The sequence below is a fragment of the Glycine max genome, chromosome 19 (genome assembly GCF_000004515.6).
Source record: "Glycine max cultivar Williams 82 chromosome 19, Glycine_max_v4.0, whole genome shotgun sequence".
NCBI lineage: Eukaryota > Viridiplantae > Streptophyta > Magnoliopsida > Fabales > Fabaceae > Glycine > Glycine max.
This window is the reverse complement of record NC_038255.2, coordinates 7317712-7389800: the sequence shown is the minus strand read 5'-3', so window position 1 is coordinate 7389800 and position 72089 is coordinate 7317712. Positions and strand designations below refer to the sequence as shown.

Below are 72089 nucleotides of genomic sequence, written 5' to 3'. Positions count from 1 at the left end.
TGGCTTTGGAGTGGACATGGATGCCTCGTGTTTTGCTGGAACAGGTGTGAAACCAACCAAACACAGAGAGCGGGCAAGCAACAGATGATCCGTGCGCTACTCTTCTCGCACCTTCGGTCAAATGTGTCAAATAAATCTGCCAAGACAACTACCACCGGGCTTTCCTTGCTATGGTGGTATGCAAGGAAAGCATCGATGGCGGCTAGGTCCACCAAACCATCCACGTTTGGAAAGAGGACGACCCCAAAGATTAGCAATGCTAACACATCCATAAACGGGACCCAATCTTCTTGATTTGCCATATCCCTCGCCTTGTCTTCTAGGTACTTCCGTGGTAGGCCCGCTATGCCGTTTTGAGTTTGTTTTACGCGGTCCAAACCTCTTGCTGAATCTTTGACCACGGTTGCAATTCTGCTCAAAGAGGGGAGACACCCGGAGAAAAGATATGGTTTTCTTCCCTCGAGAGGACATCCTAGAATCTCCTCAAATTCTTCAATGGTCGGTACCAATTGGAAGTCTCCGAACGTGAAGCATCTCAAAGGCTGGTCGTAGTATTGGGTGAGTGACGCAATGGCCTCTATGGATACCTCTGCTATGGTCAAATCTAAGATCTTTCCGTAAGTCTTGCGGAAGGCTTGCATTTGGAGAGGTTCCATCAACCGCCCTAATTCCTTGATGCTGGTGGTATCTAGGCCTTTAACCTTGACTTGGTAAAACCTCTTGCCGGTTTGATTTGTCCCCATGCTTACTAAAGTGAGACAAAAAAGCTGGTGCAAATCAAAACTCCGATATCTTATGGGTGGAATGGATGAATGCATAAAGGAATGCGTATGACACAAATGTATTTTAGGAATGCGGGAGCCCGGGAAACTGTCTCCTTCTTAGACACAACGTCTAGGGGTAGCAAAGTGCCCCAACGTATGTATTTAAGACGATGACCCGGACCCTCGGTTGATTTGTCTATAGAGGGGATCAAGACAGAACCCATGTGCGATGCATATGCAAAAGGTGCAATACGGGAATGTACACAGTATGACAATACTTACTGAATATAAGCAAAAGGGTATATGATACTTATGCATGGCAGTGTGAAAAAATGGCACGCAGTGTGTTTGCTCCGTGCCCCTATTTAAGGGACCTATAAGGGAGAGAGCTAACTAGGCTTTTAGTGATAACCCCCAAGGTAGTCATATCTCTCTTGATGGTTTCTAGAGGTATCATCCCCTTTGAAGAACATACAGTAGCAGTAGGGACTACTAGCAACAGTATGTTTTCAAAGAGAAAAACTCTAGATGAGGGTTCTCTGTAATCAAGCAAGTCGGAGACCTAGCATGATCACAGATTCACCTCCACTCCTTATGTTCCCATGAACCCGGGTATAGGGCCCTTTTTCAACTCACAGTGTGTGCAAATAGTGTTGGTGTTTGTGTGCATCAAATGAATAAATATTTACCTCATGCATACATTTTAAAAATGCACTAAAAGCAACAAAGAGTTTACATACACAAGAACATAAGACAAATAAAGGGAAACCAACAAAGGAGAAAGTCATGATAAAACATTGCACAAGATTAAATGGCCTAACTCTCTAAAAATGGTCCCCAGTGGAGTCGCCAACTGTCGCAACGTGCCCTTTTGTGGGCGAGCAAGGGCGAGGCTTACGGGTGCGCTTTCCAAAGGAGGAAAGATGCGCGGAGTCGCCACCAACGTTTATTTGTGGGAAACGTCGGAAAAACCGAAGGAAACCAGTCAAAAATGAAAATTCTAAGTTCGGGAGTTGTATTTACGCTTGAGGAAGGTATTAGCACCTCTCACGTTTGTCTCAAAGGACAACAGCCTTTAATCGAATGTGCAAACATGACTTTGGTTTTTATGTTCCCTTTTATGTCCTTATATCCTTTATATTTTTTTCTCTTTTTGTGGTCGACAAGGGTGTTTCCCTTTGCTCCTACGTATTCCTCAATTGTGATGAGGAAATCAGACCTACGTAGTTCTTTCTTATGCGTGAATCAAGTAATTCTTTTTTTTATACTTGAAAGGTGATCATTTTAAGGCGTTGGACCTTGAAAATGATCCATTTTACTTAGTAAGAAACATAAATGATAAACTTTCAAAATCCTATTTTTGTGGACGAGCTTGACTAGGCGAGTTGATTTTAGCCTTAGTTTCACTTTAGTTATTTAGTCAATTCAATTAAGAATGAGAAATCCCAAAGAGAAAACGCCCGATTGATTTTTCGCTTTATTTTACTAAAAGGTATTTTTTTATTATTATATTATTATTTACCTCTTTTTTGATTTCCAGCGTGGTTGCGGCACGACTGATCGGTCGGAATTCATTTCAACCAAAATTAACGGATGATACAATTCAAACGATCGGTGGAAATTTATTTTATTTTTAGATTAAGCGAGAAATGACTTAAATAAATGGCTTAAGCACGTCAAAAGGGGGTATGAAAAGTAAATGAAAACGAGAATAAAAATACATGAAACCAAATATGGACCACCACGGGTACATAGAATGAATTAAAAAGCTTGGTTTGAGGTACTTACCCGTTGAAGACTGAAGAACGATGAAGAACGAATGAAGAACGTCGAAGAACGGTCGAAAACCTTCACGAAATCACTCACGGAAACGTTACGGAAACGTTACGGAAGCGCCTCGGCTTGGATTTTCTTCACGGAACTAATTTTCCTCAGCTATTTCGAGAGAGAGAGAAGTGCCTAAGGGGCTGAACCCTTTTCTACTTCACTCCTCCCCCTATTTATAGAAAATTGGGGGAGAAGCTTGCCACCCAGCTCGCCCAGGCGAGCAAGGTTGCTTCCTCCAGAAGCAACAACCTTCTGGAGGAATCTTCTGGAGGGCCCAAGTGGGCTTGGTTGCTATTTGCACCCCCATTTTTACTAAATACACCCCCCTGCCCTTTTTTGGTGATTCTTTTTTCGTAAAGTTACGGAAACTTAAGAATTTCGTAACGATACTTGTTTTCTTTCCGTAATGTTACGGAACCTTGCGGATTACATAATCATCCCCTTTTTAACTTACGGAATGTTACGGAACCTCACTATTTGTGCAACGATGCTTCCTTTTGATTTCCGGTGTGTCACGGAACCTTACGGATTGTGCATCAATATTTTCTTTTAATTTCCGGCACGTCACGGAATTTCCCAAATTGCCTAATGATGGGTGCCAAGCACCTCAAAATGACCAAAACCACCTCCGAAGCCCGATCCGGAGGTCGATGATCCGCTTTATCTGATGACATTGACCATCTCAGAGCTTTTCTTGAGGCCTTATCAGGTTAGATGGGATGCCACCGTGTTCGGGGTCGTTAATCCAGATTTCCCCCTGTACATAAAGCACGAAGACCTCTCCGAAATCGCACACGGTGGTCAATGTCTCAGCATATCAGTGTTACAGTTGTGGATTCCGTAAGTCTTTATATAAAAGGCTTTTATTTACCTAAGTTATGGCTTTCAATTCATAAATATTTAACTTTGACTTAACATAAACAGGCATCTCACTGAAACATGTATGCGAGCGGGGAATTCTGATATCTATGGATTCCTCGAGCCTCAGTCCATTCAGAGGTTTGGGCAATCGCAGTTTGAATCTGAAAGTTACATAAAGAGTTGGATGCAGAGTTCACAACGCGATGTGTATCTTGGAGCCTACCTAAATGGGTAAGTCACAAAATAACAAAATTTAATTAATGTTTACTAATGTACTAACCCATTTTAGGTTCCACTGCAGCGGACATTGGCAGATGGTGGTCATCCTGCCCAAGGAACACTTAGTTGTCTGGTTTTGTTCATTGCATAACAGGCCAGACAACTACCTTAAGGGGATTATTAATAGGTTAGTGTTCTTTTCAATACATTTGCATTGTAATACCTCAACGTACAACACCAGTTTTTAATTGTTACTCATATGGAACAGTGCTATCAAGGGTCTTGATGATGCTCCACAGCCTAAATCAAAGGCTCCTGCTAGGTGGATTGTCGTCAAGGTACGTCATTTACATAAAACTTCCACTTATATATATATTTCTTTATGTGTCTGTACACTAGTTGTTTAATTAATATCCAAATTTCATTATGTATTTAGTGTAATAGACAAAAAGGAACTACTGAGTGCGGCTACTATGTCATGCACTGGATGTCCACCATCATTTTAGGAAGTTTTAGAAATAATTGGGAAGCGGTAAGTTTATTTCAAAGAAAATCGATTTATTTATAATTTGTATTACATTATTAACTTAATATGATTTATTTAATCATGCAGTATTTTAACGACCCTAGACCATTGGAGCCCGAGAGATTAAAAGCATTGCGGATTCAGTGGGCACAGTTTTATCTCCGAGTTAGAGATCAGGCCTAGGATTTAGGGACATTTTTTAACATTTTTTACATTTTCTATGTAACACGAACATTGAATTCATTTGTTGATTGTTCTTTATAATATATAAATCAATTATTTGATGTTTATTATCATTAAAACTGCTTGAAAGCAGAATAAAATGTTTATTTGTTGTGAATTGGGCCTCCTGAAATTGCATTTGACAGGTACAATTTTGGGTTTACTGTAAAAACAGAAAGTATATATAAAAAAAATATTTGAAAATAACATTGGTTATTAACAAAAACCGATGTTAATATCATAACCAACATCAGTTATAATAGAAAACCGATGTTAACGTTTGTATATTAACATTGGTTTTTTGTGTATAACCGATGTCAGCGTTTGTATTTTAACATCGGATATCTGTAGATAACCGATGTCAACTATTGTACATTAACATCGGTTAATTATAAATAACCGATGTGAATATTTGAATAGTAACATCGGTTATTTATAATTAACCGATGTTATACACAAAGAACTACACCAAATAAGTGTAAGCATCATCAATGTTGACATCGGTTTTCTAGAAAAACGGATGTTAAGGGCATACATTAACATCGGTTATTCTAGAAAACCGATGTTAAACTAACATATTAACATCGGTTTTACTGGAAAACCGATGTCAACGTTCATCATGCCTACACTTTTTTTGCTGTTGTTCATTATGTTTAACATCGGGTATTTGGAGAACCGATGTTGTCATATGTATGTTAACATCGGTTCTCCAAAACCGATGTTAACATTCATACATTCAACATCGTCACTTTCAACATCGGTTTTAGAACCGATGTAGAATGTTCTAAATAACCAATGTTGAAAGTGTATTTTCTAGTAGTGAAAAGCAGAGGGAATTGTAGGCCTAGATAGCTAGAGCACAATTCATGTATTCTCTGTAACAGTCCATTTTGAGTCTCAAGAATAATATCTCTTCTTGAGTTAGGATTAAAATCACCTACAATAAGTGCAACAACTTCTGAAACAGTTGAAACATTGTATGTCTGACCATCCTTTTTCACAAGTAGATATCAATCTTAATCTGACATTATCGACATCACTATTTTCCAATCTATCTCTAGCTATCCTAAAACTTTTAGCATGCGCATTGTGTTTATCCAGCATTTCAACTAAACTTGAAACAATTTGCGGTTGAATTCCATCGTGCTGGCTGAAAAAAGTAATCTTAGAACTAATATGTAACTGAAACAATATCTGTCATGAATGTATGATTTTTATAATTATAGAAATGAAAAAAATCAGTACCTGATGGCATTAATTCTATTTTTAACTTCGTTGTCTATGTCAAAGATATATAATTGTGCAAATTTGGGTTCTTTTCCAGACGTTGGTAATAAACTGCCTATGCGGTGACATGGTTGACCCTGAATTTTAATTGTAGGAGGTCCTCTTGAACGGTTAATTGATTTGTCTAGCTTAATACCAACAAAAGTAAATGCAAACATCATATTATATGTGCGTATATTTTGTTGATAATTTCTACCATCAGCTGAATTATGATCAAAGAGAAGTCAGTGCAGATATTGGGCTGAATTTTATAATAATGGAAGTTCAACTTTGTCATCTCCAAAACATAAGATGAACCTCGAGCTTCTACTATTTTTATGCTTTGATGTTCTTTCATTATACCATATTTTTGCATTACAGTGTTTACACAGGATTAGTTGGTCACCAGGATCAGAATAGCCTGAAATTGTTTAATAATATACGGAAAGATGATGGTAACAATTGATAAGATGGATAAAAAAATGTGTCAACTGATATGGTTATGAATGATTCAGAATTATAATTTTCACCTTCAGTGTCAATTAGAGGGTCATTGGTAGAAGATTGGTAATGTTCATTTCCAGGCAAAAAATTTAAATCAGATGCTGCAGGGATTACAATTACATATGGTTATTAAATTTCATGAATGAAAAAATGTTGAATAAAGGAGTTTATTTGCATGGCACCTTGTGTTGATTCAAAACTTAGATCTTCTGATGAATCAATTTCAATTGCTTATAGATGGAGAAAAATCAAAGTTAAATGGAATCAATTAATCAAAAGCAATGTATTTTACATGCAAGATGGTTGGTATAGTTTCTTACTGTGACAATTCCTAGATTGTGAAGTAGACTCCATAATTGGTTGTGGAGGGGCCTGAGCCTGAGGTTATCGTTTTTTTATCTAGGATATGTTTTCTGTTTATTCTGGCATTCGCTGAATTAGACTTGTCCTTGAATTAGTTTTTTTCCATGGTGTTAATGACAATTGTTGACTTGATCGAGTTATAAATTAATGAGAAAATGACGATTGAGATCAACTAAGAAATAGTCAAGTTAATGTGGAATGCATGCGAGACATTCTGAAAATAAGAGAAATGGACAGCTGAAGGCCAACAACTATAGTTCAACATTGACAGCTGGGAAAATCTGCATATAGGAATGATGACACCTGCATGTAGAAGCATCGGTGGGTGAGACTGATGGGAAAGCTAATATGAAAGATGTAGTGGATTTTTTTTGTAATCACATCTATAGTATATACCATTCAGCTCGATGTATGTTTTTTTTTCTTCGGATGATGCAGAACAAAATAGGGCACAAACAGCTTAAGGAAATGCCAAATCAAAATAGCTTTTCGTTGATTTAAGCAATTAAGAATGTGTTTATTGCTGAATTAGACTTATTTCTATATTGAAAATTTCCACGTTCTTAATGGCAATTGCTGTACTTTTCCAAGATAGAAATTAATTTTAAAAAATTAAACAAATTTTGAAAATAATAGAAATGCCTAGGTGAGGGGCTAAGTGTATGGTTCAACATTGACAGGTGCGAAAGTTGGAGATACAGGAATGATAATAGTTGTATGTAGAGCCATGACTTGCTGACATTTGGACAAAATCTAATATCAAAGATCTTCTGTGTGCAAAAGTAGGGAGAATGAATTTTGGTGATCTACAAAAAAAATGTTGTTGCTTTATTTGACATTATGATAAAAAAAAAAGTGTATCATATTTATTGTGGTTTTATCGTATCATGTACCATTTCTCGAATGAGTGATAAATGTTATTTGTGTTAGAACGAGAAGTGCATCATATTTGCTTTTACAGATGATCGAGAATACAATTTAAATTGGATAATAGCAACACATGAAATTAAGTTTGGGGGAAAAAAACTTTTGGCTCCACAGTGCAAACACACAACAGGTTCTAGTGCTAAGTTAACACATATATAAACTTTTAAGCAAGAGATTATGGAGAACTGCAACCAAGAAGCTACCATATCATGGAAAAGATATTTTCTTTAAAGAAAAAAGGGTGTAATAATTTATTGTCCTTATTTAATTGGCTTAATTAATATCAGTTACGGTTATGCTGAAATAAACCACAGTCTAGTAATAATGATTTGGTAATCGGTTTGAGAACTGATTAAAAATATAATTCAAATTGGACAATCTTAACATAAAAGATATCTAAATAGCCAAAAGTTAATTCCTGTTTTCACATTAGGAATCTATCAAACATGTCCTCCCTGACAAAATGTTAAACAGGGACAGTACAACAAAAAAAGTCAATGTTTCAACAATTGCACGACTTGCAAATAATAGAATCCATACAACGCGAAAAAAATGCAAGTAGTTGCATTCATTCAATTTGATCATGTCTTGCTAATTTGTTAGATGAAAGTTGGGCCGGTGAAATCTGAGAGGCTTTCGGTTCATCATCACAATCATCAGATGTAAACCGTTTTGTAGGTTTCAATGGAAGACCCAGAAGTGGATCATGATCTGTTGTGTCAGACACAGATTGCTGCGTAACACTTACACTAATCAATAAACTAAATTTGGAATTAGAGGTCGTGGAGTTTTTAAATAAGATTCTGTCAGCATAGATAAAATATGGAAAATGCTATCACAGTGTCAACTTACAGATTCGAGTTGGGAAGGATCATCGGAGTCAAGAATAGGAGCATGAACATTGGAACATGCCTGTATAAGATATAAGTTCAGGATAACAGATATGAGAATAATGGGTGCAACATGCTTTAAAAACATTACCTCGGCATCAGGCAGCATGTCCACCACAGCATTGATCAAATCTAAGTCATTCGAGTATCTAAGAACAACAACATTGTTAAACTTGGGTTGAACTTTGATTTTAAATGCAAGAACATAACCCAGCAACTTATCAAGAGCTAGAGGAGAAAAATTCAAATCAATATCACCCTCCTTGACCAAAGAAAAAAAATTCGATAATTAATATCTATAATCAAATTCGATAGTAAACTAATAAAACATCATTCAAATGTTAAAAAGCATCGTATGATAATTTGGTTAGGTACTTCAATTTTCAACTTGTTAACTTCATTAGCTGATTGTCCAATCAGCTCAATGCATTTATAGTCCCACATCAAAAAATTTGTGCTTTGTTCTTTGTGGGTGACCATCACCTCGACTCTATACCTGTCAATGTACATAAGAGTGTAAAAAAGAATGATAAATGAAGATGACAACAATGAAACATGAGTGCAATAACCTCAGCACAGGTTGGTCATTATGTTTGCCACATGCACATGTGAATGCGACTGTCTCAACATCAGTTTTTCTGTGGCAGTAACTGCAAGCTGGATAACACCATGAATGGTTATCCATAACAATTCTATTAATGGTGCTGACAGTAACACAAACAATTTCTTGGCAAAAAAAGATAGGCATCAGATTCCAAACCAACTGGTACAATCATTGAATAAATAGCAGGACTTTAATTACAGTTCATAGACTTTGATCACCAAGACTTTTCATTAGGTTTTCTATTAAATTGAGTTAACAGTTTAGATAAGTAACAGTTTTACCTTAGAAATGTTGTTAATGTCAGAGATTGTCTTTGCTTCAACTTTTGAAAGAAATTCATCTTTTGACGACAATTGGCTTGAACCTGAAACTTGGGAACTCCCCTGGTCACCAACTGTGAAAACTAACCGAACCTGAATGCCTAAATCAGAAAGGCTATAGACATAGAATAAACCAAAACTATTAGAAGAAATAATGCACACATGTAATTAAGAAAGTTTATAAATTCAGGACCAAGGTCATGACCAACAAACCTCTCCCTGAATTCTTGAATTTCTAAAACAGCTTCATTGATCAATAATTTGGAGGCCCTCAACGAATTACTGACTGAGGGTGCATAAGATCCTGTATTTGTTTGTGACAAAAAAAAAACATAAGATGTTATTTAATAAGCACAAGAATTCACTAATTTGACAGCATGTTGTACCTTGGCCTTCTTTTATTCATGCATGCGTCAATATAATAATGATGGGGAGATTGTTTTCAGACTGATTCAAGTAGTCTATTAACTGCAAGCAATAACTATCCCATAGAGTGCAAGACAGGATTTGGCCACTATGACAAATGAATGGTTCATGCATCAGCTTATAATGATCAAATATAGATAGCAATTGGACACCATACCAAACAAACAATAATAAGAGTAAGAGCATATAATAATTTTAAAAGACATAATTTGTCAAAAGGTCAATTGTACAATATGACCTCAAATCCTTGAGTTTGAAAACAACCAATGTATTCTTTGATCCCACATGATGATAGACTACCTCATCCACAACACCAATAATGTCTGAAGAAATTATAAAATAAAAAATGTCATCAAAAGAACTATAAATTTTGTGGACAAACTAATTCAACAAATTGTAACTGAACTTACCAACCAACAATTTAGGTTCGAAGAGCCCAACAACGATATTGGTGAAATCAGCAAATTTATATTTCTTAAAGGGAAGATCCTCCAAATTGGATTGCCTGAGAACAGTAACTCCGGTAAAAACTAATTTATACTGGTGATCACAGATTCTAAATTGGTCGTCATTCTTCATGACTTTAAAATTATGCATTACGTAAGTACAATTTTCGATCAAATCATCCTTCCAAGATTTTAACTGATCTTGTTTACAGACAACATGGATTGTATCTCCCTGTAACAGACAAAGTATATAAGTAACTAGTTGAATGCTTAATAATGAACCAAAAAAAAAGACAAAGAAAACCATACATGAGAAACAGAGAAAACCAAACATGAGAATCAATTATGGCCATTTTTGCTTGTTCAGATCTGTTTGGAGTCCCAACGAATCAAAGATCAGTAATTCTTACGACAAGTTTAGTGCCTCTTTTGATCCATTAATAGACTTGATGTTATCAAGAGCACGTGCCATAATTCTGCCACAACAACATGACCGATAAACTTTGAATGGAAATGCAGGTGGGATAATCAAAGAAGGTGCAGCAAGGCAGCAAAGAAATGTGGTAACAATGAGAAACAAAGCAAAAACAAACATGCATAAGAATCAGGCAAGCTGCGGACACAAGTGCATAATAGACATGCAACTGTCAGCATGAGATGAAAAAAATATATCAGAAAGAAGTACAAAAGATAAAATGTAGAACCAAAGATACATAATAGGCAAAACACATTGGAACATAATTTTTAGCCTCATTCAAGTACTCTAAGAACTGATACCAATAATTATCCTATAGGGTGCAAGACAGTATATAATAGACATGCATAGGAATCAGTCAACTTGGAGGCACAATTGCATAATAGACATGCAAGTATCAGCATGACATAAAAAAAAATATAGAAACAAATAATGGTCAATGTATCACTTTATAATCAAAACACAGCCACAATTTGTCACAAACAAAGCCGAGCACTAACTGGCTCAAACACAATGATAGAAAAAATCCAACCATGCATTGACAAAAAGCAAAAAATCTCAGAAAAACACCCATGGAAAAACTAGGAAAAAAACCTTAAGGCAAAGAAGCTCAACCAAACGTCAACACGCTAAAAATTTAGACAGAAAAGAGGAAATTTAATTTCCAAAAATTTACAACCAAAAGGAAGACCAAAGCATTACCTTCACTCCCCACAACCAAAGAAAACAACGCAGCAAATCAAGCTGTAGAAAACAGGCAATTTATTTTATAAAAAGGTATAACCAAAAGCAAGACCAAAGATGAACGCAAGCATGCAGCAAAAGAAAGGGAAAATAATAGAGAAGAACTGAAAAAATCAATGCTAGCTTAACTCCCCGCAACCAAAGAGAATACCGCGGCAAACCAAACTGCAAAAGAAACTGAAATGCACTCAAAACTTAGACAAAAAGCTGGGGATTTATTATCCAAAAACTTACAACCAAAAGAAAAACGAAACATGAACACAAGCATGCAACAAAAGAAATTGAACAACAAAGGAAAAGAACCTGGAAAAAGCAATGCTTCATTCACAAACCCAAAAATTGAAGAAGAAACAAAACAGCAAGGCAACGTAAGATATAGTGGAACAAATGGAAGTAGAAAGAAGACCAAACCAACACAGTAAAAGTGCCACATGACAGAAAACAAAAGCAATACAGCAAGCCAAGTGGCAGAAAACTAAACCCAAAGCTGGAAATAATTAATTGAAGCTATAAACATATAGCGTCATATATTAATCCACAAAGAAAGAAAAGGAAAGCATTGTTTGGCGAAAGGAAAATTGACAACAACAAACCCAATGAGGAACTTAAAAATTCAAACAGAAAGAAAAGCAAGAAGGGGCAACAAAAGAGAGTAACAACAACAATTAAGAACGAAGAAACAAAACAAAATTGGTGATATTATTATTACAATAATGATCAATAACATTATTATTATTATTATTATTATTATTATTATTATTATTATAAAAATCGGTTAAATTCTTTTGTGTGCTGAGCAGAACATTATCTGGAGTGGTTAAAGACAATGATTGAAAAACTGAAGATATAATTATTGAAACTTTCAAAACGATGATGTTATTTATAGTGTTTATATCATATAATAATTTGAGATTTTAAATCAAACAGATATATATAATATTTGTAATATTTGTGTTATTATTAGTATTATTATTATTGTTATTATTATTATTATCATTTTTAATTTTATTATTATTATTATTATTATTATTATTATTATAATTCTAATTAGCATTATTAGTTTATTATTATTATTATTATTATAGAGGATCTAGGAAAAGTTTTTTAAAAAATTGCTCAGCAAAGAAAGTGTTTTTTTCATGTTAATTTTTTCTCAGTTTGACTTATAGTTTAACTTTCGTTTGGGATTTTTCTTGATTTTAAATCAAATAGGTATATATAATATTTGTGTTATTATTAGTATTATTATTACTATTATTATTATTATTATTATTATTATCATTTTTAATTTTTTTTATGATTATTATTATAATTCTAATTAGCATTATTAGTTAATTATTATTATTATTATTATTATTATTATTATTATTATTATTATTATAAAGGATCTAGGCAAAGTTTTTTAAAAAATTGCTTAGCAAAGAAAGTGTTTTTTTCATGTTAATTTTATCTCAGTTTGACTTATAGTTTAACTTTCATTTGGAATTTTTCTTCTTAAAAAAGGTTTTTTTTCATGTTTATTTTTTCTCATTTTGGGTTATGGTTTAACTTTGGTTTGGGGTTTATCTTCTATATATTTGATAATTTCAAACATTTGAATTTGAATATCAATGCTTTGCATGAATAATATAATCATTAGCAAGGTTGGAAAAGAAGGCATGTGGACTAAGCAAGAGAACTGGAAGTGTGATGCGGAAATGCTAAAAATTTCACCAAATATACCATGTGTTAATATATAAGATGAATATTTTTCAAGTATGCTTTATTGTTATTAATAAATAAGATGAATAAGATCAACGAGAGTCATATTTGTTTTGTCTTGGTAAGATTTTAATTTTGTTAGCTGTGAATCATGTTTGCAGTCTAACTAATAATGATATTTAGGATTGTCAGATTAAGCTTGGGAACATAATGTGAAATTTAAGAAGATCAATAGTAATACCGTATTTTTCCAACTATGTAGTTTGTATAATAGGATTAAGTTTTGAAACTTAAAAATTGTGTCATCTATTTTTTGTCCATGCATGCTTTTATTGTTAATAATAAATAACATGAATAAGATCAACATGAGTCATATTTTTTTCGTCTTGGCAAGATTATAATAATCATCCTACAGAGTGCAAGACATTATATAATATACATGCAAAAGAAAAAGCAAACATCTATAGGAATCAACCAACCTGCGGGCACAACTGTATATGTATAATAGACATGCAAGTGTTAGCATTACACCAAAAAAATATAGAAGACAACACAACAAGCCAGTGACAGAAGATTAAGCCCAAAGCTAGAGGGGTAAAATCACCAAAAAAATCAGTAAAAATGCCACATGTTAAGCTCTCAATCATGGACATTTTAAGTTTTCTACTGCCTTCTCTTTTATTATATATCTTGGATATAAAAATAAATAAATTGTAAATAAAGAGAAAATTCTGCTCCTCTATTATAACTAGGTGGAACGGTTCCAAATCCACTTGTGTGGAAAGTTGTCCACCTATATGAAACATATAATAATGGTTGATCTTTTCTAGCAACGCTTCAGTGTAGAGAATTGGAAAGTGCCGTCACAATTTGTTTAAATTAAAAAAAAATCCTTATGATGATAGATAGAGTTTACTAGTATTTAAAAAAAAAGAAATAGATAAAATTTATTTCTTTAAAAACAGAAAATTATCTATAAAAAACAGATTTTTTTTAGTTTTATTAAAAAAAACATGCCTTCAGGAATTAGCCACGTGTCAAAACTCTACAAGTGATCATGGTTTGTTATAGGTGTGCTGTTGTAATTTACATTACATAGCATGAAAGTCCTAAGTCCCCTAAGAACACTAATCAATGCCAAGTCGAGACTGTCCGCTGAACGAATATCCACTGTTATGTTGATGTTAATGTTGTTGAAAAAGCACACTTACTCTACACTCACTATTTTAATTTATTAATTTAAATTACTAGTAAAAAATAATTATATCAAGGAAGAAAATTTTAGAAATTATATTTTAACAAAATATCTTAACTTTTTTATTTTTTACAATCTATTTTTTATATTTATTTTCTAAAAAAAATTAATTTTTTTCAAAAGATTAGCACTAGTTAAAATTTACTTTATATCACAGTATATATTATTTATTGTAAACAAAATATAATTTATGTATTCAAAAATATTTATTTATTATAAATAGTAATTATAATATAATTTATATATTCATAGTATTAATTAATTATAAATTTCAAGGGCTTAAATAAAAGGGTTTTTTTTTATCTTCTTACCTAAACTTTCTTTTTTTTATTTTGGTATTTGAAAAAATTTTATTTTTAAAATAGGTGCTTGTTGTTATTGAATCCCCGTTAATCCCCAGCACCATGTCATCAAGTCCAATTCATTGAAAAATTGTTGACTCAATAGTCAAGTTATTCACGACAAATACTTTTAGAAAAATTGTCTAGTGCCAAAATGAAAAAACAAAATAAAAGATTAGGTACCAAAATCAAAACACTATTATTAAATAGTTACCGAATAGTCATTTAAGCCTAAAATAAATATATAAGTTAATTATCTTTGTCATTGACCACACAAATTCTTCGATCTCTTCTTCCTTTTACTCTCATTGTCATTAACAATTGATTATAACTTTTTACTCTTGTGGTTTATGAAGGAGATATGTACATGTTAGATGCCCTCTACACAAAATATTGGGAAGAGAATTTTTATTCAAATTACATTGTTCTTTTGTTGTGACAAACCGACAATAAATTGTCATATTATATGCACCTTAACTCTCTCCCCGCCCCCAATTTAATGTTTTTCCTATGTTTTATTTGTTCATTCCAAATCAAGCAAATTTTTAAACTTTCTTATTTGTACTACTAACGATAGGGTCAATCCAATGGTAAGTAAGGCCTAAAGCAAATTTAAATTTTTTTTTAAGATTTTAAAATGAGGTTTTGTGGGCTCACCAATAAAAAAAAATGTTGGCATTAGTTTTTATAAATTAAAAAGGTCACATAAGTTAGAAAAAAAAAGTCTAATATATAGTTCTTTCACTCTTAGGTTTTGTGTAATTACACAGGTGAAAATACTCGGGTCTAAAAGTTAAATTTTAATTATTTTATCCTTAGGTCAGTCTTGCTAATGACATAAGCATATGATTCCCCCCTTAAGCACCTCCTAAGGTCAATTTCATATCTATACACCCACCATGACAACACTCTCCATGATGTTGCTCTTAACTCACTAGCTAAAAATGGATGCTTCAAACAGCTACCGCCAAGGCTTCCACCAAAATCTTTCAAGTGCCATTGGCGACAAGATAGTCGGAGAATCCTTGGGGGTTTAAGGAGTATCACATCGGAAAAAATGAAGAAGAAGGGAGTGAATAATTATGGTGCAATGATGATGATAATTAACCTTTAATTTTAGAGATAAATAACTTTTTGGTATGTATAAAATACCGGTGTTTTGGTTTTGGTACCTAAGCTTTATTTTTAAAAAAAAAATTGGTACCTAGCAAATTTTAAGTTTTGAAAAAGTGAAAATGACTTGGCTATTGAGTTAACTATTTTTAAATGACTTGGACTTGATGATGCGAAATTAAAACACTTTACTTTTTAAGTATGGAGGACCATTCCTCAATACACAATGGACACCCTAAGAAGAATGGGGAACCACTCCAGTCACCAAGGGATGCCGCCCAATATAAATTGAGGAAAAAATGTTACTCTTACTTTAAGTTCACATTAGGGCACAAGTTTACAAGAGGGTTCTCTTAAGACACAGAGACTCAAGGTCTCCTTGTTAGGTAGTGACTAGTGTGAACAATTAATAAATTTATCATACATGATAATTTGTAATTGTATAATAATATAAAACCATTTTAACAATTAACATTATCAATATATAACCTTTTTCTTTCTCATTTTAAAATATACGTCTATATACCTATGTGGTGATAATATAACACAAAAATAATTAAAGATAACTCCAAAAACTAAAGAAAAATATAAAGTTAAATTAAATGGTATAGAAAGAAAGGCATTCAACTTGGGTAACCACATGCTTCTTCTTTTTATGGCATTTCCTTTTTGCACTTCTTTATCAGCTTTTACACTTCTCATTTTAAGTGTGTGGACAAAATTACCCTTAATGTGTCTCAACACTCCCTTCCCCCAAATATCTCACCCTCACGACTACCAATGACTCATTTCCCTCAATCAGAAAATCCCACACAACAACAATTAAAGCAGTGTCATTCACCCTCAATCATGTGACATCACCAAAGTCGTTTGTGGCCTTAGCCTTTAGGCGCAACGCTAACTAAGTGGTTTGTGGCCTCACCCTCTCGGCAGGACACCCACAAAGGTAAGTGATGGTTGTTTATTTTGGTTAAAAATGCTTTGGTCTGTTGTGGTGTTGGGTTTTGATGTGTGTGTTTTGGAACATATTTTTGTATTTTCAAGTATATTATGGAATACTAGTCCGTAATACACTTGTAAATCCATAAAATGTGCTATGAAATACCTATTTTATAATACATGTTTTTTTATTTTTTTATTTTGGGAATAGGTACTTCGAAACACATTTTAAATTTACAAGTGTATCACGTAATAGGTATTTCATCATAAATTTGTAAATCTCAAAATGTCTTGTAAAATACGTATTTTGGAACAATATTTTTGATTTTTTTTCTTTCAAAATAGATGTTTTGGAATACATTTCTGAATTACAAGTGTATTGTAGAATGATTATTCCATTTAAAGACTTGTAAATCATGAAACATGTTTTAGAATACTTATTCCAGAGCAATCTTTTTTAATTTTTTTTTCAAATGTTTCAAAATATATTTTTAGATTGGATGTGTATTATAGAATATCCATTCTAGAAAGTTATAATATAGAAATGGTAGTTTTAGGAATATTAAAAAAAATTGAAAAGTGCACCAAGGTAGGGAAGTACAGTAGATGTCTCTTTTCAATGAAAAAAAAATGCTAACTTATGGGCCAGGCTCAGATATTACCGAGAGTGGATCCACAAGGCCCAACTTTAGCCTCTCATATAAAACCCGAAGCAGGTTCGGGAAGAACCCTAGTTTCTGTTCTCCCTCTTTCACCGCAGTGTTAGGGTTTCTGTAGCCTCCAACCAGAAAGAGAGGTAGTGTCTTGTGCTTTTCATCATCATCATCTTCTTCTTCTTCTCACTCATCGCTTCACACAAATTCACGATTTCGTGTTCGTTATTCAGTTTTAGCTTCTTGTTTTGTAAGAAACCATTAACGATTTCTGAATCGTGTTTGTTTTGGGGACAGGGAAATGGCTCCCAAACATCCTAGTACGGGTTTGTTTGTTGGATTGAACAAGGGTCACGTTGTCACCAAGAAGGAGTTGCCTCCACGCCCTTCAGATCGTAAGGGGGTAAGTTTTATTTAGTTTAATTTAATTTAAATGTGGTTCTGATTTTATTTTTTTTAGTTTCATATTTGTAATTTTTCGCGATTATAAATGTTGTTGGAATCAAAGTATCATTCAGTACAGTGACTGTCGTTGTAGTTGGAATGATGAGAGTGGAAAGCTTTTGCTCGCCATTGTCTTGAAAATAACAAAGAAGCTATTTAAGTATTTGACTATTTTGTGTTCATTCTATTGTATGATAATGTATGCTGATGATATGTTGACTTAGAAGATCTCTCTTTAAAAAAACTCGAATTTATAAAGATTTTGAAGATGTGTTAAAGAGTATAGCTTCAGCCCTGAGAGATTGTTGTGTGTACTGGGTGCAATGAATATGACTTAAAATTTTTTTCTTGTGTTTTGAAAAAAAAACTATAATTTGTAAACATGTTAAACAGTAATGCTTCAGCACTGAGAGAGAATGTTGTGCTGTTTGTTTCCATGTACATTTTAAAACCTTATTGCTTTCTCAAATTTGAATTTTCCTCCGATTACTGGAAAGTGGAGTTGATTGTAGATGATGGATATGTTTTATCGTATTTTTTCCCTCCCTTTGTACTATAATTACTTTGTCTGTACATTAGTGAAAATTGCAAAACAGCAGCAAAGAATTGAAATTTTGTCACTTTCAGTTGTTACTGCTGGCATTGATTTGTTTGTCAATAGGGAACACTCAAATTTTGAACACACTGTCATTTTGTTTCCAAGGTGATCACAATCCTTGGAGACTTGTTTTCCCTTGTGCTTCCCTTGATAAACTGTGTATTCTTGGTTGTGATAATTCTACTATTCTATTATTCTTGTTGCAATTTGTAGATTAAATATGGCAAGCTTAAGGAAATGTTAGAAGTGTGTTCTGATGGATCTTTCTTAGGAATCCAGATGTCTCAAATGGAAATAAATTGTGCACTCTAGTGCTCTACTTTAGAAAGACATACAGAAATTTGGTTTCTAATTCTTCTTAACTTGCTTATGTTATATTTTATGTGGCCTTAACAATATGTTTACTCAAAACAGAAAACAAGCAAGCGAGTGCACTTTGTGAGGAACCTCATTCGAGAGGTTGCCGGCTTTGCACCTTATGAAAAGCGAATAACTGAGTTGCTCAAGGTTGGAAAAGATAAGAGGGCACTGAAAGTTGCCAAGAGAAAGCTTGGAACCCATAAGCGCGCAAAGAAGAAGAGAGAGGAGATGTCCAATGTTCTCCGGAAGATGAGGTTGCTCTATGTTCTTTTTTCAATATTATGCGTACCCTATAATTAATCTTGTTGGCATTTTGGAAAGTTGATTTGTTGGTAATAACTATTGCTTATGTTATTTTCTTAATTGTGTGTAGGGCTGGTGGAGCTGGAGACAAGAAGAAATAAGTCTTGTTTACTTTTTCTAGTTTCACTAGACTGTTTCGATGTACGAGTTGTCTTATTTTTGTTTTAGTTCAAGATTTTGCTTTGAGAAATATGTTTTACCTAATCGAGACATGATTTACTGAAAAAGTACAATTGGCTTATTTTCGACATGCATTCCAAATTGATGTTTTATTGTTACATATTGAAAAATGTTGTAAGCCTGTCTGAGGAGGTTTATCATATATTCATTTGTGTATATTTTTGAAAATGCAAATTCAAAACTTCTTTTTGTATTATCTGGATTAAGTAATAAGGAAATCAATTGTTTTAGATTACTTAATTTGGCATATGCAAGAACAAGTTTTTGATGATTTAAATATGTTTTTAGTTGCTGTAAGTTAATATTTTTGTTTTCATTTTTCTAATTTTAGTCCCTACAAGTTGGTATTTTTACAATTTTGGTTCCTTTAAGTTTTTTTATTCGTTTTTCAGTTCTTATAAGTTTTTGTTTTTTCAATTTTAGACCCTTTAAAATTATAGTTTTTTTATTTATAGTCCCCATAAATTCGTTCTTATAGAAACTAAATTTGGAAAAATCCTAACTTATAAGGATTAAAAATAAAAAATATCTTACATGGACCAAAATAAAAAACACAAATGTATAAAGACTAAAATTAGAAAAAATAAGCTTACAGATATCAAAAACAAAAAAACGCGCTAAGTTACATAGACCAAAAACATATTTAACTCGTTCTAAATTAACAAAATTGCATAACAAATTCTTTTGTAACAAATTTCGTGTTTCATAAAATAATCATATAAAAAAAGGGACAGATGATTTGTTTGAGGAAGAAAGGTAATGTTGAAGAATTAGAGATTATGGAGGTGCATCTGAAACTTTATGGGGTGCAAGAACTAATTGGGCTGTAGGGTTTAATGGTTCTTACATCTATTGAAAACCTAATCAAACAAATCAATAAGTTGAGTTGTGAAATATCGTAAATGGTTGTAGAACCTGTTCACAGGGTATAGCACAGGTATCATTTGATCTTATTAGCTCTTCGAGAAAGGGAGTTGTTGGATTGGGACCTGTAATGAGGTTGAAAGCTCGGCAATGTGACATCATCTATCCTGACATACATATAAATAAGAAAAACATATAAAAATACGAAATTTAATTAAATCAATTTTATTCAAATCACATAAATAAATTCACGTGGATAAAAAGGTCATATTCGTTTTATTGTTACCAAATAAAACTTATTAAAAACATCTTTCAATTAAAACAAGGCTGTCCAAGTTTACAAAAGGAAACAAGTTAAGTAGCAGAAGAAAATAAAGCAAAATAACATGTTCAAAACATCATGCAATTGAAACAGAAAAACATGTCCCAATATCACATCCTATTAGAGTATTGTGTCCTAGCGTCCTTTAGCACAAGGTTCTTTAAAATCATCCACCTAGCCATCTGCTCCCACGAACGCAAGGTTCGAGATCGTCATAGGATCCAAACACAAACAACACATAGGGAGTGAGTTATCATATTTATAAATAAAATACGGATAAATAAATACATAAGCAAAATACATTATAGAAATATTGATCACATAACTCAACTTAATACAATCCACGTCACTTCACCACTTTATCCTTAAAAATTCATTTTTCAACCACCAATCACATTACACATGAATCACACACTCGACTCAAGACATAACAACACTCACCAATCTCATAATTAATAATTCACAGGCATTATACAACAATTATACTAAGATTCAAACCTATATGCAATGTGGTACCATGTCAGTGAAAAACAACACTAGGGCGCTTAGGAATACATAACAAGACACGCCACATAATGGATATGTCAGGTCACTCTCACTAAGTAAAATCATAAGGTGACCGGTCACTCTGTTTTGCGAGAATGCTCCAATCATATGAGAACATAGGTTTAAATGAGCACTTAAATTGAGTGCATTTACCCCCAAGGCCTAGACTCCGAAGAATCTGTTAGAGCCTCACCTTCCTAATTCAGGTCCAATCCCTAAAACAATTTTACACGCAGACACTGCTCATGAATTATACAATACCCACGACTTCATACTCGTGTTTCAAGTACGTTTAACACATTGCGCTTTAATTTAACACTTTAGGTTCCTAACTAGGAATCTTACACTTTCCCTTTAACACTAGGCATAAACACTTTTCTTAAGGTAAACACTAGTCGGGTTATTGTATAATTCACAGCTCACAACACAAGTATTGTCACATCAAGTATTAACCACCTACTTATTTACAACCAAATCTCATGTCCACAATTTAACATCTCATAATGTTACAATTCACAATCACATGTTTACGTGTATCTCACAAATTAGCACATGTTTAACTTTGCACTTATACTCAATCCTAATAACAATGTTATGATCTCAATGCAACATGTTATCTCACAATTCATCATATAGTCAATCACAATTTCATGATCCCAATATAACAATCTCGCAATTATAATCATACATGAAGAATTACAATACAATAAACATCCCAAAATAAACCCCAATTTGATCCCTTAAGGATTCCTATACATGTTCATTCTAACCCCAATTGCGATAAACTCATCCCTTACCTCTAAGCGGGCTCACGTGTATAGTCCAACAGTGATAGCAATGTCTCTAGCAATTCCCTATAATTCCTCAAGTTTTTCCTCTGTTTACTCTGTTAAGGTTTCCAAGCGTTAGAGAGAAGAGAAAGAAATTGTAACCTCCATTTTACTGTCAATGAGCGAGACTAATTTTTCTCTTCACAAACATTATCTCTCAAATCCCAATGGTGAGAATGTCCGAAAATGAGTTCTAAAGGGGGTTTCCAAAATTTATGATGATCCAATGGTTGAAAAGTCTGGGATCATTGTTTTACTGGGACAGGTTTTGAGTGTCTACGGGAAAAGAGAAATCTTAGTGTGAGAGATATTTCTTCCACCAAAGACATTATCTCGAAAATCCAAATGGTGAGTGTGTAGGAAAATGAGTTCCAAACCTCACATTAAAATTTCACAATGATCCAACGGTTAATGAGTACGGTATCATCGTTTCACTGAGATATGTTTGAGTGTATGCGGAAAAAGAGAGGATTTTGGGAAAGGAAGAAGAAAAAACGGATTTGAGAGGAAGAGAGAAGGAAACGTGTGGTAAATGTAAAAAGTGACCTGTTATGTCTCTATTTATAGGTAGGGTACTTCGGCCTTTTATTTAATTTATTTCTTTTATTTTATAAAACAAACTCTATTTTATTTCTTATCAAATGAATAAATAAAATATTTTTTTTATTTTCCTTCAAACCATTAGTTTAATTAATAAAGTTGTTTCTCCTTATTTATTTAATTATAAAAATCTCATCATTTTTTTAAAACTCGATCTATGTTTAAATAAAAAAAAATTTAATTAATTTTACGAAAAAATGAGGTGTTACACCACGACCTCCCACTTGTTTTCAAACATATTTAACACATTGTGTTACAATTTAACACTATATATAGGTTTCCAACTTGAAACCCTACACTTTTCTTTTAACATCTCGCGAATAAACACTTTTCTCAAGGTAAACATTAGTCGGGTTATTGTATAATTCACAACTCACAACACAAGTAATATGACATCAAATATTAACCACACACTTATTCATAACCATATCCCATGTCCATAATTTAACATCCTACAATGTCATAATCCACCATCACATGTTCACGTGTATCCCATATATTAACACATGCTTAACTTGCCACTTATACTCAATCTCAATCACAATTTCATAATCCCAAAATGATGTCATTAGGCCTCTAAATTGTTCTAGGAGATCCATCTCTCTAACCATTAAGGCAAATATACGTAGGGACTTCCTACTCAAGGCGTCAACCACTACATTGGCCTTGTCGGGATGGTAGCTAAACTCAAAATCATAATGTTTAAGAAACTCTAACAATCTTCTTTGACGCATGTTCATCTCTTTCTGGCTAAACAAGTACTTAAGGCTCTTATAATCACTAAACACCTTAAACTTGGAGCCAAACAGGTAATGCCACCACATCTTAAGGGCAAAAACTAAAGCAGCCAACTCCAAATCATGGGTGGGATAATTCCTCTCATGAGTCTTAAGTTGTCTAGAAGCATAGGCCACTACTTGGTCATTTTGCACCAACACTCCTCCTATACCCATCTTTGATGCATCACAATACACCTCAAAGGGTTCTCTCGGGTTAGGCAAAACTAGCACTTGAACGATCGTCAATTTTTCCTTAAGGGTTTGGAAACTATGCTCACATTGGGTATCCCACACAAAAGCTTGACCCTTACGAGTCAATTTAGTTAAAGGTAAAGCTAACTTGGAGAAACCTTTTATGAATCTCCGGTAATATCCTGCTAAGCCCAGAAAACTCCTAATCTCAAAAACAGATTTAGGACTCTCCCACTTAAGAACGACTTCTATCTTAGAGGGATCTACAGCTATACCCCCTTGAGATATCACATGCCCTAGGAAACTAACTTTCTCTAACCAAAACTCACATTTGGACAACTTAGCATAAAGTTGTCAGTCCCTAAGGGTATGCAGCACAATCCTTAAGTGTTCTTCATGTTCCTCTCTTGTTTTGGAGTATACCAAAATATCATCTATGAATACTACCACAAAACTATCAAGGTAAGGGTGAAAGACTCTATTCATGTAGCCCATAAACACACTTGGAGCATTAGTCACACCAAAGGACATGACTAGATACTCATAGTGACCATAACGGGTCCTAAAAGCAGTCTTCGATACACCCTCAGACTTCACTCGGATTCGATGGTAACCTGACCTAAGGTCTATCTTGCTAAACACACAAGCTCTTACCAGCTGGTCCATAAGGTCGTCTATTCTAGGCAAAGGGTACTAATTCTTAATCGTCACCTTATTCAATTGGCGATAGTCTACACACAACCTCATGGTCCCATCTTTCTTATTTACTAACAGCACTGGTGCTCCCTATGGAGACACACTAGGTCTCATAAACCGTCTCTCCAACAACTCCTCTAACTGTTTCTTAAGCTCGGCTAACTCTATAGGAGACATCCTATAAGAGGCTATGGATATAGGTCCAGCACCAGGTACTAGGTCTATGGAAAACTCTATCTCTCTCTCGGGGGGTAGACTAGATATATCCTCAGGAACACTTTAGGAAACTCTTTGACAACAGGGAGGTCACACATGGAAACCTTTGTCTCTATTTCTAGGTTAGACAAGTTCATGTACACCTGAGCATCTTCTTTTAAAGATGTCATAACTTGTTTGGCAGAGATAAACATCATATCCTTACTCACTCCAGAACCATCAAACACCACAGTTTTATCAAAACAGTTTAATAAGACATGGTTGGAAGATAACCAGTCCATACCCAGAATAACATCAATTTGGCTCAAAGGCAACAAATCAAATCAACCAAGAATGTTCTACCATAAATTTCCACAGGACAATTCAAACACACATTAGAAGTTAACACAGAACCACTAGTTGGAGTCTCTACCACCAGATCTTTATTTAAAGAAGACACAAAAAGCTTAAGTTTTCCTACACACGAACAAGATATAAAAGAATGGGTTGCATCGGAATCAAATAACACAAGTAAAGGAATCCCATTTATGAAACATTTACCTTGGATTAGATCTTTGGATTTCGAAGCTTCGGCACCGTTAAGGGTAAAGACTCTTCCTGGGGCCTTCGGATGTCTAGTTTGATCATTCAGGCCCCCACTATTCTGCTCCTTCTTGGGATATGGACAATCTCTCTGAATATGCCCCATTTGTCTACAATTAAAAATGGTCATGCCTTTATCAACAAAATTTGAGGAGATATGCCCTGGCTTACCACATTTGTAACAAGTGATATGAGTGGGGAAAGTATTGGATTTGCTACCACTACCACCCACAAACCCCATAGCAATAGTCTTCTGATTGTTGGGGCGGCAACCATATTTCTTAGGAGGGGTCGAGTACGAGTTTCCCTGATGTTGAGGTCCATTCTTTTTGTTCTTCATTGGAACCATACTCCTATAATAGCTCGCCCTGTCTCGAGAGTCTTCATCCCAAATCCGGCACATGTTAACCAAGAGTGGAAACTGACGAACACCCTGGTAATTCACAACTTGCTTCACTTTAGGTTGCAAGCTGTTCAGAAACTTTACACATTTGGAACTTTCACCATCTCTCCCTTGATAATGGGGAAAGTACCTCACCAACTCCTCAAACTTGGCTACATATTCAACCACAATCATGTTTCCCTGCTTGAGCTCCAAGAACTCCATCTCTTTCTTGTTCCTAACATCCTCAGGAAAGTACTTCTCCAAAAATACCCTGTCGAAGACATCCCATGTCACATCTTAACCTTCAACCTCTAGGCATTGGCGAGTATTCTCCCACCAATACTTAACTTCTTCCACCAGAGAATATGTACCAAAAGCAACTTTTTGCCCCTCCGGACATGCCATTACTCAGAAAATTTTCTCAATTTCCCTTATCCAATTTTGAGCACCATTAGGGTTGTATCCTCCATTGAAAGCAGGAGGATTGTTTCCTTGGAAGAGGTCCAACCCTTGGTACTCAACAGCTCCAGCAGCTTCTCCCCTATTTGGATTCCTTATAGCCTGAGCTAAGGCTTGGAGAGCATCAGCTATCGCACAATCATTTCGTCCATCCATCACTCCCTATACACACCAGGAAGTGAGACATGGAAAGAATACACACAAGAAAAGAACAACACAACAATCATAACCATCTCAAGTTCCTACTTGGTTACTTTTGAGAGTTGATGCCTCGAGAAAGTATTCCTCTAAACTAGTCCTCTCTTGATACATTATCACTCACTTTCCATCATTTGTATTTCCTGATCGCTTGCCATATCATCCTATTACAATTCACAAATTATACAGATGGCCAATCTGATAACTCATGACACGACATTGAAACTCATGGTATAGCAGACATCAGGACAACAAACATGTTACGACTACAACAATCAAATCTCTATAACTCATGGAAACACAACAAAGTAAGTAAGTTCCAATTGCAACCAACAAACATCGAGCATTCAACAAGGCAACCACAAAATGCACAGAAAAACATAGCAGACTCACAACTCACTGGCCGAAAAGGTTCGACTGGCTCTGATACCGCTAATGTAACGACCCGTCTCGTCGCTACGATATCACCACTCTAAACCGCGAGAATTTTAATTTTTAAATGAAAACTCCGTTAATTTGCTTATGATAAAATGAAAGCAATTTTTTTCTCGATATACATTCACCAAACAACGGCATCATTACTTAAGTAAATGAATATATATATATATATATATATATATATATATATATATATATATATATATATATATATATATAGGTATAGTAATTCAGTACACATCATTCACATAATGGAAAGCAAATTTGTTCATACATATAATTAAATTTGTGATTTACATCCTCAATTCAACAAAAGAATTATGGAACCAACTATGGAGGAGTTGATTAACAAAACACAACTTTCTCCCAAAATAATCTCAACGTCATCATGTCGGCTCGACGGCTCCACAAAAGAATCTCATTTCTCGTACTCTACTACTGTCATTATGCTCCTATGAACAAAGGTTCGCGGTCATCACATCTACCAACCACACGGTACAAAAATTGCGAGGGGTGAGTTTATTATAAAAGAAATTAATACAAAGATTACATAACCACAATTAGTAAGAAAACATTAACAAATATCATAAGCTTACACAAACATTCACTAGTCCAACACACACTCAACAAATAGTCATCATCAGTCCATAGTTCCAATCAATCATGCTCAGTTTGATGCATGCACTTGACCTCAACTCTCAAATGCAATGTGGTACCATCCCCAAGGAAATAGCCTAAGCGTGTCCACACGACACTCTCACTTAGGAAAATTAGGCAGTAAGTGTCAAGGTCACCCTGTCATGCACAGGCAACTCCCCCCCCCCCCCCACTGTGATCAGCCTGAGCCTCAAGGGAGTTCCAAACCGAGTGACATGCCCCCAAGTACAAGTATTCCTCCTCGTGAGAAACTACAAGTACTTACTAACAAAGTTTATACTATTTTCATGTCATATGAAGTATGAAACATGGACATCATCAATGCATTGACCGTGGATAATTAAATATTTTAAGCCATCCCCCTCCAGAGATGCTTAAAACTCTTTAACCACTCTATTTCCCCCACTAGGGATATCCAACAAGGTCACTGCACCCCCCATATACATACACAACATACAACGTATGAAACATGGGCACCATCAATGCACTGACCGTGGATAATTAAATATTCTAAGCCATCCCCCTCCAGAGATGCTTAAAACTCTTTAACCACTTTATTTCCCCCACCAGGGATATCCAACAAGGTCACTGCACCCCCCATGTAGATACACAACACACAACGTATGAAACATGGGCACCATCAATGCACTGACTGTGGATAATTAAAGATTCTAAGTCATTCCCTTCCAAAGATGCTTAAAACTCTTTAACCACTCTATTTCCCCCACCTGGGATATCCGACAAGGTCACTGAACCCCCCATGTACATACACAACATAACATCATGACAATGCATTTTCAACATCATCAACATTTAATCTCAATATCATCCTCAACATCAACATCACTTAATCTCAATGACATTATCAACAATAACAACATCATCTTACATTAACATAATCATCAATGACAACATTAACTTCTATTAACATAATCATCAATAACAATAGAGCTGTCAAAATGGGCTAGCCCGCAACGGGTTGAGCTAAAAGTGGGCTAGCCCAGCTCGGCCCACTTTTGTGTGGGCAAACAAAATGCCAGCCCAGCCCGGCCCACCACGGGTTGGTGGCTTATACGGGCTGGCCCATTTTTCTGCCTTTTTTTGTAAAAAAAAATTATTCCAAACAACTTAAAATAAAATCCAATATAATAACCAAACTAAATCAAATCCAAACATTCAATATTAAAGTGATTGAAGTCTTCAAAATAAACATTCAACATTAAGATAATTGAAATTTAAATGTCATAAAAAATAAACTTCTAAACTATTGAAATTAAACATTAGAGTCATGGACTGTGAAATCTAGAACAACTTCCTCTTCTTTCTCAACATCACCATTAATTTCATCTATAAAGACAAAAAAAATAAAAAATATCATTAATAAGTCAAATAAATAAAACAACACACCAATAACAAACTAAAAATTATGGAAAAATAAATGTAAATTACCAATATCTTCAAAACCATTTATCCAATTTTGGGTTAAAATTAGTGCTTGAACATTGGAAGGAAGAAGACTAGCGCGATACTTGTTTAGCACACGAGCACCAATGCTAAATGCCGATTCACTAGCAACAGTTGTTATAGGATTGCTTAACACCTCACATGCCAATCTACAAAGATTTGCATAACGTTCTTGGTGATCCTTCCAATAACTCAAAATATCCAACTTAGGAAAAAACTTTGGCTCAAGCGGTGTCTCAGCCAAATAGAGATCTAATTCAGACTTGCCATTGACATTAACATTTTGGCTCATAATTGATATATTCCTATGACAATATAAGAATGTGAATTGCCAATTGGGCTTGCTCTATTATTGAATGTGAATTGTCAATTGGGTTGCTAGCTACCAAATAAAAATTTAATTTCTTAACAATTATAAATTTATAATAATAATAAAATAAAATAATATATTATTTAAATTTGGTGGGTTGACGGGCTGGCCCACCAACCCACGGGTTGAGCCCACCTAACCCACGGGCTAAGTGGGCCGAGCTGAAAAGTTGCAAGTATCAATTTTTTTAAAAAAAATTGAGCCTGACCCACCTTTAGCCCGTAGTGGGCCGGGCTGGCCCACGGGCCAAAACCCATTTTGATGGCTCTAAATAACAACATCATCTCATATCAATATTATCATAAACATCAATGTCACCTCATATCAATTAATGTCATCAATAGAAATATCATCAGTAAGTCACACTCCACATATACAGTTCATGCCTGAGATTCATACTCCCCAGGTCTTTAGACAACACAAGTCTAAAAGAAACAATAATGTTATTCATCAATAATAGATATATCACATCTCATTAGTCAAAAACATTATTTTCTTGAAAACTAGCATGCAACAGGGACAGACATACATTCCCATAGTTAGGTTCCTTGACCCCAACTATGGTATTAAAAAAAATGTAAGCAATAATAAACTCCCCTTATCGTGAGCTCTATGTCAGTTTCTCTTTGTGTTGCTCAGAGACCTCTCTCGTTCATGTTCGTCAGTCCAAAACAAGGTTCTATATACCAAATTGAAGGAAATTTAGTGTACATTTCAGAAACAAGGTTAATGACATCATTCGGAGTCAAATACCCCTATCAAAACATAAAGGGTTGAGGGGTGTTTCAGATTCTACTAAAAGGCGACATCATTTTAAAATTCCGATCACGCCAATGTGACCGAGGTTCAGTGAAGGTCATGAAAATAACATCAATGTTATAAAAAGATAACTTTTACAACGTCTCATTCTCAAGGGTTTTCAAAGGAAATGTAAAAACACTCTATTACAGTACCCAAAACATAAGAGACTCTAAGATAAACTCAAACTAACTAAGAGAAAGGCTTAGAAGTCAAGATTACCTTAGAGAAGCTTTGAAATGGAGGATTGAGGAAATTTTCTCCACCGAATTCTTGAGGAGGATTCTAAGGATTTTGCTCCAATTAAAACGTTCCTCTTGGTGTGGGGGTTCAGCGACAAGCAACAACAGCTCGTGGTGACCACCGGTGGTCGTGAGTGGTGGAGAAGGAGGTGTTAGAGTTTGGGTGGCGTTTGGAGAGGAGGAGAGAGTGAAAATCATGTTTTTTACGCTGAAAACGTTTTTATAATATGCAAATCTTGCTTAGCAAGCTCGTCTCGCTAAGCAAAAGTCCACTTTTCGCGCTTAGCACGACAATTCATGCTTAGCGCAACTCCCTCAGCACTAAGGCTCGCTTAGCGGGCCAATTCTTGCTCAGCACAATTCCCTCTCGGGTTGGAATTGCGCTTAGTGCGCCCCTGCTCACTCAGCACAATTCCCTCTCAGGTTGGAATTGTGCTTAGTGGGCCTTTCTCACATAGCGAGACATCAAAAGTTATTGTTTTTAAAATTTGAACGGTCAGACTCTGTCGCATTGTCTTAGGAATCTCCAAACAAAATTTGAAGATGATCCAACGGTTAACGAATCCGGGACCACGATTTTGCTGAAATAGGTTTAGGCAAAATTTGAAATCTCATAATTTCAACTTAGTTCAATAAAAATCCACATAGCTCAACATCTACTCAAAAAATCCACACATGACTAATTCAAGCCATACCTCAACTCATTCAAGTCAACCATATAGTCAAACAACACAATAAATACAATTAAACATCGATTTATAACTAGTAATATTTCAGGGTGTTACAATGGAATTATCTAACCTAGTATCAATCTATTTTATTCTCCAGTTTTGTTGGTCTGAAAGAAGAATGGGATGTGGACCAGATTTTGTGTTGACTATAGGGCTATCAACACCATTACTATGAAGGCCAGTTTCCCAATCCCAATTATTGATGAATTATTGGATGAACTCAATGGGTTTAAGATGTTCACCAAATTGGAATTGAGGTCAGGCTACCACCAAATTCTCCTCAATCTTGTTGATTCGCTCTAAACAAAATTTTAAATCATTGATGGCCACTTTGAGTTCTTGGTCATGTCGTTTGGCCTCACCAATGCACCTTCCACCTTTAAAGTGGCCATGAATGATGTCTTTTGCAATCTTCTGTGTAAGTTTGTATTGGTTTTTTTTACGATATCTTAATCTATAGTCTAGATTTGCAAACACAATTGGAGCACCTGCGACAAGTTTTGGAGTTATTACAGACAAATCAATTATTTGTCAAATTCTCCAAATGTGCATTCGGGGTCATGCAAGTGGCTTACCTAGGTCACCTTATTTCTCAGCAAGGGGTAGCCCCGGATCCTGATAAGTTAAGTGCCATTGTTGTTGGGCCGCTTCGATATTCCATTACCACCTTGTGTGTCTTTTTAGGTTTGGTTGCATATTATCGCCGCTTCATATGCCACTTTACTGTCATAGCCAATCCCGTCAATGACCTTTTAAAAAAGAATTCCACTACCACTCTACAACATTTCAGGCATTGAAGTCTGCTATGACATCCTTGCCTATATTGGGACTTTCCAATTTCTCTTAGACATTTGATGTTATGATTGACGCTTCTACAGTGGCCATAGGAGTTGTGCTTTGTCAAATCTCCCATTTGATTGCTTTCTATACTTGGAAACTCAACATTCATATGCAACCAACTTCAACATATGAAAATGAGATGTTTGTTATCACCTTTGCAATCAAAAAGTGGTGCCATTATCTCATGGGTTGTCATTTATGAGTTTATATTGATCAACAAAGTTTGTGTTGCCTTGTTAGTCAAACTATCCCAAATCAGACTCAACAAAAATGGTTGGCTATGATTTTGATATTATTTACACTCCTATATGTGATACTGTTGTTGCAAATGCTCTCTCTCAAGTTTCATATACTTCTCAACTATAGGTCATGGTTGTTTCTGCTTTCCAACCTATAATTTTTGAACAACTATGTCAATTTTATACTACTACAATTCTAGGAAAAAGTTAAGACAAAAAGCAGAGGAAGATTCAGGATCCAAAAGATTCCATTACCATAATGAGTTCCTATTTTTCAAACATAGACTTTTCATTCCCTTAGAGTTGGACGTGTGACCTTCCCTTCTTACATAATGCCATTCAAATACATGGGGAGTCAAAGGTACCCTTGCATGGCTTATTGCTTCTTTTGCATGGCCACATATGGCCATAGATGTGAAATTTTTTGTTCAAACCTTCACAATATGCCAACAACATAAGACACCTATAAAGAAAAATATAGTAAATAATAGGCTCAAAGTATCCTACTTATAAATAAAGACATATTACGTCAGTTTTTATATTATGATATGTTTCTATGCTTTTTCTTCCTCCCAAATTGATTCTCCCTTCTTCCTCTCCCAAAACTCTCTCTTTTTCCCTTATACACCCAAACATGTCCCAGTAAAACTATGATCCTAAACTAGTCAACCGTTGGATCATCCTGAAATTTGGACACCATATTCAAAACTAATTTTTGCACACTACCACTATTGGGATTTATGAAATAATTTCTATATATAGAGAAATTTCCCTTGCACGAAGATAGTGAAATTGAGGCTCTAATCCCTTTTTCTTTTCTCTAATGCTTGGAAATCCTAATAGAGAAACCAGAGGAAAAGCTTGAGGAATCTTACGAAACTACTAGAGACACTACTATCACTGCTAGACTACACATCTGAGCCTGCTTAGAGGTAAGGGATGACTTTATCGCAATTGGGGTTAGAGTGAACATGTGTAAGGATCCTTAGAGGATCAAATTGAGGTTAATTTTGGGGGTCTTTTATGCATTTTAATTTTGCCTATACAATGATAACTATGAATTGCTCATGTTTGACTGGTCAATTGATTCCTTGATGCGAATTGGATGGTTAATTGAGTGTTTAGCTTTGAATGTTACAAACCTAGAAATTTGAGAATTCTTGATGCTTGCATGTTTTCTTGAAATTGATTGAGGGGTTTTGTTCCTCATGATGTGATCACATATTTTGTGCTATTCGTTTTGAATTTTGGTTTGTTTTAAGGTCTGAATTGTGTCTCTTTTGCTTCACAAAATGGAGGTTTTTAGCGAAACACGACCATGCTTGATGTGAGCACACCCGTGTTTAGTGAAAATCAGTTGTTTTAAACCCATGCTATTTTCATGACAATGTGAGTTAACTTTTAGCTTGAAAATGACTAAGAAAATGATTGAATTAGGTTTTCTGTTATTCATAAAAGTTGTATGCCTGGATGTTAGCTAACAAATTCTGTTGGTTTCACCCAATTAGGAGTTGTATAGCTCCCTATTGAGTCAAATTACTAAGCAAAGGTTGAGCTGTCAGGATTAAGCAATGATCCAATGTTTACCTTAGGTTTAGACATAGTTAATGATCAAATCAGTTTTTGTAGATAATTGTCTTAGCTTTCAAACAAGATAAGCATGAAATTAATAGGATTACTACATCCTATACTTACAATTTTACTCTACAAAGGTCGTAGTAACTTAGAAGGAAATGTAAGGATATACTTGTTTACTATATAGGTCTGTGTAGTTGCTATTAACTGAATGAATAAGTGAATATTATATGCCTTAATGTTGGAGTATTGCTATTGTGTGATATATATGATGTATGAGAAGTGATAATATAGTTCAATTTAATATATATATATATATATATATATATATATATATATATATATATATATATATATATATATATATATATATATATGTTTTATGCCATGTAAATATTACTACTGTGAGATGTGTATATGAATCATGAGGCGCAATGACATGATGTTTTAGGATTATGAAATTGTGAATGAGACTGAGTATAAGTGGAAAGATGAGCATGTGTTAATTTGTGAGATACACGTGAACATGTGATGGTAGATGACATTGTGAAATGTTAAATTGTGGACATGGAATATGGTTGTGAATAAGTGTTCGGTTAATACTTAATGTGATATTACTTGTGTTATGAATTATGAATTATATAATAATTCGACTCATGTTTACCTTGAGAAAAATGTTTATGCGCGAGGTGTTAAAAGGAAAGTGTAGGGTTCCAAGTTAGAAACTTAAGATGTTAAAAAGGAAAGTGTAGGATTCCAAGTTAGGAACTTGAGGTGTTAAAAGGAAAGTGTAGGGTTCATAATTAGGAACATGAGGTGCTAAATTTTAGTGCAATGTGTTAAACGTGTTTGAAAATAAGTGTGAGGTCATGAGTATTGTATAATTCATGAGCAATGTCTGTATGCAAAAGTTGTTTTAGGAAGGTAAGGCCTTAACAGATTCTTCAGAGTCTAGCCCTTGGTGATAAATACACTCGGTTTGAGTGCTCTTTTAAGCCTATGTTGATTCCATATGGTTGGAGCATTCTCACAAAACAAAGTGATCTTGATTGGTCACTTTATGATTTCACTTAGTGAGAGTGACCTGACATACCCATTGTGTGGCGTGTCTTGTTATGTACTCCTAGGCACCCTGGTGTTATTTTTCACTGACATGGTACCACATTGCATATAGGATTGAGTCTTAGTGTATCAGTTGCATAACGCCTGTGTGATGATCATTGTGACTTGTTATGTGATGGTGTGTAATAAATTGTTTAAGTGTGAGATGCAATATTGTATTTGAGATGTGTTGTTGTGAATATGTGATTAATTGTGAAGGCATGAAATGTGATTTTTGATTAAATTCTAGGACAAGTGATGTTACGTGTTGAGTGTTGAAATGATGCGAATTGTGTCAAAGTTGAGCCTTGTTATACCTATATTGTTGTTATAATTATATTATTGTTATATTTTATCATACATGTATGCTTTCGTTTATCTCTATTTGTTGAGGAATGCGATGACTCACTCCTCGTGTGTTGTTTGTGTGTGGATCCTGTGATGATCTCAAACCTTGTGTTTGTGGGAGTAGATGATTAGGTGGATTGCTCTAAGGAACCTCGTGCTGGAGGACGCCAGTACATAATACTCTGATAGGATGTGACATTGGGACATGTGTTTCTGTTTTAATTGCATCATATTCCAAACATGTTATTTTACTTTATTTTATTCTAGTGTTTAACTTGAGTTCTTTTGTAAACTTGATCGATCTTGTTGTAAGCCGGAAATATTTTTGATAAGTTTTATTTGCTAACAGTGAATTGAATGTGAATCTTTTACCCACGTGAATATACTTACGATTTTATTAAATAAAATTGATTTAATTAGATTCCGTATTTTATATGTTTTTATTTATTTATATGCATGTTGGGATAGAGAGTGTCACAAATTGCATGTATGATAACATGCTTATTTTATCCTATGTATAGGGTGCATTCCTATCCAAGATTGTTAAATTCAAGTTAGAGCATTGCACAAATTTTATTCTCTGTCTATGAAAATTTTGATAACATTTCCCATGGTTCTCTAAGTATATGACCTAATTGAGGTGATATTATCACCTTAATTAGGTGTGTACCTAAAGAGCAATAAAATTACAATCTCATATTCTTAGATGAAAAAGAGAGACACATAATGATATATTTTTATAAGAATTTATAATTTCAAATTGTCCCAACTTTTTTTTACAATTCAAAATCTACTTGTATACTATGCAAGACATAATATAGAAGTCTTGAACAAGAAACTAAGGGGGTGTATTGGATTATGATTTTAAGAGACTCTTTTTGGCATGAAAAAATGTTGTGGATTTTAAAAAAAGATTTTGTAAAAATGTAATGACTTTTAAGATTCTTTTTAAGGAATTTTGTTATTAAGATTTTATAATTTGGGTTTTAATGAATTTATATAAGATTTAAAATGACTTTTTTGGATTTACAAAATTTTAAAGGATTCCATCAATTTTAAAAAAATATTCAAAATGACAAGAATAGATTAAAAAAATAACAAATAAATGATAAAGTTTGGATAAAAAAACAAAATCAATACAATTTTTCCAATTTTAATAGTTAATTGATAATAATTTCGTGTCCTCTTATACAATGTTTTAAAATTAACATCTAATCATTCCTCTTGAGTTTGAAATTTAAATAATAGGTTCAAAATTATAATATTAGTAATAATGAAAATGAATATTTATCTATTGATTCAATTGAAAATTTTGTAAAAAAGATTATAATTTCTGCAATATCTATATTGTCTTCAACAAGAAAGAAAAATTATATCTAAATTATGTAAACCAAAATTCTTTGTCAGGGTGTGATTTTTTTTTTCTGCTTCAGAATCTAATGACATGTAGTGATATGGGTCTATACAGGGGGATGAAGCCTCCTCACACATGTGGCTGAGGCATTTGGCCCTAGTGGCGGACCTGCATATATACGAGGGTGTGCAAGTGCACCCCCTGACTTTGGTAAAATTATTATTAAGTATTTTAAATTTTTTTTATTTTGCTTCCCCTAATCCTATATATTTGAACCCACTGTTCTATAGATGTGTGTATAGTTAAAATTGTACAAATACACCACCTAACAAAATTATATAATTTATTTGTTTCTATTTTATTATTATTATTTTTATCTAACTAAAGTAAATTTTTGTCTTTTTCTACCCTTTCATTCCTTCTCTCACACGTTTTCTTCTCATTCCATAAAAGTCTTCTTTACTTTTCTTCTTTCTCTTTTGTTACTTTAAGTTACTTGCCTCTTTCGCTTCTACTCTTCACATTTTCTGGTGGTGACTGTTTCGCTTCTACTTTAAATTTTCCCTCTTGTTTGCATAGAGGAGTTAGAAAAATAGAGAGCTCATGAGCGTTATATGAGGCTGCAAGTCTACAAGAGCAAGGAAAATCAAAACTAGCAAAGAAAGATTTAAGTATCAAATTACCAATAACTGTTATAACTTATAAACGTGTCTCTGGTTATATGCTTTTTCACAAATGTTTTTCTTTTTTTCACCTTAAGTTTGATATATAAATAATATATTTACATATTAATTATGTTTGATGAATTTATAGATTTTTAATTTTTATGGATATTTTAAATTGAGAATTATTAATTTCTTTTAAATTGTAAATAGATCATGGATAGATTTTTGAATAGGAAATTACGATCAAATGAGCAACAATCTTCATCAAAATCTTGTGAATCAAGTCTCCAACAACAATGAATTGAAATTAATTTGGAAGACTTGCCATCAGATTCAGGAAAGCGAATTAAAATTTCAGCATATCATCCTAATGATCGAGATAAGATACGGAGAGCATATTTACAAAGAGGACCATGCCAACCTACTCTACATAATTTTCCCCAAAGAAATATTGGAAACTCTTTAAGAAGATTTTGTCCTTCTTGGTTTAATGAATTTGGCAACTGGTTGGAGTATAGCATAGAAAAAGATGCTGCATTTTGCTTGTGTTGTTATCTTTTTAGGCATGATTTTGGAAAGCAATCAGGTGGTGATACATTTGTGATAGAGGGATTCACAAATTGGAATAAGAAAGAAAGACTTTCATCTCATGTTGGAGGTCCTAATAGTCCTCATAACATTGCTTGGAGGAAGTGTCAAGATTTAATGAATCAAAATCAACATATTGAAGTTGCTATATCTAAGCAATTTGAACAAGTTCGTGACTTGTATCGAAGGTGTTTGACAACGTCAATTGATTGTATTCATTTTCTATTAAAGCAAGGATTAGCTTTCCGTGGTGATGATGAATCAAACAATTCTGTTGACCAAGGTAATTTCCTGGAACTTCTTAAATTTCTTGCTGAACACAATGAATCAATAAATCATATTGTCTTGGAAAATGCTCCCGAAAATCATCAATTAATTGCTCCAAAAATCCAAAAAGATATTGTTAATGTTGTTGCATTGGAAACCACTAATGCTATTATTACTAATCTTGGAGATGAATTATTTGCTATCATTGTTGATGAAGCACGTGACATATCAAACAAGGAGCAAATGGCTATTGCTTTGCATTATGTTAACAAAAAAGGAAGTATTGTTGAGTGTTTTTTTGGTATAGTTCATGTTAAAGATACTACAACTTTATAATTGAAAATGACAATTGATGAATTGTTTTGTAAACATGGGCTTAGTATATCAAGAATTCGTGGACAAGGTTATGATGGTGCTAGCAACATGCAAGGGGAATTTTGTGGTCTCAAAAGTTTGATCTTAAAGGAGAATTCATCTGCTTTTTATGTACATTGTTTTGCTCATCAATTACAACTCACATTAGTTGCTATTGCAAAAAATCACATTCAAGTTGCCTCTCTTTTTAATTTGGCGTCCACTTTATTAAATGTTGTTGGGGGATTTTGCACACGACATGACATGCTTCGTGAAAAACAAATAAATTATGTTAGAGAGGCATTGGGAAAAGGAGAAATTCCTAGTGGACAAGGTTTGAATCAAGAAACTAGTCTTAAACGAGTTGTTGATACTCGTTGGGGTTCACATTATGCAACTTTGATCAATTTGATATTGATGTATTCTTCTATAATTGATGTTCTTGAAATTATAAAAGAAGATGAATCAAATGCAGATCAAAAAGCTGAAGCAAATGGTCTTTTACATTTGCTAGAGGATTTTGATTTTGCATTCACATTGCATTTGATGAAAAATGTCTTGGGTATTTCAAATGAATTGTCACAGGCATTGCAAAGGAAAGATCAAGACATCATCAATGCTATGAACTCAGTTAACTTCACAAAGCTACGGTTGCAAACTATGAGGGATAATGGATGGGAGTCTTTACTGCAGGAAGTAAATCCATTTTGTAATAAGCATTTCATTAACATTTCCAATATGGAAGATATTTTTTTTGCTTCTGAGGGGAGATCACGACGTGGAGGTAAAACTCAAGCTATCACAACTAAGCATCATTATCGTGTTGAATTATTTTATACTGTTGTGGACATGCAACTTCAGGAACTTAAAGATCGTTTTACAGAAACAAATACTCAGTTGCTTCTTTGCATGGATTGTTTGAATCCAACCAGTTTATTCTCTTCTTTTGATAAGGCAAGGCTAATTGAATTTGCAAAGTTTTATCCATATGAATTCTCTGCAATTAATTTAGTGATGCTTGATAATCAACTTGAGACTTACATCATTGATATGCGTAGCAATGTAGAATTTTCATCCTTGAAAGGAATAAAAAATCTTTCTGAGAAGTTGGTTGAAACTGAAAGATATATTGTTTATCCATTAGTTTACCTTGTTTTGAAGTTAGCAATGATTTTGCCCGTTGCCACAATAACTGTGGAAAGAGTCTTTTCTGCCATGAAAATTGTGAAAAATAGGTTGCGTAATCGGATGAGAGATGCATGAATGAATGATTGTCTAGTGACTTATATTGAGAAAGATGTGTTCAATAAGATTGACAATGAACTGATCATTCAACGATTTCAAAACATCAAATCACGTAGAGAACAATTATAAGGTATGTAATTTATTTGAATAGATACATTAAAATTTTATGATTTTGGTACTTATATCTTTATCTTCATATGCATAATGATAATTATTATTAATTTATATTATTTGAAAAGTAAATTACTTCCATTAACTTAGGGTCTTAGTTCTGCCACTATTTGACCCTTTGGTGTTGTCAAGTTGTGGTAGATGCAGCTTGGTAAAACACGTCTCTACATTAACTCCAGCGGTTCGCACACCTACCAAAAAGCTTGATAGCAAAATGTCTTATGGGAAAATAATAATAAAGAAAGAGTTCAGAAAAATCTGAAGGTCTAAGGTGAAATTGTTTTATGAGTAATTTTATCAAAAATCATTTAAAATTCACTTAAATTTATTATAAAAAATAATATATTTAAATATGTATATTTTAAATATCATATAAACATTTTATTTTATGAATGATAAAAAATCTTAATTAAATATAATAAATTTTATTATATTCTTTAAAAAAATGTGATAGTCTTGATTAAATATTACAAGATTTATTTTTATTATTTAAGTCTTGATTAAATATGACATAAATTTTTATAATTTTTTAAAAATCCTAATTAAACGAACTCCTCCTAAGGTAAAAATATGAGACTAACTTAACAAAAAACAAGATAAGTATATATACACACACCTTACTAAGACTTTTGAACAATTAATGAAATATTTAATTTTAAATTTTATATGATAGAGATAAATATATATTTTAATTTTAAGTATAAATTATATTCAGATTTTTGCAAATGTAATATATATGACTAAAATACATTTTCGTGATCTAAAATATAAAATAAGCATCAAGTAAATTATAAAGCCGATCATATTTACTTAAGCTTTAAAAATGAAAAAGTAAAAAATACTCATTATTTTTTATAAAATATGATTATATTTTTTGTTTTTTTATTTAATTGTCTCATTATATAGGAAACTTTTAAATATTAAAAATTATAAAAGGAAATTGGATCCCAAATATCTTGAACTTGTAGCACGTGCTTGATCACTTTTCCTGTGCGTAAATTATACGTGTTGGTTGATTCATCGTCATACGAACAGATTCTTTTTCTTTCTTTTTTTTTTTTCTGAAAATAGTTCCTCGTTTTGACAGAAAAGTCAAAGGGATATATGATTTTGTCGATTCCTGCTCGGTGCTGTGTAGGTCTTCTGGTCTAGGAATCATGTTCCTTTGGCGCATTTTCTTATGGTTTATATTTTTTAGTTTATAATGCTTTGTAACTAGCTAGAAATAATCATTGCCCCAGTCATTCCTCAAATAGTAAAATGGTCGTTTTGTCTTTCAAAATCAAAGCCCTATTCAATGTCTTAATCTTGCTATATATGGTTAGCCTTTTAAAAAATTTCAAAATATATATTTTTAATTCAGAAATGAAAGAATATTTTTGGACCGAAAGCTTCATTATATTTTATTTTAATGTGTTTTTAAACCCATTGGAGGGTTGTTTCTAAGATTAGGCAGTGTTATGTTTAGTGGCCCTAATGACATTGGAGAATTATCTGTAGTTGAGAGTCTATGGCATTAATAATCATAAAAAAGATGTATTAATAAGATATAACAAGTGCGGGATTATACTGCAGTTGTGCATATTCGACCTAGACCTCATTGGTTGCCAAGATGATGGTTTAACAATTCCATTATAAGCTCAGGTATTTAGATTTTTTGCCTGTACGTAAGATAGATATTCTTACACTTAAAAGTTACGAGATTAATCCTTGAAGAATAAAAGTTATGAGATTAATCCTTGAAGAACCTAATCTGAATCTTTGCCAACATATTTAAAAAATCCAATAATAATATATTAAATGTGTTGGATCTTGTTTGTAATTTAGGTATTTTAGATATCTATTTATTTTATGAAAATATTTTTTTATTGTTAATTATAAAAACGTGATGTTACTTTTACCATTTAAGGTTTTGTATAAAAAAATATAAATTGAAAAATAAAGTAAAAATGATGTGATATATTTATTATGAACGAAAAAGTGAAAGTGGAGAGATTAGGTATCTATTTGTAGGGACGGTTCAAGGACTTGAGAGGCCTAAAATAAATTTAAAAATGAGGTCTTTTATTTATTCATAAAATAATTTATTAAAATTATCATTATTTTATTTAAAATTATTTTTTTAGACTTTTTGTGATGTAAAATTATCGATTAAATTGTCGTAATTAATTTCATTTAACATTTATTTTTCAATAGACAATAACGCCAATTTGTTCCATCTTTATTGAACCATTGTAGATCTTAAATAAATTTTTATTATTTTTAACTTTAAAAAACTCCATGAACTAAAGCAATAAAAAGATTAACGGTTACTTATAATATTTTAATTAAAATTTATTTTTAAATAAATTTTATAATAAATTTTGTTGAGATATATTAGTATTAAAAAAAAAATTGAGATCTTTTTTGTTGGGGCTTAAAGCCCTTGCTTGGACTCCTTGAACTTTAAGTCGACCCTATCTATTGGTTAGATTTGGGTTCTTTAATGTACTAATTTACTAAAATAAGTTGATAGCTCTACCTAAGGATCATTTAAAATTAACCGAAAACTTCATTTCATTTTTTTCTCTATTTATATTTTTTTAAAGATCACTAATTTTATCCGCCAGTGACAATCCTACTTAAGTTTAATAGAATTATCATGAATAAAAAAAAATCTTAAAAGATGAGTAAAATTCGATCAAAATTATTTTTATCAAAAAATTGAACTTAAATAATATTTAAATGATTCCATTTCAATTAACTTTAATATATTAATTATTTGTATCTAATCTTTTATTTATAATTAATTTACACGCACAATAGTTTTCTCTCTGTACCAAGGCAAGAGATTCAAAAATTAAATTAGACTATCGATACTAACATAGTAGAATCAGAAATTACCTTATTATTATTATTATCATTATCTGAAAAGATATTTAGTCACTATTTCAATGAGCTTTCAACTTTGTTAGCAGTTTGTTGGGTTATAAGTTGTTTAAAAGAATATTTAAACAGTGAAGAAGCATCGTTTGATAGTCTACCAATCACAATCATTATAAGATTACAATGTCTCTAATATCCGCATGAATAGAAAGAAATTGGACTCTTTCTTACACCACAATGGTGACTACCTAGGAGATTGTTTCACACTTTTTTTTCTTGTAATGTTTCAAGAATTTTCAGAAATATTTGCACTATTTCATTTATGAACAGAATAGTCATTTTTAAGTAGTGTTCAATCGATTCCATATTAATCAATATTCGATTGATTGGTATGAAGTTATCAACAAAAAAAAATTTGTCTAAGTCACTTTATTTCTTTTTTTATTCAAGTTTCTTCTTTTGTCATCCCCAATTTCATTAATTCATTAATAATTAATAATAGATCATTCTATTTTAATTAATTCTATATTTACTTTTTATTAACCGAACCCCTTCTTTACAAAAAAGATAAAATAAAAACTGACGAATAAGAAACAAAATTCATCAGAATCATAATTTTTTTTGTAAGTGTAAATCAAATAGAAATTTATAAAATCTATGATCCTAGAGTAGTTCCCTAGATAAAATAGAAGTAAGTTTATAAACAAGATTCAAGAATAAGATTATCTGATGAAAAGATAGAAATATAGATGAGGATCCGAACCACAAAATATGAATGTTACAAGTGATGTGATATTAAAATACTCACCTTAATTCTTCATTTGAGTCCTGATATAACACAAATATATTATCCTTGACAGGAGTTATTGGACTGACAAATTATCTTTAGACATTTCAATATTTAGATATCAATAATAATGTTACAACTTTTTTATCAAGTCGTAGGTACTTAGTTACTCATAAGAGATAAATTATTTTTAAGCTATGACTTATTTACTAGTTATTTTCTACAAGTTAGAAATTATCTATCAGCGTTGTTATACAAATTTCATCCTTACGATTCTTTTGTTCGTATTCTCCTAAAAGAGAATACCTACAATGAAACCCATTCAAGGTACATCTCCCCTCAGATATCACTCAATTTCCAGATTTTGATAATTACATTCCCTTAATTTCACTCTGCATGGGTGGTTAGGATTAGGAAAAATGTTATAAAAATGGTTTTCTTTCATTGTGCGTTATATTGGTCAAATACATCTCATGTACTGCAGAATCACATTATACCTGCTCATAATCTTATCCTGGTAAAGTTTATGTGTGCACCTCTAATTTAGGTTAGTTCCTTTATTCTAAATAAATACCCTTTTTCATTAGGATTTTTTTACTGCATCTGTATTAGGATTTTATTCTCAATAAAAATTTCTAATAAATTTATCTTGCATTTATTTAAGTTTCAATTTCACCAAGTGAATGTATTACAATTCCATTTTAAAACTAATTGAAATTAAAATAAAGAGAAAACCCTTAATCAATCATTTAAAATTACACGCATCACCGCCAAGCCATATCGGACCTTTAAAATTTGGACAAATAAATTATTAGTCAATCAGAAATTTGATTATTATCTTATCAATTCTTTAAGAATTTTATACCAAATTAGTCTTCCAAATTTTGATTTGCTATCAAAATTAATCTTTCAAAGATCTAAAATATAATCACATCCAGTCAAAAAAGTATATAATTACATAAATTTTGATGAAAAATTAAAGCGATTCCATAAGCATTTTTTTATAGGCAAGATATAATTTTTTTAAAATTAAAATGATATCAAACAAATATTTAAAAAACTAAAATGATGACAAACAAATATTTAAAAACCCAATTAAAAAATTATCTAAAAAATATAATTCAACAATAACAAATATTTTTATGAATTATTTTAAATTTTTAAATAAGAATATTTGTAGCACCTTTTTTGTTAAACAACATATTTTTTTTTGAATAAAAGTATATTAATTCAAAAAAAGTACTAAATACAAAGCATGACGATCCAATGATCCAGCCTCAAAACAACCAAAAGTTCAAATAACCCAAATTCAAAAGAACCTCTCTAAACCTATAACATCAGCTCTGCAATGCGAGCTCTAATCTTATTACTATACCAGTCCCTGTATGTTATCATATTTATAATGTTATTTCGTATAGTATCTATATCTTTTGGTTTCCCAAAACAATGTTCATTCCTATAGTTCCATAAACCGTAGATGGTTTCAGTTACTGCTAACCTTAGTAAAGTCGCCTTCCACCCTTTGCCAGATCTGTAGCAGAGTAACCAAATGATTTCTCTATCCCAGGTATCTGGTTCATGATGAAAACCGATCCACACCAGAATATCTTTCCACACTTTTCTCATAGTGGCACAACCAAAAAATAAGTGGGCAGTAGTTTCTTCTGCATCACAGAAACAACAGGTGTTGTTTGCAACCATTCCATATCTCACAAGCCGAGTTTTCATTGCAAGCTTTTGGTGGCAAGTGAGCCACAAGGTCATAACTGCTCGAGGTCTTGCTGCATTGCAGTACATCAATTTCCTCCAAGGCATAACCTCACCATCCTTTTTCCTAAGTTCCATGTAGATATCTGTCATACAAAATCTCTCTTTCATCATCATGTCTTCCCACTCCCCTTGGATAGACAACATTTTTTCTCTGTTATTCAAAATCACTTTCATTATCCAAGTACTATTTGGTTTCACATTCTCCTCCATCACGTTCTTGTTTTTGAAATAGTACGTATGAACCCAACGAACCCATAAACTATCTGCCTTCCTGCAAAGATTCCAGAGAAGTTTAAGCATAGTGACTGTATTCCAAATTTCCAAGTCGATAACATTCAAACCCCCATTTTTAATAGGTTTACAAACATTACTCCACGCAACTAGGCTTTTTTTACTAGTCTCTGCACTACCTGTCCACAGAAAAGTACGACAAATAGAATTGATCTTCTTAATCACAAACTTCGGTAGCGGAATACACTGAAGCCAATAATTAGTAATAGCGAAACTAATACTTTTGAGAAGCTGCAGTCACCCAGAATAACTTAGCAGTCTCGTGCTCCAGTGCTTTTCCCTATCCACAATTTTATCAATCAACATCATATAGTGATCAATAGAGAGTCGCTTTGTTGTGAGAGGAACACCGAAGTATTTGAATGGGAGTGATCCTTCCGCAAATAATGTTTTCTGCAAGATTTCAGCTTTTGTACCATTATCCACTCCACCAAAATAAATGCGACTTTTAGTGGCGTTGAGCATCAAACCCGTGGATTTTGTAAATTTATTAACGGCTTCCATCATGATCTCAACTGATATCGTGTCACCCTTGGAAAACAACAAAATATCGTCCGCAAACGTCAAATGAGTGATACTTAGTTTCTCACATTTCGCATGATGATTGTAGTCGGGATTCCTTTGCATCTTATACAGCACCCTATCAAGATATTCCATAATGATCACGAACAGGTAAGGGGATATGGGATCCCCTTGCCTCACCCCCCTTTGAGCCTTCATAATGTTACTGTAATTCCCGTTGACATTGAATCTGTAAGAGACCGTGGATACAACAAGCATTATCCAATTAACAAATTTCGTTGGTAAACCAATCTCATTCAGGATGGACTCTAAAGCTCGCAAATCGACCATATCATACGCCTTCTGTAAATCCAATTGGATCATACATCTAGGTGTGTCGCCCTGCCTACTATACCCTTTTATCAGCTCATACGCCAGCAGTATATGGTTGTGTATTTGTTGTCCAGGAACAAATGCAGCTTGGCTACAGCCCACGATATCTTGCATAACCTTACTCAATCTCATCGTGAGAATTTTTGAAATGATTTTGTACAGAGTAGTACAGCCTGCAATTGGTCGATATTCTCGAATTTTTTTTGTCTTGTCATGTTTTGGAACCAGCGTTACTAGCGTGCAATTTACCGCCATGTACATCTTCCCATGCTAAAAAAATTCTTTTACTGCAGCAGTCACATAAGTTCTTATAGTATTCCAACTAGCCTTAAAAGACTTCGCACCGTAACCATCGATCCCGGGAGATTTCAAGTCTCTAATGCTATTTAAGGCCTTAAAAATCTCCTGATCAGTAACTTGCGATGTCAACATGTCAACCTGCTCTGGTTTTACTTGGGTGCCTACTCTCATTGCCACTATATCAATAGCTTGGATCGTTTTTGTGTTATCCCCCATTAAGCTCTTATAAAATCTCAGCACCTCAGCCTCAATCTCGTCCTGATCTTGAACAACACTGCTATCATCCAATTCAAGCTTGTCAATATGTTTTGCCTTATGTTTGGCTCTAATTGAGGCATGGAAGTACGCTTTATTTCCGTCCCCCAGTTTGAGCCAGTCAAGTTTTGATCTCTGTTGCAGAATTTCCTCATCAATCTCGTTCCACCTAATCACAGTTTCTGTACACATCTTCACTTTATCAATTTTCTCTTTATTAATCTTGTCATTTACAAGCGAGTCTTGAGCTTCAGCAAGATCTTCCCGAGCTTTGGCCAGCTGGAGTTTCGTATGAGCAAATTGTTTTGACAGAGTACCTAAAACTTTTCTTAATCTTTTCAATTTCTTCCACACCACTACCATAGGACTACCATCAACAGGGCTATTCCAACTCTGCGCGACAGCGTCATCAAAACCTGGCAGCTTGGTCACACAATTGAGAAACTTAAAATTCATCTTCCTGCACGGGGGTGTTTCCTGCCCAGTCAGGTACAGTATAGAGTGATCAGAAACACTTGGGCGTAAAACATGTAAAATGGTATCCTGGTGTTTGAAACCAATCTACATTACAAACCATTCTATTTATCCTTGAATAAATAGGATCCACACTATGTTTGTTAAACCATGTGTAATAATCACCTTTGGATTCCACTTCAAATAGCCCAACTCTAATAATCATATCTTGCAGGTCCTTGTATTCAGCCTCAGTTACTCGATTCCCACCAATTCTGTCTTTTGTCCTTAGCACATTGTTGAAATCACCAACTATATACCAAGGCCCTTGATGTTGGATCTGTTCAATATCATGCCATAACTTCCTCCTATGCTCCAGTTTGTTTTGTGCATAGACAACAGTCAAACAAAAGCTTAAATTCCCCTGCATATCTTTAACTTCGCAGTGCACCATTTGATCCGTACTAATAATCTCAGTAACGTGTATGTTAGCATCATTCCAGTTCAACCAGATTCTTCCATTTGGGTAGTGATTATAATTATCTATATAGCAACCCGGAAGATTGAGCTTGCCCCTAATAACCTTCGCCTTTTCTTTTTTAACCCTCGTTTCCAGCAGGATGTTTATATCAGCTCTAATGGAGAGGAGATGAGAGCTAATCTCCTTATGTTTACCTGCTTTGTTGAGCCCCCGTACATTCCAGGATACTAACATGGGCCTGGATCATCTAATGCTCTCGAGTTCTTCGAAACTTCTAGAGCATCAAATCCATTTGTACATCGTAACCAGTTTGGTGTTGTAGTCTTCTTATGGTCCTTTCCTCTTTCATTTGCATTCTTTGTAGGAGTAATCCACTCTTTACTTGGCTGTACTTGGAAAAGTAATGGTCCATGATCATAAGAAGTACTCCCTTCAGGTTGCTTTGCTGGAGTTACCTTTGGTACAGTCGTTACTTGTATCTGCTGTTTTCCTGTGTTGATCGCTTTAGCTCTAGGCCTCCATTGTTTTTCCTCTCTTTTTGGTTCACCACATTTATGCCCAATCTTTTGGAATTTGGGGCAGAATTATGGTTTCCATTCAAATTCTATGGCCTGCTACAACTTGTTTCCACTTCTATCTCGGATGGTGATCTCTTGCGGTAATTCCTTTGTTATATCAACTTCCACCAATATTCTTCCATAAGATACTCGAAGTTTGCTCGCCGTACATTCATCTGTCACGATTGGACTACCAATGGCACTCACAATTTTTTCTAGTGTGTTATCGCCCCATAGGTACAGTGGTAAATATGGAAGTTTAACCCCATAATGGTAGGGTTCTTAGCAGGTCCTTTTTAGGTTGAAATCTCTTCTCCATTCCCTAAGCAGTACCGGCATGTTTCTGATTGTATAAGGGCCCTTCATCATTACTTCCTCTCTTTCTCTGTGTGAACTAAATCGCAGAAGAAAGTACCCTTCATCATGATAATACATGTCAGGAAGGGGAACAAAGTTCCAATTTTGCATCATGAAGTGCTTAACCGAATGCATACTCATATCAGCCCCAAGAACATACATGATTAAGGTTATATCACAGAATTTCAGTTCTGATTCAATATCCTCATCTTCAATCATTACTTCGACCTCCCCATTGACTATCTGTGGCGCAAAATACTTTAATGGCATCCCCTTCGCCGGATTTCTGTTCTCATTTACAACATCCACCCACAACTTCTGTTGTCCGTCATCAATCTTCTTTTCCATCAAGATTGTTGTTTCTTCATCAGTAGCCGTTGGTTTTTCCCCAAATCTGGGATTTAGGTTTTCTGCAGTACTCCGTTCATCTTCTTCTATCTGTGTCACTTGTTGTGCTAGTTGGTTTGATTGCGGTTGTGACGTCGATGTCGACCCCTTTTTTGGCCGCCCACGCCCCATCGAAAACCAAAAATCAAGCTACACTCTTTCCCTCAACGCTTTCGCCGATCTCACCCACCATGAATTCAAAACCACTCGTCTCGGTCTTCCCCCTACCTTGCTTCGATTCAAACGTCCCCAGAATCAACAATCCCGTGACCGAAGACGATGTTAGTGGGATTCATGGCGACATCACCGATCAAAGGCTCGGAATCGATGAAAGCGACGTAACAACATATTTTATCTTAATCTTATATGTTTTTCTAAAAAAAATAATCTTAATCTTATATATTAAGTATCTAGTTCTATTTTTTTAAAAAAATATTTTTTAATTTTAATTTTAAATTTAAATTTAATTTGATTTAATAACTAATCCAAAAAATTTATTTCCTAATTATCTCAAGCTACTCTCTTTTTAATCTTTATATGTATATGCATACTTTATTTTCTAAACCACTTATCTCTTGCAGTAAAAAAACATACATTTATACATCAATAAGTAAAAAAAATTCGTATTGCAATATAAATTATTTGTCATAATCACATATTAAAAAATATTTATACTTTATAAATTTTAAGTATATAAAAATATATTCTGTCCAAAAAAAAGTATATAAAAGATATTTTCTCTATGTATTTTACTAGTTAAAATAGTAATTAATTTTTTAAAAAAGTTAATATAATAACGCCCACAATGCCAAAAAAGTAAAGTAAGATTTTTGTCCGAAATAAACGTTATATTAATTTTTAAGCGAAACGTGACAAGTTATTATAAGATAATATGGCAAAGTGCAATTGAAAAAGCAAGCATAGCAATTAGCATAGGTAAAACGTGGGAATGAATAGGATGAGATTGAGATGATAGCAACGAACGACGCCGTATGAACCCCTCAAACCGTACAACACGTATCTTCCATTATTATAAATCGAATCCAGCTCCCATTTCTCTCTTCCTCTCCTTTCTCGTAGCTCCACATCTCTTCATTTCTTTCTCTCTCTCAGGTTTCTCTCTCTAACATGTTCTTTTGTTCTAGATCTAACCATGTTTTAAACATCATTGTTTCTTCAAAATTTTGGCAAAGATTTGTCTTTTGGTTTGGAGTGTCAAACATAACCTGTTTCATAGGACAGATCTTCTTTCCACACGTTACTATGTTGTTGTTGTTGTTTTTTTTTTTTTTTTTTTTATGGGGATTGGAGATTTTTTTTTGGTCGGCATTGGAGATTTTTTTGAAGCCACCCTTTTGGGTTCTGGGTCTGGGTGCTTTTGGAAAATGGAGGCATTGTTTTTTTGTGGGTTAATTTGAACTAAAGGTTGGCTTTTTGGGGTGTGCCTTCATGGGTCTCTTTGACCCGGAAAAATAGTTTGGAAATTTTTCATGATTTGAGCTTAGATTTGTTGGTGATTTGTGAAAATTCTCTGAATCCTTATCTGTTACAATTTTAAGATCTAGGTCTCAATTTTGACATGTTATGAGTATAATTTTGTTTTATTTTATTGTATAGGCGTTCTACTGTGGAATAAAGTTGATTTTGAAGATGAACTGTTATGGTCTTCAGCAGAACGCCTTTGCAGCCTGTGAAGAGATGAGAGGCCCTGTGAATTTTGTTGAACAGAAGGAGCCTGTCATTTGCCCTAAGCCGCGCCGAGTTGGGGTTGTATCTAACATGCCTATGAGGCATTTGAGATGGCATTTCAAGTAATTTATTGGAATCCATTGCTTCCCTTTTGAGTTTTGATGACATTAATTTGTTTTTGAAGCCTTTCAAGGTCTGATCTGTTGTGTTTTAATTTTTCTTGTAGTCCACAGGCTGAGGGTTCTGACTCAAAAGCTGGGGCAGAGCTATTAGAGATAATGTTTAAGAAGGTAAGCCATGACTTTTTGACAATTTGTCTAGTTTTTATTTTGGCCTAGGAAGATAAATATGTCAATTAGGATAGTCTTTGTTTCCTTTGGTAGACATTTTTTTATGTATTTGAAACAAAGTTTTAAAAAATGGTTTGTTACCGTGATTTTGGTCTTGATGTCAAGGTTTTTGGACTTTTTGCAATTGCAATTGTGGCTGCATTGGTTGCATTGAATGTCCAAAAATGTGCCAAAGCCGCAACTGCAAGCCTTGATTTAAAACTTTGTAGAGTGGTTTTGGGTTTAGAGGAATGTAGTCTTAAATGAAAATATGATTATTATTGAGGGGTCTTTTTGATAAATTTCATCGATCAGAGTGTAATGAATGTTCTCTCACATACATAACTTTGATTTATGAAATGGTATGCTTATATGAACAGGAGAGCCATGGGGAGGAATTTTCAAATCAGGTAGCTTCATCTCCTCCATTTTTTTGTGGGTCTCCTCCGGGCCGAGCTGCAAATCCCTTAGTCCAGGATGCTCGTTTCGGAGATGAAAAGCTTTGTCCGACATTATTAATTTCATCGCCCTCAGGTTTACTATCTCCATCATCAGCGTCACGCAAAGGAGGGTGTGTTAGGATGAGTTTCGGACTTAAACCGGCTGCAGTTAGAGTAGATGGATTTGATTGCCTCAACAAGGATTGCCAGAATTCTAGGATCCCTGTTGTTGCTTAAACTCCATTCAGAGAAATGTATATAGAGGAAGCTGAGTGTGACTGCTTATAAAAATGACTTGACTTAACTAGGATGAATATCTTTGAGTAGGTTGAGGGAAATGCTGAAGAAGCAAACCTTGTGTTCTTGAGAAGGTTTGATGTGTAAAGAGAGCATCTTCTTTTTATAATATATGGTTGGATCTGAGTGTTTTCTAAATAATTTTTAGGTCATCACCACGAGAATGTCCTGTATAGAGATTTGGTGATTTTGGTTATCAATTTTGTGAATATGGTTAGCTAAATTTGAAAGAACTTTTATTGTGTTTAATGAAATTAAACCGGCATTTATAAAGAGAAATGTCATTTTCTAGCCCTTATTCAAAGTTTATGGTATCCATTTTGATATTTGGTGTGGAATATTGTGATTTTTTATGCTTAGAAACAGTGCTTTGTTTGGTGTGGAATATTGTGATTATAGAGGACAAGTAACAGTGCTTTTTCAAGACCATTGACAATCATATATTTTTTAGATTAGTATGTAACTATGTATTCATTAGTTTAATTTAGGTTAGAGAAATGACCATTTTTTTTTAAGTTCTTTTATATGAAGATGAAAGAAAAAAATGATTATTTTTTAAAAGCAAGTTAAAATCAAATATTGCATTTCTTAATTGTGGAAAATTTTCTCTTGGAACGAGGAGTAGCTTAGGATGATTGTTTTCAATGTAAGCAATGTGAGACTGTTATGTCTCTCAGTAAGATTCTCATATCTCTAAATTTCACTTGGGCAGTGTTTTAATTTGAGCTTCTCTTCAAAAGTAGTTGTTCTTTTAATTAGAATTTTTGTGTGCCAAAAAGTAATTTTGGCATGATCTGAAATAATGAATTTCTTGGGAATTAGAAAGTTTACCCAAACAACTGTATGCTTTATTTATAATCTTTTCTTTATTAAAAAAGTTATTTTTTTTTTTATTTTAAGATCTTTCTTTTGAAATTGCTTGACTTAATTTCTCTTTTCAATATAAGACTTAAAAATGTCACTTGCCAACAAAAGATTGTAGTGTCATTTGTATTGACAAGAGAATTCTAGTTGAAGGTTTTTTTGTGCTAGGTTAGAGACCATGGATATATTTTAACTCATTAGGTTAGAGATTAATTCTGCTCATAATGTATGACTTTCACTAGCTCAAGAGAATTTTACACACAATAAGAATCGAACACAACTTCTCCTATTAAATAGATCGTTCTCACTCATATGAACACATATTAAACAGTGTGTTAATTCTTTAAATTATTCTAGTTGATGGTTTAAGTCATGCGTGATGCACTATTAATTTTTTTTCCTTGACATGTGTCCTCCTTAGGAGACAATCTTATTTGAGGCATGATCAAACATTAAATGTGAATATTACATTATAAGAGACTAACTCCTTTTGTTGGATCCAATCCTCCATTGGTGTATTATTGATTTTTATTTTCTTGTGTTAGTAATTATTAAATATAAATTAGATGACACTTAACATCTTTTCTTCTGTTATAAAATCTTTTATATTTTAAGTTCAACGTGAGAGAATCATCTTTATTTAACAGTCACACAATTGGAGAAAATATTAATATTAATAATGTTACAAAGTCAAGGGATTGAGATATATCAACGGATTCCAAACCTAGAATGGCAGCAAGGAATAAGCCTCTGTTACACAAATTTGTTCTTCAATCATCTGAACTATTGCTGCAACTTTCAGCCATGTTTGTTGCTGTCTTAGTTACATCAATCCTCCAACTTCATTATTCTTTGATATTATTTGCATTATACCCCACGGGGAGAGGTGATATGTCTCTCTTCTAGTACTATAATTGAAGCATTATACCCCACGAAGAGAGGAAGGTACTTATAAATTAGATCTCGATTCCTAAGTAATGTAACAAAATAAGTATAGTTATTAAATTTCATAAAAAATAGTATGATCTTAAAAAATATTTTGATGAATATGATACTGATGAGATCACCCTTTCAATTTTAAAGATTAATAACTTTTATTCTTTTAAAGAAATAATTTTTTTTAGTTTTGATTATATATATTATATATATATATATATATATATATATATATATCAAATCAATTTATTTTCTTTTATTCATAATTTATATAAACAAATTTAAAATATGAAATTAGTTTGGAATTTTTTATTTGAATCCCAATAGTTGAGAGTTTTAAAAGGGAGTGAATTAATGGAAATATATTAATTTTTGAAACAAATTAAGTTTTAGTTAGCATTAAAAGAAATACTTACAACTGAAAAAAGAAATTAATATCCTATAAGTATTAAACTATATTAAAAAAGTACCCAAAAAATTAAACTATATTAAAAATTGATTAACTATACACGTGTGTAATGTTTATATATAGAATATTGTTAATATTACTTGCAATAGTTGTTATTGTAAAAAAAAATAGCAAATTTTTTTAGATTCAGTTTGAGATTAACTACATTGCTATATGGTGAATGAATGGATTATGATTTAAAAAAAATGTTGAAATTGCTTCTTTTTGATTTTTAATTAATAATTTTATAGTTCAGTAAAGATACGTTTAGTACATACCAAAATACAACACTACCCCTATGATGCATAAAGATAAGCAACAATTTGTTTTTGGGTGAATAAGCAATGAATTATTTCTATAGAAAAATACTTATTCTATTAATTATTTTTATAACATTAAGCAAAAAATTAACGTTATAGAAATAATTAAGAGAATGTGACCAGTTCAAGGATAGTCGACTCTTACAAAAAAAAATTACAATAAGATTGTTTGATAATGTCTATTATATATTTTGAAATTATTTAAATCTACTAATATTTTTCTTTTTATGACACAAACTCTTTACTTAAATTTACATAGTTGAGTTTAGAAATTAATTTTGGGTGATCTTAGTCTTGTAGGAAAGATAAGGAATAACTCTACATTTTTGTCTCTCACAAGTTTAGGCTAGTTTGGATTATTTGGGAGTCAAATTTGAGCTTAAAAGTTGACGCTGCACTTTGATTTTTCTGTTTTAGCACTTTGGGCTTAGCTTTGTAATTAGTAGTGCAATTAGGATCTTATTAGCTATTTAGAGACTTAATTAAGTGGGTTCAGTTATTTTAATGAGCCCACGGAATTAAGTCCCTCTTTCTCTTATAATAAAACAAATTACCCTTTGTAAAGACATACTTTTTAACATTTCATAATTTAAGAATTAAGGATTTTGCTCTCTTCTCTCTTCTTTTTCTTCTTCCTCTTTTTGGTTTCTTCATGTTTTGTTACTTTGATCCCTTCAATGGAGGGCTAAGTTCCATTTCAGCTTAAGGATCCCAATGATAACGGTAAATTTGAGTTCCCTTCTCAATTTTGAATCCATGTTCTTTTCCCTTTTTTGTTTCAGTTTCTAGGGAATGCGACACGCACCCGCAGTGCCTCCACGAAATTTAAGCAACAAAAATAAGTTTTATTGATGGTTGCTCGTGGGCCAAACATTAGTCATGCATAAACAATAATAATCTAAAAGCACAAGTTAACCAAGCCATAGAAACAAAACCAATAGTAATATCCAAGCTTAATTATATAATTCATCCCATAATTATAATTAAAAATTCAATTTGGATTCCTTAATTATTAAAAAATTTAATTAAAATTTTCAATTATTTAAAACATTTCTATTGAACTCCTCAATTATTTAAACGTTCAATTAAGTCCTTTAATTATTTAAAACACTACAATAAGATCATTTTATATAAAAAAATATAAAAATTGAATTTTTCAATAATTGAAAGATTTAATTAAAGAATCTGATTGAACTTTTTAATAATTAAAGAATTTAATTGAATTTTTTAAAAATAATTAAAAAATTTAATTAAACTTTTTAATAATTGAGAATTAAATATATTTTTAGTCCTTCTGATACATTCTCTAATACATGCTATTTTTGTTTTTGTTTTTGATCCTCCAAAGTTAAATATGATTTTTTTAATCCTTGGAATTAGAGAAATGCTTTTTTCAATCCTTATTCAGTGTTGCCAAATGAGAAATAAGGAATTTACAATTTGTGACAGTTGTTGATTTAGAATTTAATTTTTAGTTTTAATTTTAAAATGTGATTTGTGATGATTATTTGCCGCTGAAAAATTTAAAATTCAGTTTAAAATGTGATTCTAATTCCAGTAATACTGTATTAATTCAAGCAAAAGTCTCCTTTATGTACTCGCAACTCGTATGACTTAAAACTTTGCATCAGCTAAATCACCTACAGATTTGGCACGTCAATCTCCTTCGCCAAATTAAAAACTCCCTTTGCAGTCTGCACCATAAACATTGACAAAAAAAGGTAAGATTCTTTATTCAACTATTCATGATAAATACTAAAGCATGTACGTTGAAAGTGGTATTTGTTGATCTCCTTGCGAAGAGCTTCTTGGGTGGAGATCCTTGTGGAGTTGTTGGGTGGAGATCTTGGGATATTTGAATTTTTATTTATTTATTTATTTTTAATTTGTGGTGGTTAGAAATTAAATTTTAAAATTTAAAACATAAAATTAAATTTTGACAGTTAAAAATTATCATAAATTACAAATTCAATATTTTTTAGTTGACAATGTTATTGACATTTAGACAAAAAGATTAAAAAGAATATTTTTTAAGTTTAAAGGACTAAAAAAACATTAATTTGAAGAACAAAAAAAATAAAATCTTAATTTAAAAAACTAAAAATATATTTAAGTTAAGTCTACAAACAATAATACCAAATCTCTTTATGCTCACTCGAAAAGCAAAACACCACCTCTTAACTTGTTAAACCCAATGAGTGTGATGTTACAATTTAATATAAAAAAGGTAAAATTATACTTTTGGTTCTCCACTTTTGATCCAATTTCATATTTGGTTTCCCGATAATTTAATTCACAAATTTGATCTCCCATTTTTATAAATTTCTCCAATGTTGGTTCGGGACGTCCCAATTGGACGTTGACCGTTATCCTCAGACGTTGACGGCCACGTGTCAACGTCTGATAGGCACGTGAAATAGTTTACGATTTTTAACCTCAGTGATAATTTTTTTTTACTCTCGAAACTCCAGCTCTTTCTCTCTTTCTCGCTCTGGAACTTCCCTCTCCTCCACCCTGGTTCCAGAGAAAATGCCATTTTTTTTCCTTCTAGCACCCAACAACAACAACACCCCTTTTGTTTCCTTCCAACAAGAACTGATTTTGCCATCGACCATTCCTCCAAATTCTTCTCCTCCGCCAAAGCGCCGTCGTTTCCTCCCTCATTCTCTGCTTCTTCTTCCCACCATTGCTTTGCCTCAGAATCTGCTCTTTCCCGACAACCACAGACGACGACGCATTCTTCCACTACATCGAGGCGCCAGATTACCGAAACGGGGCGGGTTGCCCCTTTTGTCAACCTCCGCGGCTCCATCGCCGCAGTGCACTCCGTCCTCCGCCACTCCTTGTGCCTGGAAAACGTGTTCTTCCACTTCATCGCCGCCGAGTTCGACTCGGCAAGCCCACGGGTCTTGACCCGACTCGTTCGCGACATCACATCCTTAGTTGCTAGATGAAGCAACAAGAAACCAACATGCGCAAGATCTAATTTTTTTTTGTTAAGATCTAAGCATTTTTTTTTCAGATTTGAGTTTCTTTGTTTCAAATATGAGCTTTTCTCCCACGCACATTCTCATTTGAACTTCAACTGTTCATGGTTTTTGCAACCTCCGTGACTCTGTTTTGTGTTCATTGTTGTTCTTGTGTTCATAGCTGTTGGTGGGTATAAGGGTTAGGGTCGCAAGCGGAATTGGTGAATGTGGCTGTGGTGCGTGCTAGCGACGATGGGTATGGGGTTAGAATGACTGTCCTATTTTAGGGTTTCTTTGAGAGTAAAATCCTCAGCATAATTGATGTTTTAGGGTTTTCATTTAGGGTTAGGTTAAATCCTCAACATAAAATTTTTTTTACCACATCACAGCAGGGTAAAAAAAACCAAGCCTTTCCAGAGAACCTATCAAATGTTGACACGTGACAGTCAACGTCTGAGACTAATGGTCAACGTTCAATTGGGATGTCTCGGACCAACATTGCAGGAATTTATAAAAATGGGAGACCAAATTTGTGAATTAAATTATAGGGAGACCAAATGCGAAACTCGAGCAAAAGTGGGGGACCAAAAGTGCAATTTTGCTTATAAAAAAGGCATTTGTTATATCCATTTCCTTTTTTTCCTTCTAAATATACTCTCCTTACTACTATAAATACTCGCTATTCCCAAAATATCCCTATACCATCATTTTAGAATGTACATTCCAAAATTAATGTTTAAATTTTTGTGTTTCGGAAAGTACTCTTTGGAATAAAAAAATTTAAACATCATTCTGGAACACATAATTATAGTTTCTGAATAGTACTTTCTGAAATACAATTTTAAAGTTATATTTTGGAAAATACTTTTTGAAGTAAAAAAAAATTCAGAAAGTACTTTCCGAAATTTAATAAAAAAAACATGTTACATTTGTTTCAAAACCCACAAAAGACGATCATTTTAGTATAGTGACAAACAAAGAAAGCATTCTAATGTGTCTATATTCCACCACTTGAACCTCTAATCAAATTACACAACATGTGCAAACCATGTATAGAGATTCAAAGCTTGTCAGCACTTTTCTAGTTGGTGGCAAGGGGATAAAGTTCCCGGTTCGGTAAACCCAAAAAAAGGGGGAAGACCAAATTTTTTTTTTCCCAGGGGGGTAAAAAATGGGGGGAAGGAAAGGAAAATTTTTAAGAAAAGAAATGGGGAATTTTTTGTTTCCTTAGAAGGGGGCCAAGGGGGGGGTGGGGGGGGGGGGATTGCTCGTTCATGTGAGGGAAAGAAAAGAGTTTGAGATAAGGTTATTTAATTCATTTGAGTTTAAAAAAGAAGGGAACTATACTTAGAAACAAAGGGGAGTGGACATAGCAAATGATATCAAAATATGGTAATGAAAAAAAAAAGCCATAACTAAGCCCATTTTCTGGGGTACTTGAAGTTGGGTTTTTTTTTTAACTTCCCATATTGTTTTCGGAATTGCTTCCAAAATGATTCTGAAAAACAATATGAAAAGTGCATGAAGCAATTTGGGTAGTACAGAAAGCAATTCCCTTGAAATTGTGTCAACTGTCAAACTCAAGAACTTAAAAGCTTGATGAGTGATGAGCCTGTGGGCAAAGACCCACAAGGGAGTCACATCCTAAAAGAACAACAATGGCAAGGACTGACATTGAAACATTGATTGAGGAAGAGAAATTTGATCTTCATTTTCTCCACTTCTCTTCTTTGTTCTCATCTGCACCACATTTTTAAAGTGTAGCCGAGCCAAATACTTACAATTCAGTCCTAATCTTACAACCCTCAACAATAATGACCCCTTTGTTTTGGTCCCAATACAAAGCAAGTGGCTATCATGCCTTGCTTCCTTTGTTTTGGTCCCAATACAAAGCAAGTGGCTATCATGCCTTGCTTCCTTTGTTTTGTTTGTTTTCTTTCTTGCGCAATAGAAATGGATATTTTTAAGCACTAAGAGTATTGCATTAAGTTAGTATTTCACTTTTTTTTTTTTGACTTTTCTTCTTAGAAGCTCCGACATATTATATATATATTTTTTTAAAAAACCTTTTAAAACAACTAATCAACTGATATTTATATAAAAGGCAAACAAGTAACTTTTTTTTATAAATAAAATAGTTCTTCTTTTAATATAAAAAAGTTCTCTTACTATCTGTGTCCTTTCTCTCCATGTTCCTCATTCCTTTTTCCCTCACTTTATTATCTCTTCCCCCTGCTCCCCCCTCTATCTTCCCTCACTTTTGTTGTTCAACTTGGTATCTCACATGAAAGCAATTATGCTGGAATTTGATATTTATGTTGAGTTTTAAAAGATTATCAAATAATTTTTATTTTATTTTTGAAGTTTTTATTTTAAATTCAACTTTAAATAAATTTTAAGTAAAATAAAAATTGGCTAACATATCCTAGAATACAAATTACTAATAGCAATGAGATTGAATAGACAGAAATAAAAATAAAACAAATTACTAATTTGTTATCTGTTCAGAATCTTTTTATAGCTAGCCAGTAGCTATTTGATCTTTCATTCACAAAATGCAATGGAAACAAAACCAAACAAATCATAAAATCGTATCACATTACCTATTCCTCGACCTCAAATAATGCATGACAATGACTTGTTTTTGTTCTACCTTTTTCGCTACGACAGAGTCACAATGGCTAGACTCATTAGACCGCACATTTATATAGCACTTATCTTGTTAAAATTGTTGGAATTTTCAATTTTGTTCCGATTTTTCTGAACTGTTTTCAATTTCTCTTTTTGCCGTTGTGATTTCTATGGGAAGTGAGTATCATAACGTGAGGATATGAAAAGTTAAAACTGTGTGAAGGTTGAAGAAGATTAATAGCAATGATGGAGGTAGGTGTTAGGAATTTTAATAATTCTTAATTAATTAATTAGTGTGTGTTACATATTATATTTATCATTTATATTAGTTATTTACATTTGTGATCTAATTTAGTGAGCCTATTGGACTATCATCATAAATTAATTAATATGGGCTTGATAAGCGAAAACCAGTTTGGTCCGCTAGGGAATAATGGAAACTCTAATAGGTTAAAACCTAAAGCAAGATTGTGGTCCCCAAGACACTAAATCAAAGATTGTATTCTCTTCTCCCATCAAGGAGAAACCTAAGGTCCCAAAAGGAAAACGATAATTTGGTCGAGGAAGAACACAAAACCAATAGTTTCTTAGACTCATCAATTCCACTGCTTATCATGAATCCAAATATTTTTCACAATCCCTCTTAATAATCTAACGCAATGTGTTTCCGGTGATTATTAATATTTTATTAAGATCTCTAAAATGCCAAATAATTGTTACCTCAAAATTATTGTTTTTCTCTGCTTTCACTATTTGGTCTGAATGTGTTGCTTATGGTTCAGACCCGTATATATTTATGCTTTTACAAAAATAACAATTTTATATTTCTTCCTCTCCATAATTAGGGAAAATCTTAAATATGATATGCTGTAGAACTTATTTGAAAACTCTTGAAAAATATATTTCTTAGTTTTGTGTTGTGAGAAAAAACTAAAACAAATGAGACGTTTTTAAAACTTTTATTTTAGCGAAGACAAATATTGAGGCCTTTAAGGAAATAAGGTTATATATGTGTTGTTCGCTTCAAATTGTACTACGCAAATGGAAGATTAGTTTTCCATGTACATTCTACATAACAAAGGATAATGGGAAGGATTGCAACTGTATAATTGATTCTCTATGATCCCACACTCCAGTGCCCACAGGAATATATAATGACCAATGAAATAAAAGAAAGGGATGTATTGACTCTAATAATAAAGTCTTTATGCCTAATATTTTTATATATATAAAATATGAACTTAAATTACCAAATTATTAAATTATGAAATATTATCTTAATGAATATCTTATATAAGTCACTCATTAGTATACTTGTATTTTTAAAGTACAATATCCATTAAAATCAAGTTAATTAATAAAGTATTAATCTAAGCTATCTATCTATTTATATGTCCACTGCGGGAGCTCTGTCATGTTGACACCTGTCCAATTATAAACCTTCTTTTATGCTTCTTTGCTCATTGGTGTGTGTTGCCACCTGTCCAATAATAAACTCTCTTTTATGCTTCTTTGCTCATTACCACGTGAAGGCTTCATCCTTTTCTGAAGGTTTGTGTTTTACAAGGCCCCTTCTCTCTTCTTTGTGCCAGTTGTTGCAATTCCTTATTTCCTCAACCACAAGCCACATGTCACTTTCTAATTGCCAGATTTTACCTTACCATTTAATTCTCTTTAATTCCAAAACTTTTCTCTCTCTCTTCCATTTCTATTGCGTCCGTCCAGATTCTCTTCCCCCCTGTTTCTCTTCCTCAACTTCTTATCTTTTCTTCTCTGTCAATATTCAGTTTTCCCTTTTTTCTCTTCCTCAACTTCTCCTTTTTTTCTTCTCCGCTTTTGTTTCTCCTCCTTTATTTTTTTGCATCCATCCCGTTTTTGTTTCTCCTCCTTTATTCTTTTGCGTCCGTCCATATTTTGTTTTACGTCAATATTCTATTTTTTTTCCCTTTTTGTCTAATTTTTTGTGCTTTGATTTTTAGGACAGTCTAACAACGGTGCTGAAGGTTACAAGGCTTTGCCCATGGAAGAGTTGGGATAGGCTAGTAAAGAATAAAGGTATTGAAAAATAAAAGTTCCATTTTTATCTATTTTTTCTCCTTTTTTTGCCTAATTTTTTGTGGTCTGATTTTTTGTTGTTTGATTTTTGGGACAGGCTAACGGTGGTGTTGAAGGTTACGACGCTTTGCCCATGCAAGGGTTGCAACAATAGGACTTGAGGTTACTGTTCTTTTTCGTTTTTTTAAAAGAAAATTATTTCCTGTCATTTTTGCTACAAGAGTTGTTGCTGATTTCTTTTTGTTTCTCTTCTAATTCTTTTTCGTTTTTTAAAATGCAGGTTCGTAGACACAAAAGCTTAAATTTTTTGTGGTGTTCTGCCTTTATTTTGTTTTCTGACTTCTCCCAATACAAAAGTTTAATTTTTTGTGTTCTTTTGGCATGTTGTATGCAGAGAAGCTGGAAAAACACATTAAAGTTACGATTTTTATCTCAAAAACTTCATGGGTTCAAGTTCGTAAACACAAAGGCTTTAATTTTTGGGGGTGTTTTGCCTTTATTTTGTTTTCTACATGAGTACAGGTTCTGTGTTGAAGAACAAATGTGTCATTTTTTTTCGTAATTTCCTTTTTTCAAAAAATTATCTTCTCCCATTTTTGCTACAAGAGTTGTTGTTGATTTCTTTTTGTTTCTCTTCTAATTCTTTTTCGGCTTTTTAAAATGCAGGTTTGTAGGCACAAAAACTTAAATTTTTTGTGGTCTTCTGCCTTTATTTTGTTTTCTGACTTCTCCCAATACAGAAGTTTAAATTTTTTTGTGTTCTTTTGGCATGTTGTATGCAGAGAAGGTGGAAAAATACATTAAAGTTGCGATTTTTATCTAAAAAACTTCATGGGTTCAGGTTCGTAAACACAAAGGCTTTAATTTTTTTGGGTGTTCTGCCTTTATTTTGTTTTCTACATGAGTACAGGTTCTGTGTTGAAGAACAAATGTGTCATTTTTTTCGTAATTTCCTTTTTTCCAAAAATTATCTTCTCCCATTTTTGCTACAAGAGTTGTTGCTTATTTCTTTTTGTTTCTCTTCTAATTCTTTTTTGTTTTTTTTAAAAAATTATCTTCTGTCATTTTTGCTACAAAGAGTTGTTGCTGATTTTTTACATCCTCTCCATCTTCCATTTTCGTTCCTCTCCATTCCTCTTCATATTCATATTCCGTTTTATTTCTATTTTTGTTTTGGTTCCATTTTCGTTTATCTCACTGTCTATTCATTGTTTTTAATGAATTGCTATTGTATGCAGAGAAGGTGGAAGAAGACACTGAAGCTGCCATTTTTTACTCCAAAAATCTTCCATTTTTATATGATTTTTATGTCAAAAGGTTTGTCTCCTTTGTTTCTCTGTCTACATGTTTGTTTTCTTTGTTTATTTGTTTCTCCATCTTCCTTTTTCGTTCCTCTCCATTCTTCTTCCTTCTTATTCTGTTTTCTTTGTTTCTTTGTTTCTTCAACTTCCATTTTCGTTCGTCTTCATTCCTCTTCATATTCCATTTTACTCCTATTTTTGTTTTAGTTCCATTTTTGTTTATCTCGCTGCATGTTAATTGTTTTTTTATGAATCGTTATTGTATGTAGAGAAGGTGGAAGGAGACACTAAAGCTGCCATTTTTAACTCCAAAAACCTTCGATTTTTATCTGATTTTTATCTCAAACAGGATTCTTTTCTTTGTTTCTCTATCTACAAGTTCGTTTTCTTTATTTGTTATCTTTATATTCCGTTTGACTTTTGTTTTCGTTTTGGTTCCATTTTTGTTTATGTCATTGCATGTTGATTGTTTTTCATGAATCAGCATTGTATGCAGACAAGGTTGAAGAAGACACTATACCTATCATTTTGTACTCCAAATATTACACTAAGTAACATAATATTATCATTATCTTCATATCCTAACGGAATAGACTCATTAATTTGAAGATCATGACCATTTTCATACTCCAACAAAATATTTAAAATTGATTGGCAAAAATTAATTGGCAAGTACCTATTAATGGAAAGGTGTTTTCCAATTTTCCTAACGTTTTTGTTTCATTTTTAAATTGGCAGTATAATATTTAAAGTTGATTGTTAAGTAACATAATATTATGATTATCTTCATATCTTAACGGAATAGTCTCATTAATTTGAAAATCATGACCATTTTCATACTTCAACAGAATATTTAAAATTATTTCCAAAAATTAATTGGTGAGTTCCTATTAATGGAAAGGGTTTTTTCAAATATTACACTATCAATTTTACCAAATTGACAACATAATATTTAAAACTGATTGTTAAGTAACATAATATTAGGATTATCTTCATATCCTAACGGAATAGTCTCATTAATTTGAATATCATGACCATTTTCATACTCCAACATAATGTTTAAAATTAATTGACAAAAATTAATTGGCAAGTACCTATTAATGAAAAGAATTTTTTCAGATATTACACTATCAATTTTACCAAATGGACAATATAATATTTAAAGCTGATTGATAAGAGAATCTTGACGGAGGCAAAAGACATGGAGGAGAGAGGAGAAAGTTCTGGAATTAAGGGGAATTAAATGGTGCGGTGAAATCCGACAATTAGAAAGCGACATGTATGACTTGGTGGTACTGGAAAAAAACTTCAGCATGTGAGGAAGGTGTGAGCACTGAGCAAAAAAAAAAAAAAAAAAATTAAAAAATGACATTGTAGGACACCTGGGTTGAAGTGAGAAAAGAAGGATTGGAGAATTTATTATTTTTTATTGGACAAAATTAATTGGCAAAAATTAATTGGCAAGTACCTATCAATGGAAAGGTTTTTTTCCAAATATTACACTAAGTAACATAATATTATCATCATCTTCATATCCTAACGGAATAGTCTCATTAATTTGAAGATCATGACCATTTTCATACTCCAACAAAATATTTAAAATTGATTGGCAAAAATTAATTGGCAAAAGTACCTATTAATGGAAAGGATTTTTTCAATTTTCCTAACGTTTTTGTTTCATTTTTAAATTGACATTATAATATTTAAAGTTGATTGCAAGCTCCTTTTACTTCCAAAATCACGAATTTGCTATAAATTAAAATAGAGAAAGAACAAAGTGTGATAAACAAAATACTCTTCACTATATGTGCCTTTCCTTCATAAATCGGGTTTATAATAGTGAAATCAATTTTCGTAACTTCGTTATTATCAAAATAAAAAGATCATATCATACTTTTAATGAAAAAAAAATTTCATACAAAAGTGAAATGAATAAAATTACTAATGTTAAATAACTCAGTGTAACTAATGTAAAAAATGTGTTTTCAATTTACGTTTTTCAGCAAATTATAAACAATAAAATGCATTACCTGGAAATCATAATGATTAAATTACAACTTTAAACTGTCAAAACAAAGTAACATAAAAATTTCTCCATCAATCAAAATAGGGTCATCATCACTCTATTTTTATATCTGACAATTAGAAAGTGATACGTGTGGCTTGGTGGTACTGGAAAAAAACATCAGCATGTGAGGAAGGTGTAAGCACTGAGCAAAATAAAAAAAAAAATCACAGGTGGATTGAAGTGAGAAAAGAAAGATTGGAGAGTTTATTATTTTTTATTGGACAAAATTAATTGGCAAGTACCTATTAATGGAAAGGTTTTTTTCAAATATTACACTATCAATTTTACCATATTATTCAAATCAGCTTTAATTTTCTATTTATTTTTGTCGTAATCATTGTCAATTTATTAACATTAACATTTAATTATTAAAGGTTCCATTTTTATCTATTTTTTTCCCATTTCTTTTTTTCTAATTTTGATTTGTTTTTGTTGTCTATGTTTTCTTTGTTTCTTTATTTTTTACAGTGCAAAAGCTTAAATGTTTTTAGTTTGCCTCTATTTTATGCACACTTGGAAACTCCACGAGTGCAGGTTTGATTTTTTGGTTCATGATTAAAATTTTTCATATTCATCAAAAAGTTTTGGCTTTTGTCTTTTTTGGGGTTTTATGATTTTTCCCGCTTCAATCCAAGTGTTATGCCTGTGTTTGCTTTTATTTCTTTTCCTCTTCCCATTATTTTGCCCCTCCCTCCACGTGTCCTGCCCGGGTTTTCCCATCTCTTCTTTTCCCATTGCCATTCCATCTTCATTCTGACTCCGTTCACCCTTTCCCATTCCCATTCTCTTCTGATCCCTTTCTCTCACTCCTCATTTTTTCTAAAGAGAGAAAAGGTTGTGACAGACAAAAAGAAAGATCAGAAAAAAAAGTGGTAACGTAATTTCATGAGAGAGATAAAGAGGAGACAAGGGAAAACGTTGTTGCAACACCTGACACTAGGAGGGATTTTTTTGGGAAATAAATGAATTATTAATTAATTACAAAAAGGAAATGCTGCTGGAGCTTCTACACCTTGCCTTGCATTTTCGGTTTATATATGTATCATTGGTTAATTTTTAAAATATGGTTTTTTACAGCCCAGAATCTTGGGTCTGTCTTCTACGCTTTTTAAACATCTAAGGTTGTGATTTTTAAAACCAAATCTAGGATTTTTATGTCTGCATCCACCATTACATTACATTATTATTTATTTGAATTAGTTATTAAAAACCATCTAATTTGGTAAAAAATCTTTGCTTCATACCAAAAAATTAGTCTTCTCAGATTATTTATTTATTTTATTATATATATAATATATAATATATAGCATAATTACTTTGTTAACACCTATCATATTAAATACATGCTGATTATTTTTTGCTCATATATTTGTTTCATTGCATTTTTATAAATATCAATATTGGTTGTGGACATTCAGTAAACAAAAAATAAATAAAAATCAGTCACAATGATTCAGATGACTCTCCACCTCCAATCTTGCCATACTCCATTGAATGCTCCACAATTCTCAAACCTCTTCGTATTCTGTCCCTTACACATTTTCACCAACCACTGTGTCACTTCAACATTTATTCTTCAGCAGATATTCAATGTTCATTCCTTGAACAAAAAATACTATAACAACTCAGAGAATGCCTTCAGAGTTATCGACTGACTCAACCAAGACAAGCACCAGTTCTGATTCATCAACAACTACAAGCAAGGTGCATGTGAAACCAATTACTCGCTTACTCTCTCAAAATATTTTGAACATTGTTCATTCTCTGTTTTCCTAGCTTTTTTCCATTTCTACTCCGTCCGCTCTTTCTCTCTTGCATTTTTTCCATTTCTTATTCTCTTCTATTCTCGTTCTCACTCCATTCACTCCATTCACATGGGTTTTTGTTTTGCTTCCTGCTGGCTTAGCTTTTTGTTTTGTATTTTACTTCCTTTTCAATCTCGCCCCCTTGCATGTAATTTTTTATTTTTTTTTGTTATTTAAATTTTTTATTTGGTTTTTATGTATATTGCTTTCGACTGTTCAGCCTAAAAAAATGCGTGACCTTTGTCATACCTACCTTTTCTTTGTCTCCTGCTATTTTGATCTAGCTATGGAACCAAGCCTTTATGTTTTGAATGCATGCACAAATATATTTTGACTCATTACTATTGTCAACTATTATAAAGATTGTTTTGTTTATTTTTTACCAGCAGACAACGAATACACAATTTCCTTTGTTATTTGATTGTTAATCTACATTCCAGTTAAAAGATACTTTATGTCAACATCCTGTTAAGTTTGGCATGAGTATCACCCTAAAAGTTTGATCCAAAAGATTAAAGGCACATTTACAACAGTAGGAATGCTGCAAAATGAAACCTTTATGTCACAAACAATGTACATACAACTTTTATTCATTTTAATATGTTGTTGTCATTCTCCACATATTTTAGACGTTCCTATTTCAGTGCCATACTTGATTTTCATTTTTGCATTTCCTCTCACTGCAGATTGAATATCCAACTCACACTAATCCATTAATCCTACAGTTCACTGCAGTATTCCACAATGATATGGTAATGTTACATACTAATTGTTTTTATTCTTCATGTTGTTTCATATTTGCTTTCTTGCTATAATATTTGCAGGACATTATAGAAGTGCCCACTTTTTACCACCAACAATGGGCACCAGAATACCCTGAGTTTGTCAACTTTAGATATGATGGAACAATATACCAAATCAGGCTAAGGCAGCATCGGACAAAAGTCTACTTTGCGAAAGGGCTAAAAGAATTCAGAAAAGATTTATCAATTTATGAATCTGTGATCATTAAATTCTTGGCATGCAACAACAAATCCATGTTTGATCTTTATTTCGTTCCCTCACTGGAATGCCAGACTTGCGGAAGGCCAGAAGTTATGTCAAGACAACATATTTGGGCACTTGAAATCACACAATCAATTCTTGGTGCACTAGGACCACTGGTAACAATGAAAACCTCTTCAATGTTGCTTATTAATTCATGCTTATATATCATGCTATTTTTTCCCATGCAGAGACTCCCTAATTGTGCCATGACACATGTAAATGCCTGCGGTCAACACATGACCATTCTCAGGAGATTTGAACCTCCATTACAGTGGAATGTTGTGGTGGTTGATGGTGGAGTTAGGCGCAAATATGTTGTCCAACCATGGTATCAATTCCTTGCAGATAATGATTTCTCCCACGGTGATGAAGTCTCCTTCTATTACAGGATCATTGATAAAATATGGGAAATTGTCATCCGTCGGAGAAAGAATTGGGAGTATTAGAGTTAGCTTATGTACTTTGATTTTTCTATCTTTTTGTCTTTTATGAACATTTTGTCAATTACATGGTCTCTTTCTTATTTACTTATTTGACTTTGAACATCAGATATATCATAAATGTTTAATCTTTTTTTATTTTGCACATTAGCTTAAATTTTATTTCTCTTTTACACATCAGTATTGGTTCATAAAAACATTTTTATTTTGTTTTCTGCCAGAGTTAAACATCCTACACATGGAGTATATTTCTGATGCAGTTGAGATGTATTCCACATAAATTTTGGCTTTCAAATTTTGTTTTGTCATATGACATTGTTAAGGAATGTATTAGTGAGTTTTGAGTTTTCATGGTTTGAATTTGAATGAAATGAGTCTGTTTTATTTAATCTGCTATATTAGTAATTTATAACTGCTGTACTACTACAAATTTATTGTTTAGTAAACTAAACATTGTTGATGGAGGGATATTGTTGTCTACTCTGCTCATCTTACACATTCCCTGCTATGCTCATCTCATATTTATTTGTTGCTTATTCCAGTGCTTATGTTTTACAGACCATGTAATATCCATGTTCTGTTTTCAAATTTACTTGATCAGAAAAAAAAACTTATCCCACCATGCTGTGACCTTTCAATATTTTTGCTTCTAATTATTGAACATTTTAGTTTTTTAAAGTTATGGGGAAAAGTTTTTTGTTTTTTCCTAACCTTTGTGTTTTGCGTTTTCGTTTCCCACCAAATTACCCTTCTTCACTAAATAAGAGAGCCAATAGTAACATAAGCAATGGATTCTTTCATTCCCGTCCTGCATTTGAAAAACAACAACACAGAGTAAAAAAAAGAAATAAAATATACAAAAAATTAAAGATTAAACAAAAATTGTGGATTTTTAAAGATATAAAAACCAAATATTTATATTTTGCAATAAAGAGATCATAGTTGTGAATTTTTAAAAATAGAATAATCAAATGTTTTAATTATAAAATAAAGAGATCAAATTGTAGATTAAATAAAATTAAAAAACAAAATTGCATTTAAGTTTAGCAATTTTTAACTATTAAAATGCTATATGTTTAAATTAATTTAAGCTGCATATTTTTTTACATTCAAATTGCTAGAATAGTTTTTTAACTTTAAATTACAAAGAGCATTAACTTTGTGTTCCGTAATCATACATAACTAAAATTGTTCTAAAACATTATTTTTTTTATACATGATTATAATTATTTTCTTTTGCTGAATTAGATTAAAATTTATTTAGGATAAGAAAAGGTTATTTTTAAATAATATTATTTATAGAGATTACAAAATTATTTAACATAACAACAAATTATTTTTATATACTGAAACATTTTTTAAAACAAAGACTAAAACATTATTTTTTTATAAGTGTAAATTATCTTTTATAATAAAAATATTACTTTCATATGCCCACTAAATATTTTTTAAAACAAACACTACAAAATTATTTTACAAAAAAACTTATTACTTTCATATGTCTATTAATTATGAAGATTTAGTCACTATTAAAAAAAAAAGCTTTCTACATCGTCCAATTAACATCGGTTATAGCTAAAACCGATGTTAACGAAAGCGCGATGACATTTTTATAATTAAATGGAGTTACTTAACATCGGTTTTAGAAAAACCGATGTTAACTAATTCATGTTAACATCGGTTATTTAAAAAACCGATGTTAACATGATGTTAAGATGAATATGGTAACATCGGTTTGGGCAAAACCGATGTTAAGTTAATAGAGTTAACATCGGTTTTGAGGAAGCCGATGTTAAGGAGTTGATTTTAACATCGGTTTGTTAAAAAACCGATGTAATGTATTTGATGTTAACATCGGTTTTTACAAAACCGATGTTAACTATATTCAGTTAACATCGGTTATCCATTAAAAACCGATGTTGTTATATTTATAAGTTAAAAAAATTGAGATTTCACAAGCCGCGCGCGCTCGAAAACCTTGCCCTCCCTCTTCTCTTTGTCATCCTCCTGCCTGAAATCGCTCCTCTTTCTCCTCCCGCTTGAAATCTGCTGGAAACCGCTCCCTTGACACCCACATTGTCGTCGGTCGAAGCCACAGAACCCCCTACACTGTCGGAAAACCCACATTGTCCTCGCTGGAACCCACAGAATCCCCTACAGTGCCGGAAAACCCATATTGTCGTCGTTGGAACCCCACAGAACCCACATTGTCTTGGGTCAAAGAAAACCCTACATACACTGTTGCTACTAGGGTGCTGAAACACTCGTCGCTGCTCAAAGGTCAAAGCTTTCTCCGTGAGGTACGTAGGTCAAATTCGTTTATGCTAAGTTTCCTTGTGAGTGGTTTGACCCGAATTGAGAGTGGCATCGGATAATAAACAAAAGGTTTTTGTTTGCGATTCTACAGGCTCCACTGACGTGCGTGTGTTGCTGGGTTCTCTTGATCAAGGTAACACTAACTTGTATACTTCATTTGACCTATTTTATTTTTTCTGGGTAGTAATAAGTAATGTTGCATGATTTTTAGTAACGTTTTATTCTGTTTGCACTATAACAGAGAATGAACCATGATTTCTGTAGATGGATCCACGGGGGTCTTGAAATTGCTTGCAATTGCTTTAACATTTTACTGTCTAACAGAGGGGGCTTGACTGTTGTTGTTTGAACATATTTTTTGTTTCTTGAGCAAGTAATGCTTAAGTATAGATAAAGCTCCCTCCAGTTCTTAGAAGACACCCCTACCCTGCAAGTATTTTGTTAAATAATGTTATTGAAGTAAATTTTTTATTAGATTTAATTAAATAAATGTTTAGTATTTTGTTCTTGCCTATTAGTCTGTTGATAGGTAACTGGAATAAAAGAAAAGCTAGGTGTTTGTTGATGGTGTTGTTATCTTTGTAGGTACATTCCTTTTGTGAAGCCTTTGTTCTATTAGTTTATGTTTTTGAACATTTGAATTTAATATAAAACTGGATTTATCCTAGGCATTTATTAGGGCATGTTTATTTGGCTGCTTAGGGTCACGTTCACTAAGAGTTATGCATTTTCAGCCATGATAAACTGTTAATCTTAGCAGTTTTTTATTGTCTACAAATAATATATATTAAAGAAGTACCAGAGGTACTTATAATAAATAATATATATTGAAAGAAGTACTAGAGGTACTTATAATACAAAGAAGATCCATATAAATGGTTCCACAATCAGACATTGATATTCTGAGGGGGAACCAAGCTATGGATACAAAATGCATATGAATTTACATGTATAAATCTCATAACTATGCAATCCCCTGCTGATACATAAAACTTTGTGGTAGATTACTTGACCAGTGATTGAAATGCACTGTGAAATCCTTCTCAAAACCCCTAAGCCAAGACCATAGAAGGAATATGGCTTCTTCAAACAGCTTATTAGCATCAAAATTCGCATTAGAGAAGACTATACTATTCCTAAGTTTCCAAATGGACCAGGTTAAAGCTAGCCACCAACAATGCCATCTATTATTTCTTACACCAGGAGGTTGAACACCCAAATGATGAAGGAAGTGCTGCTGTGGGCTTAATGGAAAAGCACCCTTAACTTGCAGCCATGACATGGTTTCCCACCATATGGGTTGAACTTTGCTGCAGTGAAAGAAAAGATGTGATGCATCCTCTTGTTGGG

General features: G+C 32.9%; 4 protein-coding genes and 1 pseudogene across 4 annotated transcripts; 3 read left to right on the top strand and 2 right to left on the bottom strand.

Annotated features, from left to right (window-relative positions):
- Window positions 1-8047: 8047 nt before the first annotated feature.
- Window positions 8048-10298, bottom strand: LOC121174171 (uncharacterized). Its single transcript, XM_041012867.1, has 8 exons — window positions 10130-10298; window positions 9507-9597; window positions 9255-9408; window positions 8939-9132; window positions 8745-8865; window positions 8461-8631; window positions 8332-8391; window positions 8048-8212 (listed from the first exon to the last, which is right to left on the bottom strand). The coding sequence occupies exons 1-8, from the start codon at window positions 10296-10298 to the stop codon at window positions 8048-8050; spliced, it is 1125 nt and encodes a 374-aa protein (XP_040868801.1).
- Window positions 10299-17373: 7075 nt separating this feature from the next.
- On the top strand, window positions 17374-19339 carry LOC100526979 (60S ribosomal protein L36-3). The gene is made up of 4 exons (XM_003555106.5): window positions 17374-17529; window positions 17684-17789; window positions 18843-19042; window positions 19162-19339. Exons 2-4 carry the CDS (start codon window positions 17688-17690, stop codon window positions 19190-19192), a joined length of 333 nt encoding a protein of 110 aa, XP_003555154.1. The 5' UTR covers window positions 17374-17529; window positions 17684-17687; the 3' UTR covers window positions 19193-19339.
- A 17735-nt stretch (window positions 19340-37074) lies between these two features.
- Window positions 37075-39345, top strand: LOC100788813 (zinc finger MYM-type protein 1-like; annotated as a pseudogene).
- A 6919-nt stretch (window positions 39346-46264) lies between these two features.
- Window positions 46265-47717, bottom strand: LOC102662229 (uncharacterized). Its single transcript, XM_006604960.1, has 2 exons — window positions 47124-47717; window positions 46265-47026 (listed from the first exon to the last, which is right to left on the bottom strand). The coding sequence occupies exons 1-2, from the start codon at window positions 47715-47717 to the stop codon at window positions 46265-46267; spliced, it is 1356 nt and encodes a 451-aa protein (XP_006605023.1).
- Window positions 47718-49700: 1983 nt separating this feature from the next.
- On the top strand, window positions 49701-51836 carry LOC100788286 (uncharacterized). Its single transcript, NM_001289236.2, has 4 exons — window positions 49701-49897; window positions 50402-50595; window positions 50700-50763; window positions 51183-51836. The coding sequence occupies exons 2-4, from the start codon at window positions 50435-50437 to the stop codon at window positions 51477-51479; spliced, it is 522 nt and encodes a 173-aa protein (NP_001276165.2). The 5' UTR covers window positions 49701-49897; window positions 50402-50434; the 3' UTR covers window positions 51480-51836.
- The last annotated feature ends 20253 nt before the right edge of the window (window positions 51837-72089 follow it).

What these genes read in the sequence shown, in the direction of transcription:
- LOC100788286 (NM_001289236.2), top strand. Translation starts at nt 50,435, where the DNA reads ATGAACTGTTATGGTCTTCAGCAGAACGCCTTTGCAGCCTGTGAAGAG. An exon ending in CATTTGAGATGGCATTTCAA is followed by an intron (nt 50,596 to 50,699) that starts GTAATTTATTGG and finishes TTTTTCTTGTAG; the next exon opens with TCCACAGGCTGAGGGTTCTG. An exon ending in TAGAGATAATGTTTAAGAAG is followed by an intron (nt 50,764 to 51,182) that starts GTAAGCCATGAC and finishes TTATATGAACAG; the next exon opens with GAGAGCCATGGGGAGGAATT.
- LOC102662229 (XM_006604960.1), bottom strand. Translation starts at nt 47,717, where the DNA reads ATGTTAGTATCCTGGAATGTACGGGGGCTCAACAAAGCAGGTAAACAT. An exon ending in ATTCAAGGATAAATAGAATG is followed by an intron (nt 47,027 to 47,123) that starts GTTTGTAATGTA and finishes CTGACTGGGCAG; the next exon opens with GAAACACCCCCGTGCAGGAA.
- LOC121174171 (XM_041012867.1), bottom strand. Translation starts at nt 10,298, where the DNA reads ATGAAGAATGACGACCAATTTAGAATCTGTGATCACCAGTATAAATTA. An exon ending in ATTCAAGAATTCAGGGAGAG is followed by an intron (nt 9,409 to 9,506) that starts GTTTGTTGGTCA and finishes CTATGTCTATAG; the next exon opens with CCTTTCTGATTTAGGCATTC. An exon ending in ATCCTTCCCAACTCGAATCT is followed by an intron (nt 8,213 to 8,331) that starts GTAAGTTGACAC and finishes AGTGTTACGCAG; the next exon opens with CAATCTGTGTCTGACACAAC.
- LOC100526979 (XM_003555106.5), top strand. Translation starts at nt 17,688, where the DNA reads ATGGCTCCCAAACATCCTAGTACGGGTTTGTTTGTTGGATTGAACAAG. An exon ending in GCCCTTCAGATCGTAAGGGG is followed by an intron (nt 17,790 to 18,842) that starts GTAAGTTTTATT and finishes TACTCAAAACAG; the next exon opens with AAAACAAGCAAGCGAGTGCA. An exon ending in AATGTTCTCCGGAAGATGAG is followed by an intron (nt 19,043 to 19,161) that starts GTTGCTCTATGT and finishes AATTGTGTGTAG; the next exon opens with GGCTGGTGGAGCTGGAGACA.